This window comes from Elgaria multicarinata, chromosome 7 (genome assembly GCF_023053635.1).
Source record: "Elgaria multicarinata webbii isolate HBS135686 ecotype San Diego chromosome 7, rElgMul1.1.pri, whole genome shotgun sequence".
Classification (NCBI taxonomy): domain Eukaryota; kingdom Metazoa; phylum Chordata; class Lepidosauria; order Squamata; family Anguidae; genus Elgaria; species Elgaria multicarinata.
In genome coordinates this window covers 20,811,367-20,883,455 of record NC_086177.1, presented here as the reverse complement: position 1 = coordinate 20,883,455, position 72,089 = coordinate 20,811,367, and positions in this window count along the sequence as shown.

Here is a 72,089-nt window from a genome sequence, read left to right as displayed (position 1 = left end):
TGTGTGGCAGATTTCATTTAATTTGCTTCCAGGCACAGTATATTTCTGAAATTCATCTTCTATTACATTATCTATTTAAAAATGCCCAACAATAAAAGCCTATTCAGAGTGGGTGGTGAGGGGGGGATGCTTTTACATTTAGAGTGTGCATTATCTGCTTTGTATTGATATTGTGCATAGACAACAGACAGAGACCCCACTGCAATATTATTTTAAAGGTTTGAATGAAGTGGGCTTTCAATAGCGCAGGCTGATAGCTGAGTGTACAGAGGAGGAGGTGAGGCAGGTGGCTACCAGGAGGTGGGCCTTCTCTGCTGTGGCACCCCGGCTGTGGAATGAGCTCCCTAAGGAAGTTCGCTTGGCACCTACATTATATGCTTTTAGACGCCAGGTGAAGACCTTTTTATTCTCCCAGCATTTTAACAGTCTATAAATAAATTTTAACTTGGTGTTTTAAATTTGTAATTTTGCATTGCTGCTGTTTTTATCTTGTTGAACTTTTATATTGTATTTTATATTATGGTTTTATACTTTGAATGTTTTTAATTTTTGTGAATCACCCAGAGAGCTCCGGCTATTGGGTGGTATAGAAATGTAATAAATAAATAAATAAATAAATAAATAGCCTGGCCCCAAGCCATTTATGGCTTTAAATGTTAATACCAGCACTTTGAATCGGGCCTGTACCTGGACTGGCAGCCAATGAACCAGGAAAAGGACTGGCGTGATGTGGTCTTGGCCAGGTTGATAGGTTGTCCATGATAGTTTGTCCATAGGTTGTCCATGGTAGGATGAGCATAGGTAGGGTGACCATATGAAAAGGAGGACAGGGCTCCTGTATCTTTAACAGTAATGTAGAAAAGGGAATTTCAGCAGGTGTTAATTGAAGAGGGTGAAATTCCCTCTTTATCACAACAGTTACAGCTGCAGAAGCCCTGCCCTCTTTTGTATCTGGCCACTCTACTATAGCTAGTGTAGCTTTAACTGTTGTGATGAAGAGGGAATTTCACCCACTTCAATTGACACCTGCTGAAATTCCCTTTCCTACATTACTGTTAAAGATACAGGAGCCCTGTCCTCCTTTTCATATGGTCACCCTAAGCATAGGTTGTCCATGTCCATAGGTCTGCTTCCATGGTTTGAAGTTTTTCTAATGTGACAAAATCAGCAACTGGCTCTCATTTTGGTAATGATTGAGCCTCTATGGCAAGTGTATTGAGAAGCTCTTGGCAGTGGGGGTGGGTGGGAGAGGAGGAATTCAAAAGTTGGGCAGGGCTAAATGCCAAAGTAGGAGGACCAAAATACCAGCATATTTTTGATGAAAGCTCTTACTACCAGTAACCCAGCCTTGGGAGAGTCATTTCGACCTTTTAGATTCTGGGGAAAAGAGCACAAAAGCCAGGAAAATATCAAATGATTGATATTTGGAGGAAAGGCAGGGGCCAGGAGAAGTAGCCATGGCCTTCTGGGGAGTGGGCAGGATTTTCCCCCTTGGCCCACTCCTGCTCTATGGGTTAGAGTCTATGCCTTGGCTGAATTTGGCCAGGCTTAAGAATTGTTGCCTCACCAGAATAACTCAAGAAACTGAACTCTTGTGCCCCTGTGGAAAATTTCTACCGAAATGCAAATTTACTATTTTATTAAAGTTTGTCGTTATCTTGCAGTATAATTTTGAGGATTACCTTTGTGCTTTTGCTCTTTTCCATATGATGCTACTTCGCCTTTCCCACCTCCTCTTACACTGCAGGATTGCCCCAAGGGGAAAAAAAAAAAGCCCTGGCCAGACCTGATCTGGAGCTTTTGATAGCATCTTGATCTGTAGAAATCAGCAGATAAAGCCTTTCACGGCATTGACATTTATCATCCGCAGAGCCAGTTTTTTAAAAAGCAATCCTACCAGGTAACTACAAAAGATTATTATATCTCTCACTCTACATTTCCAGTTTGTATTCAGCCTGTTTTTTTTTTTTTTAATTAAAACTGAATTTAAAACCTGACAAACAAAACCTCCTGTTTATCCTGTTCAGCTCTTGGCATTTTCTTGGGTGCATGAAGTGTATGAGAAGAAATAAATAGGGTAGTACCTTTAAGAATAGTCACAGTGGCCATATTATTATTATGCAAATATTTATCAGGCCAGCAAAAATGATGGCAGCAGTTGCAGGGAATTGCAGGAGCAGCAGATGAGGAGTGAGAAAACAAGAGCTAGAAGCAGAAATTTCCCCCTCCCTCCCCCTTTCTGCCTTCGCCTTTCAGCCTTATTAATAATTTTCCTCTTGAGTGGGTAGATCTATTTGTTGTTGTTTACACTTGAACATGCATACATCCTTTTAATACCATAGTAAATGTTAGTAAAGATCAATGAATTTCCCTGGTAAGATCTGCTTAAATAATTTTAGCTCTCATATCTGAGAAGTCCTGGGGAATCTTTGAGACCCCCTGTGAATTTTTAAATACCGTGTAATACTCATTATTACTCAGCTTGTCTCAAGTGTCTATATATCAGGCGTGAGATATAACTGCAACGATCAGTGTCATTAAAGAAATGACCTTATATCCATTCTTTGAAAAGCAAATATTAATGGTCCATGAAATAAATTGAAGGAGACAAAATTAGCAATGTTGATGGAATAATGACATGGCTGTTAACAGGATTTAAATTCAAATAAAAGTATAATCATAATATTTCCTTTTTCTTCTCAGCCAATGTTTGATTAAAAGGAAAAGTGTAAAGACTGGCCAAAGTACTGTTTAATGATATGCCATTAATCTTCAATTAAATAATTAACGTATAGGGGAATGAAGCCTATACAGTTACATATCATGTTTAAAATTCTGAGTTGTAACAAGCATTCATGTTTTCCAGATAACATCCTGTACTGTCTTCGTGGCCAAATGCACTTCCTTGTTTAGATTGATAGACCATATTATTTGTAAGTCTCAGATATTTCTATATCCATATATCTTCAGAACTATGCGAGCTGGATTGCTACCAGGAGTGAACTGAAACTCTTCACCACTTTTTTGCAAAGATTTTTTGACAGCGCTGAAAAATGCCTCCCATTTCCAGAACTTTCCTAGCACTTTTTCTAAATATGTTTGCCTATTTGTTTAGACTGCTTTCACTTGACCTAATTTTTCATTTCCCTCATTTGTCCACAGTGAGATCATCATCGAGTCAAATTATTTTGGTTGTGTTGCTCCACATAATCTTATATACTGATCTCTGGTGACGATGTGATATGACGTCATCCTGTACCTTATATAATCCCCAGTTTGAGTGGGGTCACCCATATGACTAATTAGGAAGGAGGAAGAAATATTATCACTTATTAATGGAATTATTGTTCTTAAATTATTATTGTCTCTTCAATTAGGGTTCAGATTCTGTTTATTTATTTATTATTTTATTTATTTATTACATTTTTATACCGCCCAATAGCTGAAGCTCTCTGGGCGGTTCATTGTTTAAGCAATGCCCCCTCTCTTATTTTAATATGCTCTTTTGATAGAAAAAAATTGGCATTATTAGTGACCCCAAAGAGCTCTTTAAATAGCTACAGCATTAATAGAAATCACTCAGAGGCCTCTCTCGGAAAATGACCCATAGCTGATTTAAGCCTCCTTCACAAACCCCCTTCCCCACATGGTCTTGTGGGGTCTTGTGAAGGGGAGTATTATTGAAGAGCTCTGACACCTTGGCTCAAGAATCCATTTTGGCTCCAGAAAGCATAGGCTGGAAAGCTGTCAGGAATGTCTTTAAGGCTCTTAAGCTCCCACACAGGCATGAGAGCCATAGAACAGTCAATGATACAGAGAATAATGAGCTCAAGTTACAGGAAGCCAGATTCCAGCTGGACATCAGGAAAATCTTCCTGACTGTTAGAGCAGTGTGGCAATGGACCCAATTACCTAGGGAGATAGTGGGCTCTCCCACACTAGAGGCACTCAAGAGGCATCTGGACAACCATCTGTCAGGGATGCTTTCAGGGATGCTGTCAAGTCGATTCCTGCATTGAGCAGGGGGTTGGATTCAATGGCCATATAGGCCGCTTCCAACTTTACTATTCTATGATTCCATGATTTAAAAATATGTGCTGGTTTATATCTCACATTAGCTCAAGCTCCACACAGCCAGGAAATTAGAAGCAACAGCTCATGACTTAACTAATGTGCCCTGTGATCAGTGATGATGTTGGGCAATGTCACAAATGGTACTTGCTAACAGCTGGGGATGTTGGAGAAATCCACAACAGATTCAAATGAGTTCAGTTTTCTAGGAATCCTATCTGCAGATTCTGCAATGGACTGGCTTTTTTTTCTGATTTGTGGACCATTCATGCTAACATGCATTTGCACAAGTGCAAACAGGAATTAAATTCTCATTTTAAAAATCTGATTCTGTCAATGAGCAGACGATGGAATGAAAGATGCCTGATAATCTGTAAAATACAGACAGAACAGATGTAATAAAATCTGTGCATCCTTACTTACAATTTACCCTCCATGCACGCACACTTTTCCTGGGTTTTTCAGGCCCATATCCAGATGGGAAGGATGGAGTAGTGCCTGGGGCCAGCAAAGATGCACCACATTTTTCTGGCCCTGTATAGCCTTATGAAGGATCTGAGCCTTACTGTATTTATTTATTTAAAACATTTATATCCTGCCCTATATCAATAAGATCTCAGGGTGGCGTACAGATAAAAGCATACAGTATAAAAACAGTAAATATACACAGCAAAAAACAAATTAAACCATAAACCAAGTTAAAACAATATATAATTTAAAAGCAGTAAAACTATTAAAACAGTTAAAACAATGTATTACTGTATTGCTAGAAGAAACCTTCTGCAAGGTGATACATTCCAATTTGTTGCTTACATCAGTAGCTGGATGAGTGGGTTAAACAGTGAGAAAGAATTCTAGGAATAAGCTTAGATGCTTCATATAGTAGCACGATAATGCAGGGCATCTTTGCTGATCAAGGAAAAGTGTGGTTGCATGTAGGGTAAGTTGTAAAAAAAGAAAGCACAAGTTGTAAACATTAATCATCACTGAGTTTTCATCTTATTCTATGATTGCTAAGTTTGGTAAGGAACTCTGTAAATAGCCTTTTGGAAGTCCAAGTAAACAGTCTCTACTGTATCACCCATGACCATTCCCAAACAACTTTAAGCGGTTAGTAAGACATGACTTACTTTTGCAAAAGCCAGGCTGATTCTTTTTCAGCAGGGCTTGTCCTTCTATATGCCTACTAATTTTATCTTTAATAATGCTTTCTACCAATTTACCTGGGACAGATATTAAGCTAACTGCCATCTAATTTGCCAGATCCCCACTGGATCCCTTTATAAAAATTGGTGCTGACCATCTTCCAGTCTTCTGGTACAGTGGCTGATCTTAGGGATATGGTACATATTTTTGCTCGAAGATCAGCGATTTCACATTTCAGTTCTTTAAGAATTCTAGGATGGATACCATCTGGGCCCAGTGATTTCTTAACTTTCAATTTGTCAATTAGTTATTAGCTCAACAAGGCAGGATCTACACTACTTCTTCAAAATGGTTTATGACAGTAGTGACAACTGTTGGGGCCCAGGATACACTCCATATACAGTTTTCAAAACATATTCAAAGTGTTATATCCTCTTGGAGTAGATCTGGCCCAGGTGACATTTTTGTAAGCAGCAGAATTTTAGGTTTATGATGACAGGATATATATTTTTCTTTTGTGACTCACTGTCACAAAAGGGGCACTCCAATGCTCCATTAGTAAATGCTTCCACATTGATTAGTTTTAAGAGTTATTCTCTGTAACTGCAGAGACATGCAAATGCCTACCCGACAGTCATGCCACTACACAACCACTTAACCCATGGTGATACAGAATTCCCTCTGTGGGCCCTGCCTCCTGTCCCCTACAGGCCCCTGCTACTGGGTGAAAGGAATCTCTCCAATTGGAGATAACGTAGAGATTCCCCTTTGCACAGCTCACCCTCCCATTCAGAGTAAGTGTGTAAGCATTCTTGCTATCACAGTTTGTATCTATAAAGCGCTTGCTCTGTTCACTATCAAGCAAGTTCATTTGTCTGGCGAGGTGATGTTTGCCCTGTCCTGGATGGGGTTGCACTCTCCCTAAAGGATCGGGTCCGTAGTTTGGGGGTGCTCTTGGATCCAGAACTGTCACTTGAGGCACAGGTGAACTCAGTGGCAAAGAGCACCTTTTATCAGCTTAGGCTGGTATACCAACTACGCCCTTATCTGGACAGAGATAGCCTAGCTACAGTTATCCATGCTCTGATAACCTCTCGTTTGGATTACTGCAATGCGTTATACGTGGGGCTGCCTTTGAAAATGGTCCGGAACTTCAGCTGGTACAAAACAGGGCAGCCCATTTACTAACAGGGAATGGCCAGCGAGATCACATCACACCAGTCCTTTTACAACTTCATTGGCTGCCAGTCCAGTTCCAGGCCCGATTCAAAGTGCTGGTATTGACATTTAAAGCCCTAAACGGTTTGGGGCCAGGTTATTTGAAGGAACGCCTCCTCCCATATGTACCTGCCCAAACTTTAAGATCATCTACAGGGGCCCTTCTCCATGAGCCCCTGCCAAAGGAAGTGAGGTGGGTGGCTACTAGGAGGAGGGCTTTCTCCGCTGTGGCACCCCAGCTGTGGAACGAGCTCCCCAGAGAGGTCCGCCTGGCGCCTACACTGTATTCTTTTCATCGCCAGCTGAAGACCTTTTTATTTTCTCAGTATTTTAACATCTAAATTTAAACTTTGATGTTTTAATTCTGTATTTTAATCCTATATCAATTTCTGCTGTTTGGTTTTATCTAGGGGTGTGCACGGACCCCCCGCTCTGCTTCTCTTCCAGATCCAAGATTTGCGGATCGGGCCGCTTCACTCCACCCCCGCTCCGCTGCGGAGCTCCGGATCCGGATCGGAGCTCCGTTTTTTTCCCCCATAGGCTTGCATTGAAAGCTAAAAAAGTATACAACTTTTTTTTCTGTGAAAGTTAGAAACCTCAAGTTTGGCACCATGACACCTCATGGACATATACACACGCACGCCAAGTTTCAAATCATCCCCTGATTTTTGAATTTTTGAAAATCGGGCACCCCATTCACACCCCTTTCGATAGCTCCATCAATTTGCACGTTAAAAACCTCAAACTCACCACCATGAAAGTTTATCCATGTGTCCACATGGACGCCCAGACTCAACGCAATCCCATCATCTCCTGATTTTTGGCAGGGCTCTAACCTCTAACGCACCACCCATAACCCTAATTCACACCCCTTTCAATAGATCCGTCAATTTGCAGGTTAGAAACCTCAAACTCACCACCATGAAAGCTTATCCATGTGTCCACATGGACGCCCAAACTCAAGTCAATCCCATCATCCCCTGATTTTTGGCAGGGCTCTAACCTCTAATGCACCACCCATAACCCTAATTCACACCCCTTTCGATAGTTCCGTCAATTTACATGTTAGAAACCTCAAACTCGGCACCATGATAGCTTATCCATGTGTCCACATGGACGCCAAGTTTCAAGGGAATCCCATCATCCCCTGATTTTTGGAGAATTTATGAAAATCCAACACCCCATTCACAGCCCTTTCGATAGCTCTGTCAATTTGCATGTTAGAAACCTCAAACTCGGCACCATGATAGCTTATCCATGTGTCCATATGGACACCCAGACTCAAGGCAATCCCATCATCCCCTGATTTTTGGTGGCACTTAACTCACCCCAAATTGTCCCATTCTACAACTACATCAATTTGCATGTTAGAAACCTCAAACTCAGCACCATGATAGCGTATCCATGTGTCCACATGGACGCCGAGTTTCAAGGGAATCCCATCCTCCCCTTATTTTGGGGGAAATTTTGAAAATCGGGCACCCCATTCACACCCCTTTCGATAGCTCTGTCAATTTGCACGTTAGAAACCTCAAACGCACCACCATGATAGCTAATCCATGTGTCCACATGGACACCCAGACTCAAGGCAATTCCATCATGCCCTGATTTTTGGCAGGGCTTAAACCTTTTAACTCACCCCAAATCAAGTCCCATTCTACAACTACGTCAATTTGCACATCAGAAACCTATCATTTGGTCCCGTGACAGCTTACCCATGTGTCCACATGGATGCCAAGTTTCAAGCCAATCCCTTCATCCCCTGATGTTAGGGGAAGTTTTGAAAATCGGACACTCCAATATGTCAGAGATTTCAAGTTGCAATGCAGACAGCTCAATGGGGCCAGTTGAAAGGAAATCCTAACATGCCATGAGATAACCCTAAATCTTCTTCCACACTTGAAAAATGGATTTTTGAACTTGATAAAGTCTAAGTGAGCACAGGAAGGACTTCTCCCCTGAGTCAAATCAAGACACCATCCCTGCGAGGCGGGGAGGGGAGAAGGGAGGGAAGGCAGGCAGCCAGGCAGGCAGCATGCATTGTAGTGCCGCAAGGATGGCTTGAGCACTAACGCATAGCAAACCAACCCGTAAGTGGGCGCAAGGAGCAAGTGAGGCAAAGATGGCTGGTTGTTTCTTTCTAAGCCAGCAGTTACGCATTGAGGGGCACAGAGGAGGACGACTGGGAGCAAGCGTGCCAGAGGGTGCTGGGCACGAACCGCAAAGCCCATCTCCCAGGCACCAGGCGGGCAGAGAGGCAGGCAGAGCAGGCGAGGAGTCAGTCCTGGCAGATGCCCCACCACAGCAGCACCCCGGGGGAGGCGGTCAGACAGGCAGGCAGGCAGGCAGGCAGGCTGCAGGCATTTCTGAGGGCACAAGGAAGTGAGGCAAGGATGGCTGGTTTCTAAGCCAGCACTGCAGTTAGTCACGCATTGCAAACGCAAACCATCCCAGCGAGTCGGTCACCGAGGAGGAGGACAGGCTAGCAGAGGGGCAGGCAGAGTGACATGTCATAGATCTAGTATTGGGGAGGAGTCAGTCCCAGCAGATGCCCCACCACGGTAGCACCCTGGGTGGGCATTGGAAAACGCCATCTTCTGGGTCCATACTTCCCCCACCCCATGTCCTGCAGGGTTGCCTGCCTAACCCTCGTAGGGATGGGAGATGGAGAGCTTAGAGTTGCAGTGCCAGCAGCAGCCTTCGGCTTTCCCCTGGAACCAGTCGCCTTGCCCGCCCTTTCCCCAGCAAGATCGACTGGTGCTGCCTCTGAAGATGCATCTTCATGCTGCTGGTTCCATAATGCCCTGTAGATGAACCCCTGCTTAGGGTGAGTTTGCAGTGGCGACAGACAGCAAAGCGGGGATCCGCTCCCAACTCAAAGTGGTCCCACACTATACTTGTCTTTCGCTTCCGTGGTGACACCACCAATTGCCCGCCTGAGCTCTCTGGTGTTGCCACAGAAACAGGGGTTGCAGTGGAAGAGGTGTGGGATGAGACTGTGGAGAGAGCCTCGGCCTGCTGCTGCTCCTCCTCAGCACCCACCACCTCCTCCTCCTCCTCCTGCCCCTCCACTGTGCTGAGAAGAACCTCATCTAGGAGGTCTGGAGACAGGTCCATCAGCGGGCTCGTGGGCTCAAACGATAATGAAGGAGTTGGGGATACTACTCCTCCTCCTCTAATGGCACTGCTGCCACCTGCCTCTTGCAAAGGGGCACTTTTCCCATTCCTACCCTCAAAAAGAGAACGCCGGGCACAAGTTGCAGAAGAGAGTGGCTCTGCCTGCTGCTTCTCCTGCTTCTGTTGCAGAGCAGCCAGCCAAGGAGTTGCCTGTTTGATTTTCACAGCAGGAGAGGCAGCCTGCTTACTGGTGCCAGCCTGAGCCTTGCCTTGACCACTGCTTTCAGCACGCCCCGCCACAGACATGCGCCTGCTCCCTCTTGTCATGATGATATTATACTAATACTACTAATGATATCTATAAGAATATACTAATACTACTAATAATATGTATAAGAATAAAATGCTAATAATAATAATAATATGTATAATTATAATATGTATAAGAATATAAGAATATGTATAAGAATATTACTATATGTAGGGAAATGGGACAAGAAGTGTGTGTGCTTTGCCCAAATAGGCTTTGAAATGCTCAATCTGTGGCTGTTGCACTTCACAAACAGTGCACTGCACACACAGCACACTCACACAATAACACAATCACACACAGAGTCCAAGTAACAGAGAGAAGAAATAGAGAATTTTTTTTTGGTATTTTTTTGTATTTATTTGTATATAGAAGGAAGAAGGAAGATGAAACACAGTCAGGCTTTAAGAGAGGGGGGGGACAACCAACCAACCAACCAAACACACACTCCAAAATTTAAAAATAAAGTTTATATTAAATCAAAGTAAGGGAAAAACACATAGCAAACTAAGCTAAAAGTCAGAAAGAAGCAAACAAACACACACACACATGCCAAGCTAAATCCTAATCTATCTCCAAACACAGCAGCAGCAACTAAAGGAGCTCCTCTCTCCACGAATGCCAAAACCCACAAGACGCTACGAGCTCAAAGCTCTGAGGGTGCCTCTGCCTTAGTCCCCCCCTCGAATGCTGGGATTGGAGGATGCTTCATGAGGTGATCAATTCTCATCAGTATTGGGAGTTGAATGTGCCTGTCATCGCTTAAAAAAAAAAAACCCGCTGGTTTACCCGTGCTGTCCCTGTTTGTTGACCCGATTTTTAAAAAAATATAGCATGCGAACCGCAGCACACAGAGAGCTGAGAGTAGGCTCAAAATGACTCCCATCCACGACTCTCTAAGCACAAAAATTTTCAGAAAGATAGCATCAAAAACAACACAGTTATCCCCCTTTCTTTTCTGCAATGCAATCCTATGGGCGAAATGTTTCAAGATGGCGATCGGATCTGACCGTGGAAACCGGAGCACTCCGAAAATGGCCGCTTCTCTTCGCCTTGCTTCTAGGGGTCCGCAGTCCGCTTCTACTCCGCCTCTGGGCAAGGCGGAGCTGGCCAATTCGCTCCTGCTTCTGCGCTTCTAATCGGAGTGGAGCACATGCCTAGTTTTATCCTGGTTGTGCTTTTTATATTGTATTTTATATTTGGGTTTTTAGCTTGTTGGATGTTTTATTATGTTCCTAATGGTTTTAATTTTTGTGAACCGCCTAGAGAGCTTCGGCTATTGGGAGGTATAAAAATGTAATAAATAAATAAATAAATAAATTGATATCTTTTTTTCAATATACCAAAAGCCATTGCAAGGTAATTGCTTTACAGACTGCATAAATTTAACTTGGTTGTCAATTGTACCACTTTGGTTTCTTTTATCAGCAATTTATATCCCCACGTACTGGCTAGTGTTTAAAGGATGTCTAAAGATGAATCCAAGGCGAGATAGCCATCATCATCAGCTTATAATAAATGTTGGTGTGAAATGCAAGTGTGACAGTATAAGCCATTGAGAAGATGAAGAAGCTGCTTGCCAGCTCCTTAAAGGCTTCCTAAGAGATAATGGCTCCTTAAACGAACTGGAGGGCAGTTTTCTACTCAAATTGCCTACTCAGAGGCATGTTCAAGAAACAGCAATAGCCTGCATTTAATCATTAAAGTAACACAAATATGTCAAAATTGATTTCACAGTTTTTCAGTTTCCGATGTTTGTTTTGTCCCATTCTGTTTTATCAGTTTTTTAAAAAACTGAACTAAAGTTCATACAGACTTTTGTACACATTTGTGAAAACCCATGCATTTTTGTTTAGGATTTCCCAGATATACATTTGGCACACACTTTTCTGAATATGCAAATTTTTTTGGCAAATGATTTCCCCTAAATCAATGCAGTTTTGTGTGATCTTCTCCCAAAATATACATTTCCCCCTTTTTACCTACTTTTGGGTACATTTTGCTTCATTATTTGCAATTTTGTGCAAATCACATCTCAAAATTGTGAAACTTCAAGTACAACTATATCACTACTTCCCAGTCCATTCACAGGTTCAGGAAGTGTGAACTGGGTCAGTTCACATTAAAATAGGAACTCAGCAAATTTCCCACCCAACCCTATGTGCATATAAGGAAGCTCCAATTTCCCAGGCAGCACTTGGAGATATGTGTGCCCTGAAGGCAGGCAGATGAGAAGGAGCCCATGACATCAGCTCCTGAAGGGCTCATCAAGGGTTTGAGAACTCTATTGTTTTATATTTTGTAATATTTATTAATTTTTAGGATTTTAACAAAATTGTGTTGGGTTTCTTGATAGAAAGATGTTGTGTAAATATATCTGAAATAAATGCAATAAACAAATTTAACATATTACACAGATGGGCAAAATGTAGCCTCCAATCCAACATATAAAAAGACTTTAGTCAATAGGATGGACTTTGGCTGCACATTGGAATGTGCATTACATTCCAAGCAACACAAGTGAGCATTACAACATGTGTAACTTTCCTAATGTATATGGATCACCTTAGCTGCCTTATGGCTAAGGCCAGATCTACACCAAGCAGGATAGAACACTTTGAAAATGGTATATGGAATGTGTCCTGGGCCCAAATAGTTGACAAAACTGTTATAAATCAATAATAATAATAATAATAATAATAATAATAATAATAATAATATATTTCTTACCTGCCTCTCCATTTTGATTGAGGCTGGTAACAACAGTAAGTATAAAATACATAAAATACTGATTAAAAATATAGTATACATTGATAAAACATCCTAAAAAATAACCCTAGAAGCATCCTAAAATTCCACTGGATAGGCCTGACAGAATAGATCAGTCTTTAGAGCATTCTTAAATGCTAAAAGACTGTTGAATTGATGGATCTCCTCCGCCAGACCATTCCACAGTCTGGGAGCAGCAGAAGAGAAGGTCCTCTGGGTAATACCTGTCAGCCTAGTTTTGGCTGGCTGAAGGAAATTCAGATTGTATGGGAGAAGGCAATCCTGCAGGTAGCCTGGACCCAAACCATGTAGGGCTCTAACACTTTATATTTCAACAAGAAACTAATTAGCAGCCAGTGAAGAGATTTTAAAACTGGTGTAATGTGGTCACCCCTAGGCATACCGGTGACCAGCCTGGCTGCCATATTTTGAACTAGTTGAAAATATGGAAGCCAGGCTAGTCACTGGTACACCGCTGCAGATCCTGTCTTAGAAAGGAGGAAAGATAGGGGCATCCTATATTAGATATTTTGATAAACATGAAGGTTGATGCAGAATAATTAAATTATGTTTTAGGCTTCAGTGCTATACATGCTTACCTGGGAGTACGGGCCTCTGAACTCAATGGGTCTTAGCTCTCTGTAGACATGCATAGGATTGCGCTGTCAGGCAGACTGTAAGACAAGAATGTAATTTTCCAAGAAGATGTTCACAGTTTAAGTAAGCAAATATATTAGAAAATTTAGGTTAAAAAAATAAATAACACAATTTTCATTTTATCTGGAAATGTTTCTTCATGTGTTAATAGGGATGGCTGTCATGGGGAAATACGTTCCTTTTTAGGATCTCCAGATTTCCCATGGTCTGGCTTGTATTTGCGAGGGGAGCCATGGACATTCCCACTGAACCCTGGGAACTTTTCTTGTTGTTGTTTTCTTCTTAAATTGACATTTATGCAAATCATGGTTGCAGTTTGCACAATTTGTGCAAATTTCGGTCATAATTTGCTTAATTTCCAAAATTATGGCCATACTATGCTTAATTGTAAAAATTTCACCCACAATTTCCACAAATTAAGCATATTATAGCCACAATTGATGCTATATTAACTTATTCTGGTTTATATGACATCATGTTGGAGACCTGAGCTCTAGAGGTACTCCAGAGGCCTTATTTCTGGGCCTGGGCCTGGAGCAGTTTACTCAGGGAGGCAAGAGGGGGAGCTGAATTGAACAAGAAGGATGTCCATCACTCGGAATTCTGTTTCTCTTTTTGCTCAATGGAGTTCCATGGTTTAGCTTTGTGGGCTGAGGTGCAGCTTTCCCCTGAACTCTGGGAACATCCTTCATATTTTTATTTTTATTTTAATTTGGGGGCAAGCTGAAATTTGCACAAAAATTCAGCCACAATTTGCACAATTTAAAAAGTACAGAAAATGTGTTTTTTGTCTTGACTTGATGCAGATCAAGTCAGGCTCCACTGCAGGAAGTGGACCAAGAACTAAGGAAAGCTCATTGAAGTTTACCCCCTATCCCAAGCGGATTCCTCTGTCATCCCTAAGTTGAACATACCCTGGACTTAATCGCAGGCCCTCTCTGTAAATCACGAGGAACCAGAATGAGGTCAGTAGCAGTGATATCAAGGTTCAACTCCTATAGTTGAAGATGTGGGTAGGGATAAGAATACCTTGCCCCCCCTTTCCCCTCCCCAGCACTTAGACACCTCCTGAAGAGCCATTGCTCCACAATTACAACGCTTGGCTCAGGTATCTTGTGGGCATGTATTGTCCTTACTCTACATCACAATGCAGAGGTCAGTTCTCTTTGCTGGCACTGTGGGGTGTGTAGGCACTTTCTTCCTAGTGATAGTACTGCCAAGGCTGGACACAAGTTGGTAAGTTTGTGTCAAATCATTTACAAATGTGAAATAAAAAAAGCAGGAAATAACACTATAAAAGTGGTATATGGAATGTTTATTGTGTCTCAAGAATGGTCAGTGCACTTTAATACCACTACAAAACAGTAGTGTAGATCTAGCCTAAGGTTAATTCTACTGAGCTGGTAAAAAGAGAGATCATGAACAGATCCTCCACTCATGAATGCTTTCCTTGCTGGCAAACCTGGAAGAAAGCGGTTGACTGTTTTGTGCCCCCTCTGCTGGCTTGGTTATGTAGCAACAGTATTATATTAGCTTTTTTATTTAAGGACAAAGGAGGAGTTTAAATTAGATGAACTCCTCTAAGTAATTTGTATTTTTATGTGCAAACTGTAACTAACCCAGAAGGAGGTAAGCCTGTCATCATCATCATCTCCTCTATACCACCTCATAGCTGAAGCTATCTGGGTGGTATACAAAATATTAAAATATTAAACATTAAAAATCAATATGCAAAATTTTAAAACATAAAACAGACAGTATACAAAAACAACATCCATTTAAAAACAACTTTGAGCTATCAGCCAGACCTAAAGATAAGTCTGGGGTCGATTAAAACTCAACATAAGCTGTTAATTGCCTGGGGAAAGAGAAAAGTCTTGACCTGGCACTGGAAAAATTACAATGTTGGTGCCAGGTGGGCCTCATTGGGGAGATCGTTCCATAATTGGAGGGCCACCACTGAGAAGCTCCTCTCCCTTGTTGCCATCCTCCGAGCTACCCTCGGATTAGGCACCTGGAGGGAGACTTTAGATGTTGAGCGGAGTATACGGGTAGGTTCATGTTGGGAGAGGCGTTCTGTCAGGTATTGTGGTCCCAAACTGTGTAAGGCTTTATAGGTTAAAAACAGCACCTTGAATTGGGCTCAGAAATGTACAGGCAGCCAATGCAAGTGGGCCAGAGTCAGTCTTATATGCTCAAACCTCCTAGTCCTTGTTATTAATCTGGCCACCACATTTTGCACAAGCTGCAGCTTCTGAACCATCTTCAAAGGCAACCCCACATAGAGTGCATAATCTAACTTGGAGTTTATCAGTGCATAGACAGTTGAAGCCAAGTTATCTCTGTGTAGATAGGGGCATAGCTGCAGTTGGTAGAAGGCACTCCATGCCACCGAGGCCACCTGAGCCTCAAGTGACAGAGATGGTTCTGGGAGAACCGCCAAGGTATGAACCTGCTCCTTCAAGGGGAGTGTAACTCCCCTCCAGAACAGGTAGAACTACCTCCATCTGGTCAGAATAAACAATATTTATTTGTTTATTACATTTATATACCGCCCCATTGCCAAAGCTCTCTGGGCAGTTTACAAAAGTTAAAAACAATGAACATTAAACAGATATACAGCATTAAAAACAGATATATGCCAAAAGTATAAAAAAATCCCTTTTCGTTGCCCTCTTTTGTATCTGGTCACTCTGACACCTGCTGAAATTCCCTTTTCTATACAACTGTTAAAGATACAGGAGCCCTGTCCTCCTTTTCATATGGTCACCCTAACCACCCTAACAACTGCAAAACACAGAAATAACAAGATCCTCCACAAATAAAATTTAAAGGTTAAATTTTAAGAGATAGGCATAAGCCTAAGGAATCACACACATATGCCCTTCAGTTGATGCTGCAGCTTTGAACTTACTCAGCCAATGGGAGATGGCCATGAATGTGAGAACCAAGCTGTAGACAAGCCTATTTGCAAACAGTTTCTGCTCTTTACACAGATAATATCAACCACCACTACAATTTCCAATTATTAGTTACATTTCCCGGTTTTGTTTTGAGGTTTTTGTAGGATTTTTAAGAAAATACATGTGTCTAATTGTTGTTTTTAAGCTTCCAAGGGTGATCTTCTATTCGTTTGGGAGCTATGATAAAGGCCAGTAGGTGGTGCTATAGGAGTGACCTCAAGGCACTGAATTCATTCAGACTTGACTTGCACACAGTGTATTTCATTCTGTTCAGCAACTCTGTACATTTAGCGTTCAGTGATGAAGAATGAGAGGGAATTTGTAGAGAGGTACAAAATCCCCACTAGGAAAAAGTGTAGTTAATGCAGACGTGCTTTGGATTCAGCCAAGGCCTGAGCTGGATCAGGCCCCTTTTGACCATTTCTAGTGTTTACCAAAGTGAAGCAGGCATCTCTCCAAAATGAGCAGAGCTGACGGTGGACCCTGCATGAGGCTTTGTTTACAATTCAGCTTTGGAAATACAGAGAAATTGCACAAAATGCCACCATTATTAAAATAATAATGATAATGATAATGATAATAATAATAATAATAATAATAATAATAATAATAATAATAATACAGGACTCTGCATATGGGGTGGGGAAAACAGAATGAAATCACCCTCCAGACAGAATTATCATGCATCCATAACCCCCTAAGTAGGGGGAGCTATCCCTGAAAATTTCATCTAATTATACCAAGACGTAAAAAAAAAGTTTTCAGCAGTTCCCTTTAAAAACATAGAAAGGTGTGCAGCACAAAAAAACTAAATAGGTGGCTATGTCTGCAAATTTCAACTACTTCTGACATATGGCCTCATCTACACGAAGCAGGATATTGCACTATGAAAGCAGTATGTAAAAGGCAGGAGCCACACTACTGCTTTATAGCGGTATTGAAGAGCACTGACAACTCTTGGGGCCCATTGACACATACCATATACTGCTTTCATACCACTATATCCTGCTTGGTGTGGCTCCTGCCTTTTATATCCTGCTTTCATACCACTTTCATACTACAATATCCTGCTTGGTGTAGATGAGGCCTATAGAAAAAAGTTATAACCATAATAGCTCAAGTGAGCTAAGAGTTGAACTCCCCCGCCCCCATTTGAAAATGACACCCTGCCCCCAATCTGGGAGCACAAGACCAAACAACATCGAGGACTCTGTTTATATAAATGATGCTGGAATCCCCCTAATGTGTTGCAGGGTTGGGAAATGGAATTAGCAAGGGAATGAATGGAGCTTTCCCTCCAAAACAGCTGATTAGTGGGTAGGGATGTACGAGAATTTTATGTTTGCAAAAGATACAAATATGTCCTGTTCACAAACTCAGATGTGAACAACAGGGCATGTTCTCCAGAAATGCTTGCAAATTGGCAAACTTGAGTTTGTACTTGAAAAATGTGTGTGGTGTTTTGTTTTGTTTTTTAAAAATGTGGACTTTTAAAAGTGTGTATTTTCTCATTTTGCTCTATAGGGGGAAAATATGCATTTTCCCTGTTCAAAATGTGCACTTTTCTCATTCGATCGAAACAAAAAAAGTGCAATCCAGCACAGGGAACATGGTGAAACAAGCTTCAAGGTGTTATTTGGAGAATCTGAGCATAAACAAAAAATTCTAATTCTCCCATCTCTGTTGATCAGATTCCTGTTTTGTTTAGTGGGCTTGGACTACACAGCTTTTCCTCTACAAGATCCTCCTTCCTGCCATGGATATACCTTCTGCTGTGTGCATACCGACCCTTGGTAGCAACCTGTGATCCTCCAGGTGTTTTTTCCCTACAACTCCCATCATCCCCTAGCCTGCACAGCCAATGGTGAGGCATGATGGGAGTTGTAGGCCAAAACATCTTGAGGCCCACAGATTCCCCACTGCTGACATAGACCTAGCTGGATCTGGGCACCCATAAATTTCATCACCTGCTTTGCTTGAAGGTTCTTCATACCAGCAAAAAAATAACTGAACTAAAGGAAAAAAGATGGGAGCAAAATGCCATAGACTGCAATATTCATTTGAATAGAATCTTTTAATTACTCTTCCTGATTAGTATGCAGGATGCATATTAAATAAGCTTTAGTTTAATCCTTTTCATGCTATTGTTGGCTTTGACCTGTGAAGTTCTATTGATAAATCAGTTAATCTCCTTATTTGGAGAGATCATTTAATTAATTGACAACTTGCTGCTAAAATCAAACACCAAAATGCTTTGTGGCCACAGATTCAGCTCCCCTCCCCCTTTTCTTTTTCTTTTTTCTTTTTACAAAAGAATCATATCTACATTTTGAACTTCATGAACAAAATTAAAATGGTGTGTGTGTTTTTAACCTGGCTCTAGCCATTCTAAATGAAATACAGAAACTTGTTAAAACAAAGAAACAAAAAGTACCTAAAGCCTCAATATTGTGCTTTGAAAATTTTTGCTATTTAAGCAGATTTGCAAATGTTTTCAAAATTTTATGTGTGCCTCTAAGGGCTGCTCATGTTGGAAGGATCTGCATATTGCATCAGACAGAGGGTATGTCCACACCTAAGGGTGTAGAGGGAGGGAGGGGGAGGATCACAGACTTATCTGCTTCCACAATCCTCCCCCAGCATCTAGACAGCTACGCGATGTCCCAGAAAGGAAGAGGAATATTGTGGCTGCCATTATTTTTTTTAAGATGAGCCAGTCATATGGAAGAAGGGACAACCTAGGAGTGGCAGCCACACCGCCCACACTCTTTGGGATGGTTCTGGGACCACGGGAATATCAGGAAATCCATGGTCCCAGATATCCCATGGGAAATCCCTAGTCATCCCTGGTTTCCCTTGGGATCCCTGTGCATCACACGGATGCACAGGAATCACCTAGAGATGAACCCAGGATATCTGGCAGGTATGCCCCAAATCAGAAATTGAGGACAAATTTTACCCTCATCATAATTCTGAGCAGATATTTCCTAAGGCTGCAGTCCCTATGCACAGTTAGCTGGAACTCCTCCTTTTTCTGAGTAGACTCACATGGGATTGCTCTGTAAAGGAGTGCTTTTGAGGACACCACTGCAAAAGATGAGGTCTGCCCTCTGCTCATGGGGATCCTGTCATCTGAAAGTGGAGGGGCAGGAAGCGAGAAGGACCTCTTCTCAACTGCAGCCCTCCAGATGTTTTGGAGTACAACTCCCATCAGCTCCAGCCAGCATGGCCAATGGTCAGCGATTTTGGGAGTTGTAATCCAAAACATTTGGTAGGCACCAGGTTGCCTACCTTAGGGATGGATGGATCTGTAAATCTCATTCTCATTGGAACTGTCAGATTTTTGAGGTCAACCAAATTCTGTCCTTTATTTTTTGAGGTCAACCAAATTCTGTCCTTTATCTAAATATAGGTTTGTTATATATATTGTCAACAACAACAACAACAACATAGTTCAGAAAACTGTGCATTTGTGACCATTTTTCTTAATGTACACACTTTTAAAGAACTTTCTAGGGGTGTGCACGGACCCCCCGCTCCGCTTCACTTGCAGATCCGCCATTTTTCGGATCGGGCCACTCCGCCCCGCCCCCGCTCCGCCCACTTCCGCTCCGCTCCGCCCGGAGCTCCGGATCCGGATCCGGAGCTCCGTTTCCCCCCCCCATAGGCTTGCATTGAAAGCTAAAAAATTATACAACTTTTTTTCTGTTCAAGTTAGAAACCTCATGTTTGGCACCATGACACCTCATGGGGATATACACACGCACGCCAAGTTTCAAAGCAATCCCATCATCCCCTGATTTTTGGCGAATTTTTGAAAATCGGGCACCCCACACACAACATCCCTGCGAGGTGTGTTAAAAAACACGGGGAAAAGCCTGTTCAGATGAAGAAAGAGAAGTTTCCCAGAATCCCAAGTTACCTGTTTTGCCTATGCCCTCCTCCAACTTTGGGATCATCATGACCGGGAGCTGACTCTGCCCCTCAGCCCTTTGAAAAAGGTATTTTTCCCGCCGATTTTTTAAAAATTTCTAGCCCGCGACCCGTACGATGCAGAAAGTTGAGAGTGGTCTCAAAATGACCCCCATCCACGACTCTCTGTACACAAGAATTTTCAGAATGATAGCTTAAACCCCCCCCCAGTTATCCCCGATTCTTTCCCTCAATGCAATCCTATGGGCGAAAAGCCGAAAATGCAGTTTGAGCCGCGCGGTTGACCCGATTTTCACAAAAATATAGCCCGCGACCCGTACGATGCAGAAAGTTGAGAGTGGTCTCAAAATGACCCCCATCCACGACTCTCTGTGCACAAGAATTTTCAGAATGATAGCTTAAACCCCCCCCCAGTTATCCCCGATTCTTTCCCTCAATGCAATTCTATGGGCGAAAAGCCGAAAATGCAGTTTGAGCCGCGCGGTTGACCCGATTTTCACAAAAATATAGCCCGCGACCCGTACGATGCAGAAAGTTGAGAGTGGTCTCAAAATGACCCCCATCCACGACTCTCTGTGCACAAGAATTTTCAGAATGATAGCTTAACCCCCCCCCAGTTATCCCCGATTCTTTCCCTCAATGCAATCCTATGGGCGAAAAGCCGAAAACGCAGTTTGACCCGCGCGGTTGACCCGATTTTCACAAAAATATAGCCCGTGACCCGTACGATGCAGAGAGGTGAGAGTGGTCTCAAAATGACCCCCATCCACGACTCTCTGTGCACAAGAATTTTCAGAATGATAGCTTCAAAAACAACGTAGTTATGCGCGATTATTTGCCGCAATGCAATCCTATGGCGAAATGTTTTCAAGATGGCGACCGGAGCGCTCCGCCTGAACTCGGAGCTCCGAAAAACGGCCGCTTCTCTTCGCCTTGCTTCTAGGGGGTCCGCGGTCCGCTCCTACTCCGCCTCTGGGTAAGGCGGAGCAGGCCAATCCGCTACTGCTTCTACGCTCCTAATCGGAGCGGAGCACATCCCTAGAACTTTCCATTGCTGCAATAGAGTTTTATGTGTACTGTTTTTCAAATGTATACATTTTGTGCACACACAGACCCTAAAAGGTGGATCTTTTTGCCCATTTTTTTTTCTGATGAGCATGAACTGCATCACAAAGTTTGTAAAAATGCAAATTTCGGAAGGTAACTCTGTCTTGATTTGCTTATAGTTTTGGGAGGTGTGAATTGGGTAAACCTACTAGAAACCTCAACTGAATGAATTTGGCATCCATCACTACCTGCTTATGCCTTATAGTTTTTTCCATAGAACTCAGTAGGGGTCAGTGACAAGTGATCATGCTTTCTCTTCCTAGCGCCAACTTTAATCTGCATAGGCCTGCATAATTGTCATTCAAGAGACAGATGCTGGAGTGTGATAAAACACAGGAACTGGCAGATAGATAGATAGATAGATAGATAGATAGATAGATAGATAGATATCCCCTCCAGTAAGTTTAATATAATAACAATGGTATAAATATCCTATAACTTATTGGCAAATATACCCTTGATACCTGTTGTTGAAGGGATCCTTCCCATTTTTTATATAGAATACTTTCCCCTCCCATTTTATGCATCTGGTTTATTTATCTGGCTAAGCCCCACTTTCTCCCTCTTTATGAATGGAAGACATATGGGGAAAGTTAGGTTTTATCACACCCAGCAACTATAAGTGGTACTTGGAATTCCACATCTATACTTGTTTTCATAAACATGAGAACCTTGCATTTACTTGTTGGAATAGCAATCTTTATTGCTTGTCATATTTATATGTTCCTGGAACAATGAAAAGTGCTTTACACTACACAACAATTTCAGAGCTTTACTTGGTATAAAGGAGTGCCGTTTCACATAGCTGCCTCTCTGTCATAGGGTGATGGCCGAAATAGATGTCTGTATAGAACTTGTATTCTGTATTTTTATTTCAGATCACAAATCTGCTGAAGCACTAAAGGGTATTTTTGAGAGTAAAGGTTTATTATCTTTTAGTCTGTTTTCTGGCAATATAAAATAAAAGATTGTGAACAAATCAACGTGCAGTACATCCCTAACAAGAAAATGGGAAGTCAAGGGTGGAACCAGATGTTACAATGAACATGGTCTGCCACCAAAAATGGTGTCCTGTCCCACTTCTCCATGGCCGTTTCTACACCTGCCTTTCCCCCCAGGATCATCCCTGGATCATTCCTGTGCATCCAAATGCCACACAGGGGATCATGGGAGCAGGCAGGGATGATCCCTCCATTTTCCTGAGATAACCCTTAGGTGTAGAAAGGGCCCACATGCCCAGATTTTATTACGTTATGCATTTATTGAGTTCTGCCAGTTGTAGTCACTGACGTAAGCAGGGGACAGGGAAATATACAGTAGGATGAAGTTAGGAGGACATCGTCAAGTCTTACACAGTGGTACTTGTAGATGTTATTTTTGGTAGCAGACCCTTGTATTTCATAATATGCTGTTCTGTCTTAAGACAAAATTAAGCCCCTGGCTACCATCAGCCCTATAGAATCCACCAGTCTGATTTATTTAGGACTTTGGTGGCAGCCCAGAGGCTAACCTTGTTTTATATGGTGATCCCCTAGGGTTAATGCATGCATGCGATTGCCTTAGAAGCATGTTCACCATCAAGTTCATGTGATGACACAATTTGTGTGAACCAAAAGCCACCATATGGGTGGTGTATGTGTACGCAAATGTAGCACATTATGCAGCACTCAAAAGACCAGGCATCATCTCAGAGTTGCCCACAAATGTCAGTTAATGGCAATTCTACTATATAGCTATCATGCAAATTACCTGCATGAGCCCTGTGAGCGATACCTGCATGCATTAATAGCTGCAGATGAGCAGTTTCATAAACTATAGGTTCAATAGGAATAGCATCAGGACACACTTCTTGGTTACCAGGGGGATAGTACAATCCATGCCTTGATTCTTGGGCAGGCCTGCATAACTTGTGACCCACCAAGCTGAGTGCAGCTCACCAGCCATGAATAGCAGTCCACCAGCAGCTCCTTCCTTTGAGTGCAGCATACTTCCTTAGTCATGGGTCCCATTGAAATGAGAAGGACTTACTTCTGACATATATATATATATATATATATATATATATATATATATATATATATGTGTGTGTGTGTGTGTGTGTGTGTGTGTGTGTGTGTGTGTGTGTGTGAGCGTGAGCTGCCCTGAGAATTTGTTATAGGGTGGCATCTACCCTAAATAAACCAACAATGGGTTTAGGGATGGGCTGTTTACTAGCTGGGATTGCACAAACGGATGCTTGTCGAGAACCAGGGAGGTCATAAATGTGTAGTGAAGGGCTGCACTCAGTTCAGTGTGTCGCAAGCTGTGTAGGCCTCAGCAAATGCTGAGTGAACTTCCTTATTTGCGAAGAAATGTTGTATCTGCTATAATGCATGACTGAAATAATTTAGTTTCTTTGGCTTAAATGAGAGGTGTAGAACAAAACATATCGAGGACACCAGGCTAGGGATAGCTGTCACAGGGAAATCTGACCATTTTTGGACATACTGGATTTTCCCTGGAGCCGCTGGCTTGGCTTGCATTTGTGGGCTGAACCATGGGCTTTCCCCCAAAATCTTTCTCATGTTTGGCCCACTACTAAAGTCTCTATTAACAAAAACTTCAGGTGCAGTTTGGGTCCCCAATGTGGGGCTCGCAGGCATCATAGTGCATTTATGCAAATTGCAGGGATTTTTGAAAATTCTGGCTGTAACATGTTTCATTTTGCACAAATTACACCCACAATTTGCTCAAATCAAGCATATTACAGATACAATTTCCGCAAATTATGAACACAGTTTGAAAAAATGCACATGGCAACCACAGACACTATGTTGAAGATCCAAGATATGGCCACAATTTGCATACATATTATTTTTTTGCAGGGAGGGGGGCCGACAATGACCTGAAAATCCATGAGACGGCCCGAGCTGATACAGATCAAAGGAACATAGAATGCCTTACCCTGAATCACCCCCTTGGTCCATCTAACCCAGTATTGTTGACAGTGATTGACCGACGCTCTCCAGAGCTTCAGGAAGGAGTTTTTCCTGCCCTGTCTGGAGATGCCCAGGATCAAGTTGAGCCAACTCGCAAGAAAGCAAGCCAGTCTGAGGTCCAAGCTGCTGAAAGCACAGCAAACTCCCCCCCCTTCCCCCCGGATGAATTCCTTCAACATCCCTACCCAGGCTGGGGGAGGCTGATTTAGGATTTTCCTGTATTTCCTTTAAAACTGTATTTCCTTTAATACTGTTGCATGCTGCTCTGTATAGTTTTGAAATGGGGATCCTGTTAATATTATGCATCTCATTTTGTCTGCTAATGGATAATTTTGAAAGACTGCCATGTACTTCATTTTCACAATTAAACATCCTGCACTTTTAATATATAAAATACACCGGCATGGTAACATATTCATTATTTCCAAGCTAATTACGTTTGCAGTCAGACACATCCTTAGACAAAGCTGTTAAATCTCAATGAGTATGTTTTAATAATCATTTGATGTTTAATTAATAAACAGTACCCACCACATTAAATCCAAATTAAATACTCTTGTGAGACATTCAGATGAAAGTTGTTGTAATGGAATAATAAAGGCATATTTAACAGGAAATTGCATAGTAGCTCAGTTAACCTAAATGAACTTCCTTGCAGAAACACACACATACACACACACAGTGAGACAGTTTTGATTGTTTTCTTTATATGCTAGGTGTTAGATATACTGTTATGGAATTTTTCTCCACGCCAATCCACCTGGCTCATTCTTTATTAGGGGTGATTGAGGATTCCATTTGGTCAGCATTTTAAGTGAATTGAATGTTCCACATTTTGTGGACTAGTAAATAGTTCAGAATGCTGTTATTCTTCAATTCTTACACTTCTCTGAATTTTACGATACAGGTTTTGGCTTAAAATGCATCAAAACATACATAATGTATATGTTATGATAAAATTCATACAAAAATGTTCATTTTGTGGAAAAAATATGTTCAAAAATTGATTTTTTAAAATCCAGTTTTAACACCCTCCCACAGATTAATCAACTCACAAGCTTCACTTTTATTTACAGAGAAAAACAAAAGCTTACAGCAAAATGAGAAAAAATAGAAAGGTTTGGGTAGAGTACTACCAAGACAAAGACTATTAAGGCCCAAGCATTAAACCAATTGGTCCAAAACAGCTTAGCACATATTTTGTATGTCAGTTCTTTTGTTTTCTTGTCTCTCCAGAAATAACAAACACCGAGATTTCCATTGATCATATATGAATGGTTGCACACTGCATCTTAGGTACCCAGGCAGAATACATTTAAAGAAAGCAAATAATACAGAAACAAAAATATATTTATTTTTGTTCCATGCAATCAGTATTTTAGTTTGTCTTAATTTTTAAGCTAGGAAATAGTTCACCAAAAAGGGATAGGGTAGGATAAAAAACAAACAGTGGAAATAAATGAGACGTGATTGACTACCACGTGATCTCCTAAATTCAGGCCTAATATTGTGGTACATAGAGAATTTGTGTGATCCAAGAACAAAATAACATGATACAGGCAAATCCTGATTTCAAGTGCTTTTGCATTGTGCCTGAAGTTCTTAACATACTTGGTCTTGGTTCAATGTGGGCTGTGACCCAAACTGCACTTGAAAATTAACTAAATACCCCCAAATTAGCAAAATCAAAATTGTATTTCCAGTTCCCACTTCAAAATGCAAATAACCTAGCTTAGTAGGAAAGTATCTGCACTCCAAGGGTTGTATCAAATATTAATCTAACTTAAGCCTCATTCATTTCAGTGACCCTGTTCAGACAACACACTAAACCATGATGGTTAAGCATTTTAAGCTTAGCATGTCATGTGAACAATTCCTACCCATGGTGGCTACATAACCATGGTTTAAACATGCTTACTCAGTACTTACTGCAAAAGGGTTAGCGGCCTAACCATGGCTTAGTGTGTTGTCTGAACAGGCCCAGTGGGTCTGCTCTAGGTAAGACTAACATTGGATACAACCCCAAATATGGAACACTTCTTACAGATTAGAATTAATCATCCTGGGTCCTCAACAACTCTTTTTGGGGGTACATTTTTCCTGAGTAAAACGAAGTTCACAAGTAAGGCTATTGCTGGTTTCTCAGTATCGTTGGGATCTAATTTTGGAGTAAGCAGGCAAGAGGGGATGTGATATGAAATGTTAGCAATGTACTATGATGAGATATAATTAAGAACTGTCCCATTGTCTGTGAAATAGTAGTAAGCAATTAAATGCTCCAAAATGTGTCATTTTTCTCTTGGAAAATTAATTATGCTTTGAAAAATAGCCTAATATATATGGTGTTAGTCAATCTTTCATATATATGTGTGTGTGTGTGTGTGTGTGTGTGTAAAGTACTTCCCTAATATATTTTAGCTTTATAAAAGATGTTCAGAGATGGAACTTGCTGTGTGACATTGTTAATGATGGACTAAAGCACAGGTTCATAGCGATCAGAAACAGATTCCCCAGGGGAGGAACATAAGACCTTATAACTTTCACTCTACTTAAAAGAAATACAATCTGTGGACACTGAACATCTGTGCCTTTTATGTCCTTGGATTGCGTCAACTGAGGCTCTTGAGGATAAAGATTGCTTTCTGCTGTGATTTGAAAAGTTATTAGATATATTTGAAAATAAGCGAGGAAAGGGATTAAGAGAGGGGTTGTCCAGTCCATAGGTAATCTCAGGCTATTCTCTTGAGGTTAGAAAAAGCCCAAATGTGAGTCCATTAGTTTTCTTTCATCATATCTTCTCCTCACATAACCTTCCCATCAAATGCACGTAATGCTGTTGATTACTGTGAACATATACTGTGCCACCAAAAATTGGCGTTTCTCAAACTGTGTGCTGGGGATCAGGAGTGGGTCTCAGCCCACTTCCAGGTGGGCCTAAGTGCTGCACACCGCCAAGTACCTCCAGCAGGTGGGATGGATGGAAGAAACTGGCAGTTTTACACAGGAGAAGCGATTGGTGTGTTGCACATATTCAACAGCACTAGGTAAAGGTCAGCCTCATTTCATAGAGCATTCCAGAGCATGTGCTTAATGGTTTGTATTGTGCATTCTGCCTGCCTATTAAACAGGGGGTAACCCAGGCCTGAATGCATCAAGGTGGTCTTCCACTCAATTACAAATTGTCTCTTAGTCTGGCTAGTAAATGGTACATGGTCACAAACTATCTCTGTAGACATACCATGGCGTGCAAATGTTGCCTTCAGTCTTGTGACAACAGTCTTGGTTGTTTTGTCTGTCAAGTAAAGAACTTCTTGAAACTTGGGAAAGTAGTCCACAACTATCAGGCAGGGATGGTCCTGCAGGTCAAATGTGTGATCACTGAGTGGCTCTGTGCCTCAAAGGCTATAAATCACCTTGTCCTCAATCAAAAGTTCCATGCCTGTGGGGAGGGTATCCGTGGTCACCTGTGAGAGTGTGTCAGCCATGGACATGTCCTTGCCCTTTGTGTTTTGGATCCAGATGCCATATTTCTGCAGTTGTAATAGTATTCTTTGTAATCTTACTAGGGCTTCCCCTATTGGTCTGACAAAATTGCTTCTAGTGACTTGTGGTCAGATTGGACATTTATTTGGAATTATACACTGATGGAATTTCAACATTGCAAAGATGATTGCCAAGAGATCATTTTAGATTTGTGTGCAACTTTGCTCAGCCTTGGACAGGACACAGGAAGCATATACAATTGGTATTCCTTTCTGGTATAGGCATGGCACCAAATCATCGTTGAAAACTTCAGCCTGGACCCATAGTTACTCATGGAGTCAAAATACTGACGGACTGATTCCATTGTGAAGGTCTATTTGAGTTCATCAAGTGTTGTGTGGTGTTCAGGCCACCATTACCACATGACATCATTCTTTGGAAATGTCCTTAGGGGAACTGGGTATGTATTAGGCCAAGTATTGGACACCGCCTGGGCTTGTGGACATACCCACAACTACTGTAGGAATTGCCCATTCCAGCTAATAGGCTTTCTGATGCAGAAATCTGCCCTGGGGCCTTTTCCCTTTCTTGATACATTCTGGGAGTTCCGCTCTTGTGCTGAATGCCAAAGATGCTGGTTTCTGTGGTCATTTCTATTGCCTCTGCATATAGTGAATGCTTGTTCTAGACTAGAATTAGAGTTTTCCAAGAGCTTCTCTTTGTGGTTGTTGTCTGAAATATTGATGACAATTTTGTCTTTGAGCGTTAGATTTGTGGAGGCTTCTGTTAACATCTTGTTTTCTGGGTCTGCATAGATATTAGGGATATTGTTATAAAATTCTAAAGCATTTTCTCCTATGCAGTGCATTATAACAGCAGTTTTGCAGTCCTCTGACTCTTCCTGAGCTTTTTGTAACCACGAGATATACTTGTAGTCTCTGTTCCCATTTTCTCTCATTTTCTCCTAAGTTCCCAGTAAAGCTTTGCTCAGCAGGAAGTTTAAAATGCTTAATCCTTTTCTATTAATATGGGGAGGAACAGGAAAAGCCCTCTCCAGGAGCCTTTGTGAGGAGAGCAGTCAACTTCTGGTACCTTCTAATGGCCCTTGGGCATGTTTAATATGGGGGGTGGACTAACCTGCTCAACTTGCATTCTATCCACAGCCTTTGCTCTCCAAGTAATACACTTCTGACTTCAAAGCTTCCACAACACCATTCTTTATTGATATCTACATGAGAGACTAACCGCTGAGGAGCCACACACCAGAGTGCCTGGCACCAAAGCCTATACAAAGAGAAAGGAAAATGAAGATGCACCCAGACATCCAAATGGAAAATGAAACTAACAGCTGAAGGCTTCTTAAAGACATACTCATATCACAGACCCTTCCATAGACAATGTGTGCACTTTACTTGAGGAAAGCTTAATTATGGAACACCCTGTTACAAGGACATCGTTATGGCAAAGAATTTAGCAACTTCCACAAGGGATTAGGTATCAAAACAAAATTGTTTCAGTAACTGCCAACGGATAATGCCAAACTCCATTTCCACATGCTGCCATTTTGTTACTATCTACACTTCTACTACCATTTTGTGAAGGGTGGAACTAATCTTTGGCTCGCTCAAGGAGGTGAAGAAAGTAGAAAGTCTGAGAACCTATAGCTTAAGTGAAAGTGAACTTGGGGGTTCAAGGCAAAACAGACAAGACATTCCAGGGGAAGCTGAAGTGATAATCAGTCCAACAACAATTAGACTTATTAAAGGGGACATTCCTACAACTACCTAGACTGTCACTGGATTTCACCTAAACCAAATTTCACAGACGATTCCACCCCCACCTAATCCACACACACTTTGAATTTTACTTCAGACAAAACCAGATGGAATTACTAATGTTATCAAAACTCTTTGGCTTCCCTCAACATTTCTTGTATCCTCTGCCTGAATTTGGAAAAAACTTCCAAATTCAACCTCTACATTTTGCCTTAGGAGAAATATCTGTGAGTGTCAGCTCTAGGATTTACAGTACATGTCATTGTGTGTATTGCAATAGACATGCTCTGGTTGTACACGTAGCAGATTTTGTCTTTCAAAATGTGACATGTTGCTGTTATATTCCATACACATTGACCACCTTGCAATCTAGACTAAACTTAGCTAATTATAGTAAGAAACCTTGCTTCTGCTAAAACGCACACACACACTGCAGCTTTGACTAGGGAAATCATCACTGGTGCCTTCATAAAGCAGAGTCTTGCTATTTACTGTTTTACTCTGTACAGCACCATGTACATTGATGGTGCTATATAAATTAATAATAATAATAATAATAATAATAATAATAATAATAATACCTATTTAAAAAGCAGGAGATTTGCTAGATGATCACCAAGTATGAGGAGGGATTATAAACTAATTAAGCATTTGCCACTGGATCTTCCCTTTGATTTAATCACAAGTCTAAAATGTGTAATGATTTAAATTAGAACTGACAAAATTAATGAGTCCAGAGTTCTGTATTCCTCTTTCTTTTCACCAAGAAAATTAATGTTACCTACATCAGCCATGAAAACTGAATCTTCCAGAAAACTTAAATGCATTCCTTGATTTCATAACCTTTGTCTTTGTTTGTTTTGCTTTACAAAAACCCTTTATGGCAATTCATCAGAGCTACATATGCGTTTGTCCATGCTAATATGTATAAACACTAAGGAATAGGGATGGATGTATCTATAAAGTTTAATTTCACATTTTTATTTGAAGGAACACCTCCTCCCATATGTACCTGCCCGGACCTTAAGAACATCTACAGGGGCCCTTCTCCGTGAGCCCCTGCTAAAGGAAGTGAGGAAGGTGGCTACTAGAAGGAGGGCTTTCTCCACTGTGGCACCCCAGTCGTGGAATGAGCTCCCCAAAGAGGTCCGCCTGGCGCCTACACTGTACTGCTTTCATCGCTAGCTGATGACCTTTTTATTCTCTCAGTATTTTAACACTTAATTTTAACTTAAATTTAAATTTTACTGTTCTAACTCTGTATTTTAATCTTATATCAATTTTGCTGCGTGGTTTTATCCTGGTTGTGCTTTTTATACTGTATTTTGCAATTGTGCTTTTAACCTGTTGGTTGTTTTATTATGGTTTTAATTTTTGTGAACCGCCCAGAGAGCTTCGGCTATTGGGCGGTATAAAAATGTAATAAATAAATAAATAAATAAAGTTTGATTTCACATTTTTCCACATTACATTTGTAATTTCATGTACATTTTTCCTAATATAAACGTTTTTGTATGTACTTTCCCAAATATTTGCATTTGTCAAAGTTAAATCCCCTTGCACATTTCCTTTATTTGCAAACTGTATTGCAAAAATTGGAAAAGTGTGAATATCAATAGTATTTGTGTGTTTCCAGTTCATGTGGAAGGTCAGGAAGTGCAAATTTTGTAAGTTTCCACTAGAACATGAACCTAACTAATGTCGCAATGTAAAGGACACCCGGTGGAAGCAGTTCCTTTTATCAGATATTGATCTGACTTCAGACCCATGTTTGGCAGCTGGTTGACCTGATGGCCAGTTCCAGAAGAGAGACAGAGGGAGTGGATCTCTATTGATTCTCCTGAACCTCTAGATGGATTTCGATCCTATTAGCCATGCTATTCTGCTGGATCAATTCTGTCGGTTGGAAGTATGGGAAATTTTATTTCTGGCTTCCTGTGAGATTGTTTCCAAAAAAGTACATTGTGCTTAACCCTATGACAATTGTGCTACAGAAGCCTTCAGGGTTCTATTTTGTCCCTCAGACCTTATAATATTCAAATGAAGCCACTTTGAGAGGTCATCAGGGGAATTTGGAATGAGGTGTTAGCAATATGCTGATAATACCCAGCTCCATTTCTTGAAGGTGATTCTGACATCTTAATGGGTACAAAATGTGGCAGCCTGGTTGCAAACAGGGACGACCAACAGGGATCATATAATACCGATGCCGAAGGAGATGCACAGATTGCCTACCTGTTTCTGAGCTGAAGTGAAGGTACCAGTGTTCACCTCTGACCCAGGTATCTAAAGAAATACCTTGCTCTGTATGAACCTGCCCATGCACAAGATGCAGCCTTCTCCACAGTGGTGTCCTGGCTTTGAAATGATCTCCCCCAAAGAGGCATGCTTGGCACCACCTTTACTATAATTTGGCACCAGGCTAAGACCCATTTGTTCACCTGGGTGTTTATGAGTGGTTGACTCTGCTACTGCTGATTTGCTTTTTTAGTATTTTATTGGGTGGCTTGTTGTTGTTGTTGTTGTTGTTTAATGTTTTGATGTTGTTATCTGCCCATATATAAATATATTGCTGGGAAGGTTATAAAAGGAAATACTAAATAAATAAATGTGTAGTTCAACTTGTCCTATGTCCTGATTACAATTTCCCACCTGGAGCAACCAATTATGTAAAGTGGGGATGGGGAAAAGTACACTGTACTGTTGCGAGAACATCAGCACTCTCCCACCAACAACATCTGGGTGGACTTGCTCCACCAGTGTCCTTCAGAAGAAAACACAACAAGGCGGTATTATATTGTGTTGTCTCTCTGTTTGTGGAGAGAGGCAGCACATGTTTAAAATTTATCCACGAGTCCCTTCTTCAGCAGCCATGGCATCCTGCCCTCCTTTTTTTTTTATGGTACCAGTGAAGATACCGAAGGCCTTGATTTTAGAACTAAGTAGCAGTTTTGGGGGTCTGCCTTCAAATTGAAATGAGAAATAGGGTCTTTTAGCAGTGGGGTTAAAGAGGGGGGGAAACACCTCCCTTGATACTAATGGGGTGGGGTATTGCAGAATGGGGGGTATTTAATCCTTCTCTTCCATTTAGTGGTGGTCCCAATCCAAATTGAGACCATATACCCTTATACTAGAGAAAATAAAAAGCTCACCCTCAGCTACACACTACATTGATTAGCGTAATGTGTAGTTTGTCTCTCGGGCAGCTGAACATTGCTTTACAAAATAAGTTTGAGTGTAGGTGGAGAAAAACTCCTAGTGTGTGCAATCAAACTCTGGTGTGTGCCTATGACTGTCTATATACAAAGGCAGTGAGAGCAGCAAGGAAAAAAACATTTCACCACATCTATTCAATCCTTCTTATGCTGACCAGCTGAGCATTTTAGGGTTCTCTGGGACCTATTAAATGCTGACCCTAAGGATACTGTAGGACCATCTGAGGCCTGCTGCAACAAATGTCAATGTGTGTCCTATGAAGTATAAATGTGCTTGGAGAGATACAGTGTAATCATGATGGGATCGTAATGACTTGACACAAGGTGTAGATATGGCCCAAGTGAGACTGTGGATATGTTAAATCAGTGCCTGGCTGTGACAACGGACAGGATGAAGACTAATAAACTGAAGCTCAATTCAGACAAGACTGAGATGCTGTTAGTGGATGGTATTATTAATGTAGTTTCCCTTTGCACAGCTTTTAAATGGATACTGTTGTTTTTATACTGTTGTTTTTATGTTTTTGATGGTTTTAAATTTTGTATACTTTTTAACTTTTGTAAACTGCCCAGAGAGCTTTGGCTATGGGGCGGTATATAAATGTAATAAATAAACAAACAAACAAACAAACAAATAAAAGTTGTGGAAAAGAAAAACAAATCAAGGGCAGCCCTTGGGGTTATCATTAGCTTTGAGCCAGTATCGTGTTAAACAGCTTGTTAACCTGCACTGGTGGATGCAGTTAAGTAGGGTATTCTATCACAGGTCAGTTATTACTACTGTTGCGACATTAATTTACTTCATTTTTCATTTATGACCTCTGGGGTAAGGAAACTACACAGTATGAATTGGGAGGGGGATAGACACATAGCTTCTGCTTTTGTGGTATCCCTCTGTCCAGGAAAGCCGCCAAATGGCTTGACAAAGAAAGATAAGACTAGCCGGTAGCTAGGTAACGAAGGTGTTTATTTACAGAAGCTAAACAGTGCAGGGAAAGGAGGGGAAAACGGGGGTTTGACAGCAAAAGTCAAGGAACAGGAACAGTTCAAGGAGCAGGCTTGTAGAGTAGTCAATGTCCAGTCCAAAGTCAAGGGAGCGTGGCAAAGAGGAGATTCAATAATGCAGTCCAAGTTCAAACACAGCCAACAGTCAGCGACAAACCAGTAACACAGTCCAGAGTCAGGGGCATCAACAGGCAAGACGTAGTCACAAACCGGTCCAAGGTCGAAGCAGGAATCCAGAGTAGGCAGACGTGGTCACGGGGTCCAGGAATCAAGACAGGAATCAGAATCCAGGCGTTCAGGAACAAGGCACGAGGTCACAAGATCCAAGAGCAAAGGCTTCCGCCAGAATGCTCAGATAATCTCTGACAACTTTGCAGGGCTCACAGCTGCGCTTTTATCCTTAGTCAGAGTGCTGAGTCATGGCCTCTCAGCTGATCCCTAATTGCCTGGTGTTTCTGGTGGAGGCTGCGACACCAGCGTCTGGTTGCCTTCTCCGCCCGCAACTGGCTGAAACCAGGCTTCTCCGCCTCCTCCTCAGACCTCTGCGGCTCCTCCGTAGTCTTTGCTGGCATCAGGCCCTCAGAGCTAGCAGAGGTCCCAGCTGGCCTTGGCTCTTCTCCCTGAGGCTCTGCCACAGTCTCTGCCAGTCCAGCCTCCTCACTACCTGAGCTGGGCTTCTCGGTACTAGGTCCAGCCTCTGCCACCTCCTCCTCATCTCCTGACTCCATCTCTATGCAGGGCATGACACCCTCCTTTCTTGGAATAGTCCTAAAGTCAATAGGCATATTCCAAGGTAAGTGGTTTCAGAACTAAAACCTAAATTCTTAACAGATGCAGCAGCTTAGTTTGTGTATTAAAAGAAAAGGAAAATGAGGAAGAATGTGGCACGTTATGAACAGTGCTAGCGCACAGATAATGTGTTATTAGAAGAGTTTTATGCTTGGGAAGTTCTGGATGTTAAGCTGCAGCTAAGCTTTGTAACTGTTGATGTGACAAAGTGAAAACAATATCCCATAACACTCTTAGTCTTTTAAGCAGGGATGTATTTATCTGATGCCTGCATTTAATATCTGAATCCCTGCCATGCACAGCAATCTTCTGTACTACAAGGTGAAAGATCCTGACAATTTCTGTCTTGGCAGTAATTCCACAAAATGATCACAGAACGAACCAACTTGTTTTGTCATCAGTACATTATATTTGTTCCAGCCTAGATACCTGCTGAGCCTCCAAACGGATATCTTGAGACAAGATTTACAAAATTATTGCTGTCTAGGTTGTTGCATTCATAAGGGATCAAAAGCTAATCCGGTCCTTAGCCACGAAGAAATAAATTCAGTGACAAATATCAAAATGTCTTTACTATGTAATATGGCATCTTTCACATTTGCACAAATTTAGGCTTGTATAGTTGGTTACTTAAGCTGCGTGGCCTTCTTCGAAGCAGTGCAGCATCTCTCGATAACAAGGATCGACGGGGACATGTTAAAATATAAATAAATCTCATTAATGAGAAAAACAGAACCTATTTGATTTGACAGCACAGAGAAGCAACTCCCCTTCTGCTCCCAATAAATGCAATGCCACTGTGACACTCACAGTTTAAGGGGTAGAATTATTAAATTAGTTCCTGTAAAAGAAGATAAGCAACAGCTTTTAAAAGGGCATTGTCAACATTAAAACTGACAACTGAATCTTTTCTCTCTCAATTAACTCCATCTTTTTTAAAAAAAAATATGGTTCCTTTTCTAGCTTTTCAGCAAATAACTTTATTACAATGTAAAGCTATTTTTATGGTGGTTTGATTAGTCTTCTAGTCACTGATGTTGTATTGCAATGAAGGGAAACATCTGCTTTTTCAGAATAAAGATGATCAAGTTTAAAAATAATTATCTGGTTGGTGTAGCATCTGAGCAGTAAATGCAGCAAACCACCCTAAACCTCAGGGATAAGTCAGGTTTAAAAAGGAAAGATATGGAACATAATCCTAAGCATGTTTACTCAGAAGTAAGTAAGCAAGTTCAATAGGGCTTATTCAAAAACAAGCACAATCCAGTCTACCCTTCAAAAGGTCAATACTGAGTAGGCTTATGTCAAGTGACCTTCAGACAGTTAGAGCACAAAAGGAAAATTGGGTTTTTGACACTGCTAATCATGTACAGGACCACTCAGATGGAGATGGAGGTGGTGGGAAAGAATGGCATCAAGGATAGCCTTGGTTGGGCACCCACTAGGGGTCCACACCTCAACAGGGGTCCTTAAGTTACAGCTCAGCAACTTAAACGTAGGTGGGGAGTGGTGGGGGGAGGGAGGGATGACAGTTGGGACCCTTAAACCTTGCGGCCAATCAGCGACCAAGCTGAGGCAGGCAAAAACCCCAAACAAACCACCCTCCCCCGCCCCGCCGCATCACATGCCCTCTTGTTCTTTTCCCGCCCTCTTCACACTTGAACCAGGAGCGGCTCTCCAGCCTTCGCCTCAGCGAGCGAGCACCTGGGTGGGCGGGGTGAGTCGCCCTTTCCCACCCGCATTGCTCGGGCTGCCCTCTGTTGCCCGCTCACTGCATTCTGGCCTTCCTTACCATGGAAGGCCATGCATTCTGGCCTTCCTTACCTTCCCCTCACTCATAAAGACAACGGTGCTCGGCCTCTGCCTGCCATCGCCTTTCGAACACATGCCTCTCGTGCCCTCACTGCCTGCCGTTGGCTGGGAAGTGCACAGGCAGACAGACGCTGAGGCGGAGGAGCTTGAGAGGGAGGGGAAGAGGTAGCCCAACATCTGCCAATGGCCGTTCTGAGAAGGGAGCGGAAGGACAACGACAGCGGGGAAGTAGTGGCTTCTGCTCCCTGAGGGAAAGCCTTTGCCCAGTCAGCCTGAGGTAGTCGTATTCTTATGTTTGTTTAGCCCATCCCTGTGGGGGGACAACACCTATAAGCACAGGTGCTTGCATTTTGCTTTTTTCATCTTCCCTCCCAATCCCTTTTCCTTTTGTCGCCTGTCTGTTCTATTGAAAGTCTGAGGGCAGAAACTGTCCCGTGCTTTAATTTTTGTAAGTCACTCTTGAAGCCTTTTTGCCTGTTGGGGGGAGGGGAGTTAAAAATGCTGAGGAGGGAGTTAATAAAAACCAAAGGAGCCACCAAAGCCTTCTGCCACCTGCAATGATATTTAACAGCGTATGTTACGCCAGGTACAGCTAGTATTTCAGAACAGTCCAGCCTCCCCCACACCCCTCCATTTAGTAGAGAGACTCAGTAATGGCTGAAGAGTTGGCAACAAACAACTTTTTGTCGACTGGAACTGTAAACATATAATTGCGGCCTAGGACATAAATTGTCCACTTCCTTCATAAGCATCTTGGCTCAGCAATACTACAAATGAGAAGGATCTTGGAATTGTTGTAGATTGCAAGCTGAATATGAGACAACAGTGCGATATGGCTGCAAGAAAGGCAAATGCTATTTTGGGCTGTATTAATAGAAGTATAGCTTCCAAATCATGTGAGGTACTGGTTCCTCTGTATTCGGCCCTGGTTAGGCCTCATCTAGAGTATTGCATCCAGTTCTGGGCTCCACAATTCAAGAAGGACGCAAACAAGCTGGAGCGTGTTCAGAGGAGGGCAACCAGGATGATCAGGGGTCTGGAAACAAAGCCCTATGAAGAGAGACTGAAAGAACTGGGCATTTTAGCCTGAAGAAGAGAAGATTGAGGGGAGACATGATAGCACTCTTCAAATACTTAAAAGGTTGTCACACAGAGGAGGGCCAGGATCTCTTCTCCATCCTCCCAGAGTGCAGGACACGGAATAACGGGCTCAAGTTAAAGGAAGCCAGATTCCAGCTGGACATCAGGAAAAACTTCCTGACTTTTAGAGCAGTACGACAATGGAATCAGTTACCTAGGGAGGTTGTGGGCTCTCCCACCCTAGAGGCCTTCAAGAGGCAGCAGGACAAGCATCTGTCAGGGATGCTTTAGGGTGGATTCCTGCATTGAGCAGGGGGTTGGACTCGATGGCCTTGTAGGCCCCTTCCAACTCTGCTATTCTATGATTCTATGATCTTTCTAAAACATCAAATGCTGCCAAGAAGCTGTTTGTTTGTCATCATTTCACAACATGGAATACTACAATGCTGTAGCAATTATACAGCCTCCTCCAGCTAACATCGAAATGACCTTTGTCATCCACAGTTCATTTGCTTGAATATGTACATTCAGCCAGATCATATTTCCTCCCTACACCCCTTCCTAATATGCATGGTGTTACACAGATGACCTTATTAGCATTCACATAAACCTTATGGGCAACAATTTATACTTATCTGTCAGAGAACCAATATGATATAAGAGTTACTGTATTGGACCTGGATTAGGGAAGCCTGTTCAGCCATGAAACTCAATGCTTGGCCTTGGGCAAGTATTGTCAAGATAGGACCCAGGCTCCCTGGTTTGATTTCAGATTCTGAGTCAGACACAGAGACAGAGCTAGAAGAAGCTCAGTCAAGGTTGAGAGCAGGAGAGGAGATTCCCCAAGACTCTTCAGGAGTGAGGAAGGCATATTCCCAGGAGCTTATCAAACAGGAGGTTCAGAGACAATCTTCCCCTTCTCCACCCCTTGGGAACTCAGCCTTTTTTAGAGTGGGAGGGAGCACCAGAACTAACAGATCCCGAGTTGAGAGGAGGTGGCTGCACCTCAGAAGTTGAGTCAAGACTCCTCCTTCAGGGAGGGTTCTATTGACCCAACTTCTGTCAGACTTACTGCATGTCAGAAGTTGGGTCAAGAGGACACTACCCTGAAGGAGGAGTCTGGTGAAAGCCTGTCTGGCATGGTGAGAAGCTGTCCATTTAGTTGATAAGCAACTGCCTTGCTTTGTTTGGCTAATTAGCCATAGAGGTCAGCTCCTATCCTTCACAGATGCAAAAGCTGTGAAGAGCTGTTTTTATACTAAATAAAGACTTTGTGGACTGCATAGTGAGTCTCTCTTACCTCACATTTCAGTGGGAGGGCTTGGAATCATGACAATCTGTCTTAGATGATAGGTACATTAGTCCTGAAGGCTATATGGAACCTCCAGATTCAGAATACCAAGATGTTCGGAAGGAAGAATATCATTATGAGTAATTCCTCCCATTACTATCAATGCTGTGCCAAACATTTCTCCTATGAAAATGTTGACTATTCTCATTCAATTTGATAGAAAAATTGCTTTTGAAAAGAAATTCAAAGGAGAAGAAATTTCAGAGAGCCATTCATATGGACCAACCACCCTACCCTGAGGAACCTCAGAAATTCCAGTACTTTCCCTCAAAATCCAGTCATTGCTTTGTTTGAGCAGAGCTCACTTCATGCAAAATTAAGTAGAACCCTTTACACACTGAAATTTAGCACATCCATTGAAATGGCCAAGGTGTATTTCTGTACGTGTCGTTGCCAATAACACAACCAACTCTGCTCATAGAATCGGATGACTTGGAGTTTGGTATGAACAGCGGTTTGTAGAGCTGTATGAAACCCCTAATACATTTTTCTTTCTAGGCATTCCTTTTTTCAACATTCCTACTTACATTTCACCTGGGTATGGCCCTCTAAATTCTCCTGTATTTTGCTTTAGGTAAAATTCTATGACACCTTTCTTACAACGCAGTCCCATATGTGCCTTCTCTGATGTAAGTATCATTGAGTTCAATAAAGTAAGTAGGTATAGATTGCAGCCATACTGAGTCATCATATAGAAGGAAGCCTCCCAGTGACTGTAGTAACCACTAGTCATGTTTTTATAACCCTCTTTCAGCTGTCTTCCTCACTTTGGATTTCAGGCAAGGAGCAAGATAGCTATCATTCACCCTCACACTAGTGCTATGTCTCATTATTTTTTGGTAGAAGGAAGACAGAAATTGAGCCAGGGTCAATAAAAAAAACAGACAATCAGAAAGTTGTCGTGCTGTAACGAAGCGGAGTGAACACTAGCAGTTCCTCTGTCTTTGCCCAATTTCTGGGGCTAGAGCGATGATCGACAGCTCGCTGTATCTGCTTACATAACCACTGGGAGGTTTCTTTCAATGTGGTATCTTGTTAAAAGACAAATTATGAACTGGGACTCAGAGAATTTTTTAACTTGAAAACTGTAAAGGAACTATGCTAGGTGGTTAAAACTAGTGCTGTGCCGAAAATTTCAATTATTCCATTTTTGGCATTTAATGGGGGGGGGAGGGGAATTAAAACTCTGGTAAAAGAGGCTGGGAGAGGTGAGAATTTCAGAGAATTTTCTCCTTACAGAGGGGAACAGGGTTTTTACATACTTTTTAAGTGTAGAAAGGTTTGAGAGGTCTTCTTTCAAGTTTTAAAAAACAAAACACCCCTGGCACTTGCAGGAGCCCAGGAGTTCTTCCTGAATACCTATTAGAGAGGGTGAGGTCACATGGTCTCTGTGGCATTACCCACATTTCTATTCCCTTAGGTACATCAGGGTGAGTATGTTTAGAGAGTGCAGAATTTTGGACTGAGTGGGTGTGGCTGGTGATGCTGTGGAAAGGAGGAGGAGTCTATATATATGTGGGAGATGAGTGGTCTGAGGTGTTCAGTTGGTGATTAGGTTTGAGGGGTAGATGTGTTTAGCTTTGTGATTTCTTGTCAGAAGTTGTGTGAGGAGTGAGTGAAAATAAGATCATAGGGACTAAGGACTGTTATTATTAGATTGGTTACTACCAGAAATGGAGCCTCGTGTGGCGCAGAGCGGTAAAGCAGCAGTTTCTGCAGCTGAAACTCTCCCCACGGCCTGAGTTCAATCCCAGCGGAAGCTGGTTTCAGGCAGCCAGCTCAGGTCAACTCAGCCTTCCATGAGTACCCATTTAGCTGGGGGAAAGGTAATAATGGTGGGGGAAGGCAACAGCAAACCACCCCGCTATATGGCCTGCCAAGAAAACATCAGTGAAAGCTGTCCCTCTAAGGGTCAGTAATGACTCAGTGCTTGCACGAGAGGTTCCATTCCTTCCTTTCCTTTACTACCAGAATTATTAAGAATAGGCAGGATTGGAATATAATTCAAAGGAACTAAGAACTGTAAACAACAATAAACATTTTCTTTATTTTGCTACCATTAAACCACATGTCAGTTTGGCTGTGTCTCCTGCTCTATTAGTTCATCAATAAACATATTATATTAAACCTTCAGCCTGCTACATTCACAGAAAAGCCCTTTTCCAAATCTCCTTACCTTTTCCTTCTGCTATAAGGGAAAGGTTATATTTTTCTTTTTACCCCTTCCTCAGGTATTCAAGTGGTGGTGCTTAGCCTGAGGGAGGTGTGTGTATCAAAGCCTTGTGTGTGAGGTGGCGGCGTGGCAGTCTCCAATAGGCATTCACGAAGAACTGCTGGCCTCCTCCAAATGCCAGGGGTGATTTTTTAAAATAATAATAATAATAAAAAAAAATAGAAAGAAGACCCCCTAAACAACAGGCTGCACTTTTAAAAGGTGTGTGGAAATGTTGTCCCCACCCACAAGGAGAAGATGCTCTGAAATTCTCCCCCTCCCTGCAAAAGAGGCAGAAAGAAACAATGCCTATTTCACAGGGAGAGAAAAAGTTCCTAAAAATAGGGGGCAGAATTTGGCACAGCACTAGTTAAAACAACCTCCAACTGAAGTTCCACAGAACTGAATAGAGGAGTAAAATATATCATTAGAATTTCCCCCATTCGCAGGAATTGTGTTTTGGTGTGTACATTCCTTTGGTGTACACATCCTTTTGGTGTGTACTTTTGGCATTTTCTTGTGCATGAATGGCATTTGAATAATTACTGTTTCCCAGAACAATTAATTCCTAAAAAATAATGCCTTACCACAACCCAGAGTTAACTGGCAAGCACTTGAAGTCCATTTCTCCTCAATTTCCCACAGAATATTAAATGGCAATCATGGAAATGGAATATGAGCTTTGCACAAAGCAGAAAATTTAAGACTGGTGGGGTTTCCCCCCCCCCCCCTTGCTGCCTGAAATTAAAAATAGAAAACCACTTCTATGTATGTGTAAGTGATTTATGGGGGAGGTGGACATTATTATTATTAACTCCGCTGCAGAAATGTACAAAGGTATTAGTTGCAACTGGTGAAACCGAAGTAATACAGTCTCAAACGTTGAAAGATTAAATTAATCTACAACTCATAAACACACTAACTTTCTCCTCAGTGTCTGCCTTGAGTAATTAAATTTTACAGCTTTTTACTCAGCAGCATCTGTTTCATATTTTTGCACTGTAGTTAAGCTATCCATTTTTTGGCACTATAATAACACCGTTGAGTCAATAGCTCCTGTTTGCTGTGGTATTATTGACTCAGCAGCCGCTTCCTTGTTTGTTTGTTTTATACCACATATGTTTCATACGCACGCTTGTTCCTGACTGATGCGGCATATTAATAAAAGGCTGCCACATGCATCTTGAGAGTCAAATCTTTATCCGCACAGCTGTGGGAAACTGTTATACATGTGCATGGCTTCAAAAACAATGCAGGGTTCCTTTTTTTTTTTTTAAAAAAAAAAAAAGTTTATATTTACCACTCCTAGCCTGCGTTTTTGGAAGAGGGGCATATATAGCAAACCTGAATCAAACATTCATTCAACATTTAAAGTTATATGGACGCCATATTCAAGGTGAATGGGTATGTTACTGCCAACACACTGCCTGATTTGGGTGTAGCTGACCCATGTAACAAGCATAAAAATCTAAGAAATTTGGAACTGGTTTGGACCAAAGGTCTATCTAGTTAAGCCTTTCCTAAGCTGTTTTGACCTACAACTCCCATCATCACTGACCATTGGCTGAGGATGATGGGAGTTCCATTTCACAACATCTGGAGAGATGTAGGCTGGGGGAGGGTGATCTAGGTTTACATTCTGTTTCCAAGAATGGTTAGCCACTTTGCCCAAAGAAGCTGATGAAGTTTGTGGGGGGGGGCATCTATTCTTTGTCCCTAGCATTAATATTCAGAGTTATACTCTTCTATTAAGGTATCTAATCCTTTACCAAACCTACTTAAAATGGTCATCACTGCAGTTTGCATTTGGAATTCCACAACCCATTATGGTGGTAGGGTTCAGCACCTTGGATAGGTCCTTTAGAGTTTTGGCTGGTTCTGACTAAAACCAGAATAGAGTCATAGCCTTACCTAAGATGGAGCCACCAGCTTCCACTGCTCAGTTGTAAGTAGTATTGTTAGCGATCAAAACATTGTTGCCTTTTGTTTATCTGGGAATAACTAGGGATTGGTGAATCTGTCAGCTTCACTTTCTCCTGCATTCAAATGGTCACATTCCCCTAGGTAGGCTGGTTTTGGTGGGCTATGTTTGTCTGGGTAGGGATGGTGATCATTCTGATGCATTGTTGGTGTCAACAGGTGATGCCTGAGGCCACCCACTGCAGGCCCCAGTGGGGGGGGGAATAAGGATTGCCTGTGGGGCCATCTCAACTCACACACCCTGAATTTCATGGCCCCAGGGGAATGTGAAAGGGGATCTCCCCCCTATCCCCAAATGGGGAAATCCTAGGGGTGTGATTCCTCCCCCAGCAGGCAAAGAATGTTTCACCCAGTTACACTAACCAGCTGGGATCCCTCTTTTCAGATCAGATTTAACAAATGTGGCCCTATTTTCAATCCATACATTTGTGTCATCTCTTTATTGTCTCATCTCCTCACTCACAATGTACAACTGTGGGTGTTTTTGGGGGGTGGGGGAGGGCATTGTACTTAGTGGAAGTGACAGTAAAATAAAAACAAGTCCTTGAGCCAGAAAGTTTTATGTTAAACTATTTGTGTCCAAGCTTGCCATATATTAAAATGCTGAAGACTGAAACATGAATGTTGAGCTGTTTCTATCCCCACCCCCAACACACACACATGTACAAAAACTCATGTATCCAGAATATGACAACAGAGCAGCTAATAACGAAGAACTAGTTATGAAAAGATTAGCATAGTGAGTCCTGTACTGTGGTATGGCTTTCTATTTGACAAGAAGTACAGGATAAAAAGCACTGATGCTAATGAAGTGGGGGCAGGTAGAATCTCTGAGCCCATATTCCACTGGGTTTTCCACTGCCAAAGCAGGAGGGATCACAAATGTTGTGTACAGACAACCACACAAAAGTTATTTAGGGTTTAAGTCTTTTTGAATGCCCCCAAAAATCTCAATGTTTTTAGAGCATTCTAAGGGAACCCTTGAAAAGACAATCAGAGTGATGTTCACATTGGTGGGGATTAGTCACTCTAAAAAAAAAAAATACATATGCATTTGTAGGAGAAAACCCGTCATTTGCATTCCTGGCAAATAGCCAACACAAATTCCATCATGTACTGGTGATTAAAAACAAATATCTCCTGAAAATATTTCCCTTGACTAGTTTTTAAACGCCGGTATTTTTTTAAAGACAGCATGGAACAAGAAAAGCACAACACACAAGTTGACAAATGAACTATTAAGATTCTTATTAAACATATTTGCTATTTCCTCTGTAGCCTGAAGTTTGTTAATAGTGCATTCAGTACCGTTTTTGAGGCTGAATAATTTTGTTTTAATGCAGGAAACGTGAAGCCCCTTTTTAATGTTCGCACATATTAAATGAGAAGCGGAGATTCTGTCAAAACTTGAAACTGATGGATCACACTTCCAAAAATATTCATAATGTAATGAGAAGGAAAATTCCAGAGTCAGCTCTCCTATAATTAAGAGTGCTTTTCTTAGCAAAAGGGAAAGATTTGCATAACATTTGTCATGTCTGCTTACCTTGGAATTAATCAGATATGGCGAGCAAAGCAGGTGACTCTGTTGCTCTTGCAAAAAAAGTTGAAATTTGTCACGGACCCAGATTATGTGTGTTCACACCCACCCCTAAAAAAAGAACCAGAACATAAACCCAAGCTCATCATCAGAATTGTAAAGAAGTAGTTAATATTAATAAAACCTATTTAAATAAATATAAAAGAGGGTTTAAATATAAAAAGGATTAAGACACTGGAGGAGTTTGAACCACTGGATACAAAACTAGAAAAGAGAGCAGCATAGTTTATTTAGTTGAAAATAAGCACTGTGCTCCCATTGCTCCTCCCAGGGTCATTGTTCCCTCAGTGTACTTTATTATATCAATGAAAGGACTCTCAGCAAGACAGCAGGAGAGGGTACATTGGCAATATATATGGCTATATTGTCTCCTGTTCTAGAGCTTAATCATACTATTGGTTGAATTTGATATCACTGAATAAGTCCCCCAGATAATTCTGGTAGGATCTGTAAATCTTTGAAAGACAACCATCTTAATTAGCCAACTACTGTTTGGGAGTGTATGTGTCACAAATAATCTGAGCTTTTACAAGGTAATATCTGACAATGACAAAAGGAATATAACAACTCTCCTTTCCCTATACAGGGACCACCTGTATCCAGATCAGTGCTGAACAACAAACTCATTGTGTAACAGAGACAAACCATGATTGTTATGGTGGACAGTGTCCTACACCTTACTGAGGGTTCAACATGGATGCTGAAATTCCTTACACACCAGCAACCTGGATCTGAGAACTCACCTGACTCATCCAGGGAGTCTATTTAGAGATGCGAAAAATAATATTAGAATCTCAAGTATACTCTTGGTGCCTAAAATAAGGTAGACACTTCCTTCAAACCTAGCTGTGCCATGCACAAGAATAAGAAAACAACATTATCTTTACAGAACACTGGGATGCCACTTTCCTCCAGTGCTACTAAGGCCACCAGTAAATAGGTGTTTGCAAGTGAGTGAAACATCATAAGATACTAATGTGTACCTGAGTTGAATGGGTACACAACATTTTTTATCCCAAGGGCCACATCATATTTCTGCTGGGGAAGGGGCACACATTCACCCAGGCCAGCAACACCACATCTTGATCTTCAAGCACCAGCACCTGCCTCAAACCCACTCCTTGCCCCAGCCACAGGAACACAGTCACAAAAAGAGGAAAAAATGCTCTAGGAAAACGTTCAATAGTTCCTACTATAGAGCTGGAACCTAATTCTTAGAGCATCCTAGGAAGTAGGCAGGTACAACAAACACTGCTCTTTAGGATGCTCCTGGAACAAAGTTCCTAGACTATAGCAGAAGCCATAGAACCTTTACCTTGAGCAGTTACCCCCTTTTTTATCAGCTCAAATTGCTGGATGTCTGGGAGCCACCAGACAGGGATTGAGGCACGTAGGACAGACTTTTTGCACCCTTGCTGTTTTGTAAGCTGAACCAAGACATAATGCCAATTGTGCTACACAATTATGTGGTGCAAATATTGATGGGATTGAAAGATCTGACTTGAAAATCCAATAATATTGAACTCTAATGGCAGCAGTAGCCAAGGTTAATGTTATATTAATAGGATAATTTTTCTCCTCTTACAATTCTCTTAGAGTGTTTTCTCTGGATATTGCTCATCTGCATCAAACATGCCTTTAACCCTTTATGTGCTGTTGACATTCTTTTGGCTTGATCTAACCTGCTGTTACCCTGCTTCCTAAGACAAAGCACTGGAAGTGTATATAAAGAGGAAATTTAAGTTGTCTTATTGACAGCATTTTCACAATCTTGGTCTTCCTTCAGAAAATATAAAACCCTTACTCTTCTGTTAAGGTTTATACCATTGGAGTGAGCATCAGAACAACTGTCATACAGAACATTGTATATACTGATTCAAAATCTAATACCTCCCCACTATATCTCTGCAATTTCTAAAATGATGTCAAATTTGAATCCATTTCCTTCACTGCAAGTAAAGTCTTTTGATATCTGTTATTTTACAAACCACATGTTCCCTTTACTATTAAGTCTGCTGCCATAAGACTTTAGCCGATGTCAATCTTTCAAAGAGAAAACAAAGACTGAACCCTTTTATCAGTTCCTTGAATGCACAAACAGGGTGCATGATCACACCTACCCCACAGAAACAATCAATGTTCCCTTTTTGTGTTAATACAACCCCTTAATAGTCTATGGCAATATAACTGTTGATGGCTGTGTGTGTGTGTGTGTGTGTGTAGCATTGTGATGAGTAAAATAATGGAAGGATTTATGGGCATCTTTCCTTGTGTAATTTATTTCCCCATAATATGCTTTTCAATAAATAAATTATAAATCAATACATTAATAAAGTAAAAGTATCACCTTAAGTCTGCTCGAGGGACAGACATTATTATTATAAGTGCTGAAAACATATTGGGAGGTGTGTTTGTGTGTTAATTTCATCACACTGATCTAGAGCCCTGTGCACTCTGCAATGTGCCCCTTTTCACTTGAGAAGCTGTTCCCATTGAGTTAAATGGAGTGCCTTTGTTGATAAAGAACTACTATGTGATGAAAGCTTCAGTGGAGTACTATCAAATGATAAATGTTATCAAAATAATAGCAATGTCGAAAGATTCCATTTGGTAGTGTGAAGATTGACCTTTTTTGTTGTTGTTCCAGTTCCTTCTGCTGGCATTGACTCACTGTGTAGTAAGTCAAGCCAACACACACAGATTTCTGTGGGGTGAAATCTTACAGTAAAATTTGCACTCTCCCCCACCCCACGAGGTTCTGTGATTTGCACAAATTGAAATTTGCACAATTTCTTCTAGATCTTGAAAGTGTGCAAATGTTGGTGTAACATTTTTGTAAATTATCCACTGACAGGTTGGGAAAAGGGAATCTGATCACCCACTTAGGAACCTGATCCTCACAGTTTGATATGTTGAACTGACCCTTGGGGGTACTTGTCTGTGTCTGAAGCTTATAACACAGATGTAGCATCCACCCTGCTTTCCCAGCTCCCATTTGCAGTAACCTCAGCAGCACTTCCCAAGCGAATGGGGTGGGGGTGGGGAATTGACAAGTTCTTTGACAAGTAAGAAACACAGCGCTGCTGGGGTAAATGAAATAGTGTGTGGCAAGGATGAAACTGACAAGGATATTGACAAGAGGAGAATATGCTTCTGCAGGGCTATGTAGCAGACAGGTGGACCTGCAAGCATGCACAGTTGAGCAAAAGCGCAATATATTTTTTTAAAAAATATATACAGCAACATTTGTGCACATTTCAAGATTCAAAACACTGTAAATTACAATTTATTCAAATGACAGAACTTGGAGGGGAAATGCACAAAAAAATTCCTGGTATCCAAAATATTTTTTTTTTAAAAAAACCAAAATCTGATGCAGTCCACCCCCACTTACCAGACCAGATTTTCCAGTGCTGGGTTTACCTACAGGATAAAACAGATATTAATGTCAGAGTACCCTTTGTGGAAATTGAGATGTTATGTATAAGTGATGAAGAAAGTAAAGGTCCCCTTAGAAGTACATATGATATGATAACAGTAAAATCTTATAATGGGCAGAATCCCAAAGAGGGAGACTGGGGCCATGGCTAGACCAGGCTTATATCCCGGGATTGTCCCAGAATCATCCCTGTGCATCCAAATGACACACAGGGGATCCTGGGAGCATGCAGGGACGACCCCTCCATTTGCCTCGGATAATCCTTAGGTCTAGCTAAGGCCTGGGAATCCAGATCCTTAGCATCTGATTCAATTTGGAATGAATCCGAAAATTCTGGAGTCTGGACCAGATCCCAGTCAGATCTGTTTCTTCAACAGTATCACAAAGCAAGTCTTCTTTGATGTCCTCTTTTCCATAACTTTTTTTTAAAAAGGTATTGGGATGGGGTGGGGAAGAAGCAAAGAAGGTTTGCATCAAGCGATGTGGTGTGGCCTTTGTCAAGCCCCAGATGCTGCTGTGTGCACAAACTTCCATGCCTAGAGTTTCTGTGAAATATGGAAAATGTCATTCCCATGATTCCCAGTACAAATGGGACTCCAACAACGATTCTCCTTGGTTTCCAAAATCTCTGGACATTGCTGTACCTACTCACAGCAGCTTCCATTGCCTATCAGAAACCCTGACCCAGTATCCACTGAGTCCTCTCTATCAGCCCCTGCCTTGTTAAGTTATGGGAAAAGGGAGATTCAGGGAGGACTCACATTGGGCACTGCAGCATGGATCAATGTGCTCCAGACCCAAATTATTTTGATGAACATCTGGAAGAGTTTGGGTAAAACCATCCAATGCCTCTTAATTATTTCCTGAATGACCAGGGTGGCCCTATCTATAATTATTAAAATTTGCGCCCCTCTGTTTGAAATTAAAGGGGGAATGGAATCAAGTAAATGCATTGGCATTTCATTATCTCACATGGATCTAAGCATGCAAGAGCTTCTAATTAGAAATAAAACACATTCTGTGAAGTTCAGTAATGCACTTTACTTCAGAAGGTTAAGTAGAATGTATAACACAAATATTAAACTTTTGAAATGTGGAGAGAGCAGATTATATTAATTGTCAGTAGGGCAGGTGTTAGAACTCAAAGGGTATGGAGAGCTATAACTGAATTCATAAAGACTATGACACGATTAGAATTACATTCAAACCCTTTGGTACTTTTCTCGGGCTGTCTGAAAAATGATGTTGTCAGACACAACTTTTGTTGGGATAGAAATTCATCTAAGATGGAAGATCCCTAAGAGCTAAACTACACAAGACAGAGGCAGCCACATCTGTTTATGCACCTGGCGGTGCAATTTACCTATAAAGTGGGGAATGTGGAATCAAATTTTTGCAATAAAAGGTGTGCAGTGTAGCCTAACCTGTCTTACCTTGCCATGATCAGTAGCTTCAGGCATTTCTTTCCCCAGCCCAGCTCACTTCTGGTATCAAATGCAGATTGGGTTGGGGGGGTGTTAATGGGACTGAAGTCATAAAGTACAGAGAAGTAAGAGAGAAGGGGGAGGGCAGAGCTCAACTCTACTCAGATATCAGTGCCTTTACTTCCAAAAACTAGAACTTTATCCTCTGCTTCATAGTGCCTACATATTAATTTATTATTTGATTTATACTCCATCTTTCTACCAAGGAAATGGAATTCAAGTAGATGACTTCCCCGTCACATCTATTTGGGCCCTAATAGTCCAAATGTAATGCAGTGAGTATAGAAATCATGGAATAGAGCCAAAAGGGGTAACAAATCAAGTGGTGGAAGGATTCAAATAAGCATTTTTGAAACAAGACACTCAGGAACTATGTATTAACTTCTGAGAGAGATTTGTGGAACTTTGGGGGAACTTCTTTGTTATCCTATATGAAAGACTTGTAAGTAATAATTTACTAGGTCATCCATGGTGACTAAAACTTTTCTCCAGGTAAACAATGGAAAATGTTTTACGATAGTGCTGTGCCAAATCTGCCCCCCTATTTTCAGCATTTTTTTCTCTCTCCCTGAGAAAGAACTATTGTTTTTCTGACTCTTTCACAGAGAGGAGGAGAATTTTGTAGCATTTTCTCATTGGGGAGGGGACAGCATTTCCACGTACACTTTTAAAAGTGTAACCAGTTGTTTTGGGGTCTTCTTTCTATTATTTTTTAAAAAACAAAAACAAACAAACACACCCAGCACTTGGAGGAGCCCAACAGTTCTTCGTGAATGCCTATTGGAGACCATGTGACCTTGCCCTCGCCAATAGATTCAGGAAGAACTTCTGGGCTGGGGGTGTTTTTTTAAAAAATAAATTAAAAATAGAATGAGCTTCAAAACTTTCTACATTTCAAAAGAGATGTAGATACCCTGTTCCCCACCTGAAGGAGAAAATTCTCTGAAATTCTCACCTCTCCCAGCCTCTTTCGCCAGAGTCCCCATTCCCCATGAAACACAGAAAATTGAATAATTTAAATTTTTGGCAAAACACTTTTTTTTACAATAGTTGGTTTTGTCCCCTTCCTTAATGCTTTCTCCGTTAATGGCCAGCATAGTAGGTACAGGTAGGCCAATCTTCCCCAACTGTTGCCTTCCAGATGTTTCATAAATCCCAGAATTCCTGACAATTAGTCATGCTGACTGGGGATGATGGGAGATGAGAAGACATCAGTTTGGGGAAGGCTGAGGTAACCATTAAAACTGTGGGACAGTGGTGTTTGAGGACATGAATGTGCTTTGTAAGATCTTTATAAGTATAATATCATGGATAATACCAAAATATTTATTTGATTCATCAGAATTTTACTGACACTAAAAAAAAAAAGTTTATATTTTCTATGATAAAAATTCTAATAAAACATCACCAAAAATGTCATTTTGGTGTCAATAACCTCGCCATGTAAAGCAACAGAAATGATCATATTTGTGGATAGCTATTAATGACAAATCAACGCCTGTAGGATATTTGTCTGATTGAGAACAGCAACATTCTCCATTTTTGTGCTGTCATGTCCTAACAAATGTCACTTCTCATGCCTGTGTCTGATAAAAATCATTAACTGCTAATCCTATCCAGACTAGCTGACAGATTTCATTTTGTCTGATGCAAACGTCTCCATTCTATTTAATCTGCTGAATGACACCCGGTAAAATTCCAGTTAGAAATGCATTTTAATAAAATGAAATAAGGCAAACCGGGGAAGGAAAAAAATACACCTCATACTTCATCCATGCAGTTAGATCAAATGATAACTAACACCTTTCGTCTGATGAAGGAAATAAGTTTCCCCCAGAAAAAAAATGACCAAATCTGTTTCAAATACTGCAAAAAATGACATGCAGAGTGTTGCCAAATCCAAATCAAAAGTCGAAAACATTTGAAACTTTAAAAATAAGTGATGAGATATATGTTACCAGTGCAGAGAGAATAGCCTCTGTGTGAAACACATTTCTGGTCTCGTAGTATTGAAATATAGCACTGGTGGCAAATATTGTGGAATCTGGCTCATCTAAACCAAGCAGGATATTCCACTATGAAAGTGGTATATAAAAAGCAGGAGCCAGACTACTGCTTTTTAGTGATATTGAAGTGCACTGAAGGATCTACACTACTGCTTTATAGTGGTAATGAAGTGCACTAAGAACTGTTGGGACCCATGACACATCTACACCAAGCAGGATAAAAGCAGTGTATGGTATGAGTCATGGGTTCCAACAGTCGTCAGTGCACTTCAGTACCACTATAAAGCAGTAGTGTGGCTCCTGCCTTTTATATACCACTTCAATAGTGGAATATCTGCTTGGTGTAGATGAACCCTCTGATGCAGTCATCAGTAGTAGAGGACGGACCTGACCCTGAAGCTTCTGGGAACTAAACTTGAATCCAGCCCAACCCAGTGCATCTTCTGCGCCCAAGTAACTGTATCAACACTTCTACTCACAGCTCCCTTCCCTATTAAGACTGATTCCTGCCCCAATATCAACTTTCTTGTCTGTACAGTCAACAATTCTCTTACTGGTGTGTCGTTGACAGTGCCTGCTTTTCCTTTGTGCCCTTACTGGCTTCTTCTCTCTGTAGCCTTGAAAACCTTTCCTCAGCTTCCTCAGTCTTTCTAATACGTTTCTTTCCCTGTGTACCCATCAAATCAACCTATCTCAGACTGGTTATGCTTCTGAACATTTGCACACTGCCATCTTGAACCAGGCGCCTCACTTCAGTTTCTCTTGCTTTGCCTAGCTTGACATCAACTGAGTCCCTGCACAGAGTAGCGTGGGGATTCTGAGAAGCAACCAGCTTAAGTGGGTAGGAAGTCCAATCCTTCCCTCATAGTGTGTGGTTGGTTGTCCCAAATCAAGGCCATGCACACCTTCTCTAGAATAACAAGAAAAATAAGGCTTAGATACACACTACATAATAGACACAACATGAAGTTTATGTGTCATTTATCACATGGCAGCCTTTCCCATCCGTTTCTGGGTACACTTTGGTAATGTGTGATCTGGCTTTAGATGTGAAGCTGCCTCATGTGATACATCCTACCTCCTTATGCCTAGTAGGCTCTCCAGTGTTAAAACAATACAGAAAATATAACCAATTTCTGCCCGGGTAGGGTTATTGTTACTACTCTTTGATTGCAATATGTATGAGAATATATATTGTGATATGTAATATGTACATATTACAAAAAAATAACAGGGGAAATTTATATGAGAATTTTATTTCTGTTCATTTAAGACCAGAACTTGCTCCATTCATGAAACCCCCATTTATGAGTGTCAGAGACAAAAATCTTTCCCCGTCCTTATAACTGAAATTATGTATCTGGAGATGACAGAGATTAAACCTAGGACCTTCTGCATATAACATATATGCTCAAATGCTCACTAAGTCCTTTCACCATAGTGTCCAGTCCCAATTTTAAAGTGCTGGTTTTAACCTTTAAAGCCCTAAATGACTTGGAACCTAGTTACCTGAAACACCACCCATACGCTCCTATCCAAACTTTAAGATCTTCCTCAGAGGCCTGCTGCATGTGCCAACACTGAATGAAGTGGGTAGCAACCACTAGTGGCTATTGAAGGGCCTACCCGAGAGGTTCACCTGATACCGTTCTTGTGTTCTTTTCAGTGCCAGGTGGAGCCCTTTCTCTTCACCTTGACTTTTAAATAATTCTTATAGTCTGAGGTCTAATCTACACCAAGCAGGATATAGCACTATGAAAGCAGTATGTAAGCGGTATATAAAAGGCAGGAGCCACACCAAGCAGGATATAGCACTGTAAAAGTGGTATGAAAGTGGTATATGGTATGTGTCAATGGGCCCCAAGAGTTGTCAGTGCACTTAAGTACCGCTATAAAGTAGTAGTGTGGCTCCTGCTGCTTTCATACCACTTTCATAGTGCAATATCCTGCTTGGTATAGATTAGGCCAATCCCTCTGTAATTAAAATCTATGTTTTAATTCTGGGGTTGCTTTCTTTATTGCTTTTAATCTTGGTTTTGTGTGTCATTTTGCTTTTAAATTTGTATTTGTTTGTTTTTAAATGTTTTTTTAACTGTTTGTTTAACCCAGAAAACTTTATATTAGGCACAGCATACAAATATAGTGAATAAATAAAGCAATGATGTTCACTGGCTCTTTCAAGGAACTTGTTTGCATTTACTCTGGGTGCTATTCTCCTCCCTGTGGAAAACATATCATTACAGCAGTGCTCCCTGAGGTAGAAGAATGGTTAATTTATGCTGACACCTGTGATATCACCTTTAGCTATTATCACAAAGAAGTTAAACATTAAGCTTTCACAAAGTTTCAGCACCTGCCATGTTAGCATTCAGACAGGCCTTTATAATGTTCAATAACTCCACAGCTCATGGGGAGGGGGAAAAATTACAAAAAGGAAATGAGAACTGAAGTATACAGGAAAGGGCGCAGAGGGCAGTAACTTGCTTAAATTTATAAACTGCTTTCTCCTGGTTTACGGTAAAATAATATGCCATCTAGAATTACCAGGAGAAAATATGACACATGAAACACAAATTGAAACCTAATTTAAACTTCAAGCAAATCGCCTCACTGGAATATACAGTAGTTTAGGGCATGCTAGTAAAACCTTCATAACTAAATAAGTATGCTCAGACAGTTAACAATAAAAAAAGCCCAAGGTCACCTTTGTATTAATGCAGGCTTTTATGCTCTCAGTTGAAGTACTCGGGGGGGGGGGATCCTAACACATCCAAAAGCAAAATGGTGTTCTGAAAGTGGCACATTTTAACAGACCAGTCTAAGGTGCAATCTTGAGCATATTTACCAAGAGGAAGGCTTACTGAACTCAGAACCAGTGTACAATGTGACATATGATCAGTGCACACACGTGACCATACTTTGTGCATATGACCTACCACATAATCTGTCCATTTTTTTTTGTTGGAGTGTTCGGATCACTCTGCAGGGCCTAGTATTGGGAGGCTGGTGCATATATACCCTATCACACAAATCATTTTACACGTGCTAGAAGGGTGCATATGAGCCTGAAACCCATGACCCACAGCATATACAGTCTACAACAACTTTTCTGGGGCAACTTACTCAGAAGTAAATATGTTTAGGATTGGTAGATCTATATTTGTTAGGTTATAGCCAGAGCCACACAATGCTTCGCTACAAAATAGAATGACAGCACATGCATATTTCAGTAATATACCTGCGGCAAATCTACACATGTGGTTCTAACTTTGTATATGACTCCTTTTAACATTATGACTAATCACATTTTTAAATGTCTCGGGGCACACTCAGACTATAGCATTAGTTTCCTTCCTCTTACCCGCTGAAACTCCATTAAATCAGGACACACACTCTTTCTCGTATCGCAGTAGCATGGGGTTTCTTTAAACATTACATGCTGCTGCACCTCGCTTGTTACAGTGCTACACCCACTTCTTCTTAACCGCAAGCACAACTGCTGATTTTGGCACTGAAATCAGACTTCCATGTCCCCAGGGCAGCGATTGGCTAAACAGGAAAATAGAGGCAGACATAGCATTAATATTGAGACTGGACACATGTTACAGGATGCTAGGATTTCTTGGCAGTAACAAATGACATATGTTTCAAGAGAAAGCAGGGGGAAATAATGACGAAAATCCACGAAATGAAGTGGGTCATGTGGCCCGTAGTGTTATCGTAACCCTTGCTTTACATTGTATTACATAAGTATGGATTCCCACCATGCAAATGTTTAGGATGAGGTGCCAGTTCTTATAGTAACCCCAGTTTAGTTTCCCCTGGCTGTGTCATTTGATAGGTTTCATTAACGTATGAACATGTAACTCTATAATTTGCATCATAAACCAAAGCTCCTGGAGATGGCAGTTACTATAACTAATATCTTGTATCTATATGAGAGTTCATGAATATGAAATTAATCTCATATCAGGGCCCAGCTTCACCATGGGACTTATGAAACATCTGGAAGGCACCAGGTTGGGGAAGATTGGCCTACCTGTACCTCCTATGCTGGCCATTTATGGAGAAAGCAAACCAACTAAGGCTAATGGCTATTGACAGACCTATCCTCCATAGAATCTGTCCATTCTTTTTGGAAAACCATCTGAGCTAGTGGTCATTGCTACAACTGTGACAATTCATTTTGTAAGTTAATTGTGTATTGTATGAAGAAGTGTTGCCTGTGGTTTCTGCTTGACCTACTGTCAATTATTGTCTTTGAATGACCCATGATCTAGTACAGAGGTGGGCAGAAACTAGACCTCCAGATGTTTTGGACTTCAGTTCCAAGCACTCCTGACACTTTCTGCTCTCCCTTGTTCTAGTATGAAAGATGGAAAGTTCTTTTCATCTTTCCACATAATTCATAATCACATAAAGCTCTATTGTACCCCCTCTTTTAGTCATCTTTCTAAACTAAAAAGCTTTCACGACTTTAGGCTTTCCCCATAGAATAGGTGCTTCAATGTTATCTACATAGACTGTCATGTATGAAAATAGCATGAGTGTCTATTTTAGCCTGTGCAAAAATAGCATACTTATAGTTTAGACTCATTTTATAGAGTGTGATTGACACTTCATAATAGTAGAGGTGTAGGGTCCCCCACAACCATCCATGAAAAGAAACACAATTATAATTACCACTGGCAGCTCCAGAATGGATTTATGCCAATTATGTTAGCACTGGCCAGCAAATGGACAAAAATCTTCACAATTAGTTTCACATGCCTAATGGATATTTGGATTTGTTCAATTTCTCAGACAGAAGCTTCCCACCATGCTACAAATGGCAAACTGTTTCTGAAACCGAGGGGAGCTAGAACTCAAAAATTCCTTACCACAGCACAGTAGCAAAGGGAAAGTGATCTAGCAAAAAGGAAGCAGCTACCATTCTTCCTTCACCTACTTTACATCTATTTCTCTCTCTTAACAAATGCCTTGTCCTAGATTATGCCTCAGCCAGTACACAAGCCTTTGACTTGGAGAGGAAATCTAAAATGAGGGATGGAAAATTAAAACAAACAAACAAAACCCTCCTCTTGAAATTATGATTTGAGAATGCAATGATTGTAATGGAAACTGTCTCAAGACAAAATAAACTAAGGCTAGAAGATACTAAACCTGAAATACAACGTTAATTTTGGGGGGAAATGAGAAAGAGACTTGTTATAAAGTAGAATAAGGACTTCATGCCATCAGTAGTCATGTCAATGTTGTAAATTGGTGAATTTAAATGTCATATAACAGCCCATTAAGGTGGAAATGAAGAAACAGTAATTCCCATGTGGAACATATTTGCACTCAATGGCTACATATCCATAGTAACAAAATTATTGGTGGTCTGTTCTGTCTTTGTAAATTAAGCAAGCCTTGATATATAGTCAGAAATGTTATGCAGAGCAGACATGATTTGGAAACAAGAGGGGAGCATATGAAACTTATATGCTTTTAAAATTAAAAACATGTTGCCAAGTGTTTATATGTTAAGAATGGAAATGCAGTTTGTGGAAATAGGTATTTTGTACTTGAATAAGTTCAGATGATCCTGCCCTCTCTATGTGCAGATGACAGGGTATAGAAGAACTCCTTGTAGTTCTCTAACATAAGTCTTCCTCTCTCCTTCAGCATGCCACTATGCTAGGGATGGAAAGACTCACCTCTGTCTGGTTTCAATGAGTGCTCACTGAACCACCACTGCTGTCCACACCTGGCTGCCACAGCACATTAGTTGCTAGATGGCCTGCAAGCACCCGGGGAGTATCCCCTTAGCGAGCTGCCATTTTACATAAAAATGACTGTTCGTGTTTTTTGGAAATCCAGTGTTACATAAATGGCATCCCTAAAGGGGGCATTTATACAACATTATGGGGGAAGTGAGTGCCCAGTGGTCTGGTAGTTGGGGGCGGCTCGAGAAGCGGGATCCAGGTAGCCATGTGTGGGAGGGTGGAGTCCATCAGTCTCCACCCTTCACAGACTCCTGCGACACCCCTACCCCATGCATTGAGCACGCTGCAACATGATGTGGCCATCTACTTCAAGGCAAAGCCCTCTCCATTAAGGCCTGGAGAGGGGAGAGACCACAGCTCAGCCATACAGTACATGTCTTGCATGCAGAAGGTCCCAAGTTTAATCCCTGGCATCTCCAGGCCAAAGAGGATCAAGTTAAGTAGCATCCAAATGATGGGGAAGACCTCTGTTGGAAAACCTAGAAAGCTGCTGCTAGTAGGTGTGCACAATAGTAGCCTCGGTGCTTGCATTCCAGTGGCCAAGATTGGGCTGGTAGATTATCCCACATGAGGAGAGCCCTAGCTTGAAATGAACGCCCTGACTATGCTGCTGCAAGATGGTACTAGATCCCAGTAAGATACTACTTGCTTGTTGTCTGCTGCCCCTCAAAGAAAATATGTTTAAGGCAGGGGGTGCATGTGTGCAGTCTTTAATCTGTGCATGCACAGATCTCTGTGTTCTAGTAGGTCCAAAAGGACAAATATTTCAGGAATCCATTCTGCTGTAAATCAAAGCCCAAGAGTCAAATGATTAAACTAATTGACTTCCTTATGACTGCTTTTCAGAGTGAACAACAGCACTGATGGAGAGTCTCTTTAGGCTCTCTTCATCTCTTCATGAGACAACTGAAAGATGATTAAACTTTGATTAATTGATCTGGTAAGTGAAGATGGGTTCAATTAAGGTCGCGCATGACTTCATATCACTCAGTGATGATGGTTTACAAACTGTTTACTGCAAAATACATATATGACCTTACTATCTAAATACTCAAAGAACTCATCCAACGTAGACTTAAGTGCAGAACTTGTATTGTAAGGTCTCTTCAATAATTTATGGATTTATTTTATATCCGACTCTATTCCATGGTGCCCTACAGCAGTTTTTCTTAAATGTTAATAGTACTGTCCTCCAGGGACTCACTATCTAAAGCAATCAAATAATTTGGGAGATAAAAAGAGACCATAGCGAAATGAAAAATGACATTGTAAACATTATGTGTGTGTGTGTGTGTGTGTGTGTGTGTGTGTGTTTAAAAAACAATCTAACCCTCTTCCAGCCTCTTATACCACTTCATAAATTACCACTCCAAAAAGTCATCCATAGGAAAACCCTTTTTTTCAGGCAGCTATCTCCTAACTGATTATTTGTTTAAGGGGAGATGCAAACATAAATGAGATAGCTGATGGATTCTCTGGCTTTCCTTTACCCCGTCACATGTTACATCTAGCTAGGAGCGATGGCCCGTGCTAGCTGCAACGCGGACTCGCCCCTACTCCTGACCGGATTAACAGGTAGGTCTAGCAAAGCCCCAACAATCATGCTTGCTGGCTCATCTGACCACTCAGAACTAAGGTCACTTCTCCCGCATTTTAAAATCCCTAAAGCCTTGTTTCATAAGCAACTGTAATCAAGGAAACCACACCTGTTGAAGGCTCCATACACAGTAGCAAAGCTAGGCTGCTGACCTACTCAGTTACATTATAGCCACACAGAGGTCACACAAAGTATTTAAACAGAACAAAACTTAGTTCTTCATACAGCATTTTCCCATACATTGGATGCTGCCGTTATACATACTTACAGCACAATCCTGTACAAATCTACACAGAATGAAGTCCCAAATCAGCACCAAGTTAAGTATGCTTAACTCCATTGCTTTAAATGGACCTAAGCATGCTTATACGTGAAAGATTTTGGAAATACACTTTACTGGCTAACTTCATTAACTATTTCATTCTGCATCTAGGAACATAGGAAGCTGCTTTATACTGAGGCCTTAGCTACACCTACCTGATAGTCCGTGGCAGAAGAGGGAAGATCTCGCCTTGCATTTAATGCGAGATCCCTCATCCGTTTATGCATGAGGTGTGATGACCTCAGGAAGACAGGCACCACGCCCACCATTTTTTATTTTTAAAGAAGATGGATCACATGAATGCTCGTGCGCTAAAGGTAGGGTTTTTTAAAAAACTTAATTTCCCCACTCCCCCCACCCTAACCCCGATGGGTGCAGCACTCCTGAGGAGCGCTGTGCCCTGTGCACGGCTCCACCCCAGGAATCACACGGAGCCAGGTCAAACTGTGGCAATGAGCCACAAGTTTTGTGGTGTCAGGCTCAGCCCGAGACTGTGGAAAAAGTGGGCCCAAAGTGGAGGGCTCTATCCTGGGGCAAGGGAGGGATGATCCGTCCCTGATCCCAGGATCTCCTGTGTATCATGTGGACACACAGGGATGATCCCAGGGTTCACCCCATGAAAAATCCCGGTGTAGCTAAGGCCTGAGTCAGACCATTGGTCCATCTAGCCCAGTATTGTTGACACTGACTGGCAGGATTCCTTTCCTTGCCCTTCCTGGAGCAGCTGGGGGTTGAACCTGAGGCCTTCTGCATGGAAAGCATGTGCTTTCCAGCCTGAGCTATGGCCTCTATGGTAAAATACCAGGTAAACAAAACTACAAAACTGTCTTAAGATATAAAACCTTTCCGATAAATGTTTCAAAAATACAAAGGCTTGGGGCTAATTTTGTTCTCTGATACATCCTTCCTTTCAAGAGTCCCTTGCTATCTACCCAGATCCATCTTGGCAGCCCTCCTGCATACCTAATTCTGTGTGTAGAGGAGGGACTGTTTCAGCCTCTTAATACTTAGGGCTTTGAGGTTCCTCCCCTATACAAACCATCAGCCATTTGTCACACATCAAATCAGCCGTTATTAGCATTGCAAACAGCAGCATTTTGATAAGTGTGCATTCTGTTGACTTCATATCCTACTCAAATTGTTACAGATGATATCAAGACATTTGCTGGTTTAGTAAGTATCAAAAACATTCTTGAGATATGTTCAAAAGCAGCAAGATAAGCGATTTAAAAGTGACACTTCTGTCCCATTTTACTAGAGCAAAGCCTTGGGAATAGAAAGCCGGCCAAAGGTGTTCTAATTCCATTGTTGTTTCAGTATTAATTTCAGACAGCAACTGAGCATTCTGAAATACATCACTTTGCTTCCAAGGGATGTGGCAGCTGAGCAAACCTAGAGAGATTTGCCTCTTGCTAATTAGGCAATAATAAAAGAGAGAAGTTAAGCAAACTAAGTTCTGGTTCACACACACATGACCTCAATAGGGCTTCTGCCTCCTCTGTATTGTTTTAATGATGTACCCTTTTATTGCCTTTTATACTTTTTATTGTTATGCCAATTTTATTTGTTTGTTAGAAATGTCTGCTTTGGAAGCAATGTTATCATAAATTAATATAAAACAAGACTGTGCTCTGTCAGGCAATTAGTAGCGATGGGGAAACTCCCCTTGATTTGATTCAATTTGGAAGTAACGTGTTATCTACAAGCTTTCTCAGGCCTCAGCTAGACCTAAGGTTTATCCCAGGATGATCCCGGGGTCATCCCTGTGCATCTAAATGACACACAGGGGATCGTGGGAGCAGGCCGGGATGACGCCGTGATAAATCTTAGGTCTAGCTAAGGCCTCAGAAAGCTTTGGAAAAAGGCTCATCCATTTTCTTAGAGTTCTCTCCCATCTTGTAATGTTAGTGTGTGTATCAAACACATTCACATGATCACAATTTTCCCTTGAATTTCATTAGAAGATGCAGTGTATACAGTTTAAATTCTTTCATAATTGTTGGCAACTGGCTTTGAACACCTGGCTTGCTGAATGCTAACCATCCATGCACAGAATCTAATTTGACATTCCAATATGAAGAAGGTCTTCTGGGGGTGGGGTGGAGGGAAAGCATCCAATTGAAAATAAAACCAAGCAATATGTCTTGACCACACCTGTTCCCCTTAGGGTGGGGAAAGGAGTTTCAGGCTATCAATCGGAATCGGATTCTGAAGCAGAAGAGACAGGGCCAGAAATGTTCCAGTCTACATGGAAAGCGAGGCAGGTGATTCTCCCAATCTTCAGAAGGGTAAGGGACTTCGGAGTGGGTTGATCCTAGAGTCCACTCTAATGGGTGAAGCTAAGAAGGCAAGGGGCAATCTGCTCAGCTAGCTTCTCGCTAAAGGCTTCTTTAGAACAAACGTTCTTGAAGTTAAAGGGGTTCACGGAAAAGGTCCTCCCTTTTGTTGAAAGGACAATTGTCTAATTGTTTAGTCAAGTGTTAGCCTAGAGGAAACTTCCTAGGGTTTAAACTTTCTTGAGGTGCAAAGAGATGTTTACTTGCTGAATACAGCTTTGTGAATTACTTGGTAGACCCCTTTATTGTCTTGCACTTTGGTGGGAGGGCTTGGAAACATGACATAATAGGAGCTGGATCAATTGATATATTGACAAAGATAACTAATTGCCCGTTTTGCAACATCTCTAGCAACCAGTATCGGGGTCTAAAAAAGCCAGTACATTCAAAATTCTATCAGGTTGTATGCTGATTCCCTCCCTGATCCACACAATTCTTTCCCAGCTCTGCTTTGACATGGGATATTTTTTCTTGGCTCCAACAGACTTCTCTCAGCTCTGTCTCTGCTCTGCCCAGGGAACAGTTATTTGAAATCAGCTACCCCTAAGTCACTTGGATTCTTGAAGTAGGCACTTCTAGTTCATAAGGTATCATGCAAGAAAGAACTTCAAGCTCACACCTTTGAATGAAAACTGGGGCATTGCCATTTCAATGTTCACTCAATTCACTGTGAAAAGTGTGTGTGTGTGTGTGTGTGTGTGAGAGAGAGAGAGAGAGAGAGAGAGAGAGAGAGAGAGAGAGAGAGAGAGAGAGAGAGAGAGAGAGAAGACTATTGTTTAATTACCTTGCAATTGAAGTGTAAGGACCTCTGTTTACATTTATTTATTTATATTCTGCATTCTTTTCTTCAAGGAATCCAAAATAGAATACATAATCCTAATCCTCTCCATTTTATCCTCACAAAACAACCCTGTGAGGTAGGTTGGGCTGAGAGTCACCCAATGAGCTTCCATGGGCAAGTGGGGAATAGAACCCAGATCTACACTACACTGGCTGTCTTCTTGGCAAGGAAAGGTCTTGTTCACCATGCCCAGACTTTTAGAGGCAATTCTGCACACTGATGATATCAATGTCTGGAACACTATTCAGCAGGAAACTGAAACACAGCTGTGGGATTTGTGGGGCTGGCTCTATCATTAGGCAGAATGAGGCAGACATCTCAGGCAGCAGATGCTGGGGGGCAGGGAATGGCAGCTCGGGATGGGAGATGCAGTGAAGGTTGACTTGTTGAGGTTCTCCAAGTTCTGCTTTGAAGCTAGGTTTGCCTCGTTTCTATTTCTGATTGCAAGCTTTCTATTGTTCAAACAGGGAAAATATACATTTGGGTACATAATTTTTCAAAATATTATTATTATTATTATTATTATTATTATTATTATTATTATTATTGTCCCAGCATTACAAGCTCAAGAATGTATGAGCTTTTAAGAATGCTTTTAGGATGTTTTAACAATCTATATTATATTTTACCATTTATTGTTGTTCCCTGCCTCGATCAAAATGGAGAGGCGGATAAGAAATAAATTTAGTATTATTATTATTTCTTCATGAAATAGGAACATAGGAAGCTGCCTTATAGTGTTCCATCTACCCCAGTATTGTTGACCCTGACTTGCAGTGGCTCTGCAGGGATTCAGGCAGGATTCTTTCCTAGCTGTATATGCCAGGAATTGAACCTGGGACCTTCTACATGCAAAGCAGGTGTTTTACTAGGGTGACCATATGGAAAGCAGGACAGGGCTCCTGTATCTTTAACAGTTGCATAGAAAAGGGAATTTCAGCAGGTGTCATCTGTATGCATGCAGAACCTGGTGAAATTCCCTCTTCATCACAGCAGTTAAAGTGGCAGGATCTATACTAGAGTGACCAGATTTAACAGAGGGCAGGGCACCTGCAGTTTTAACTGTTGTGATGAAGAGGAAATTTCACCAGGTTCTCCATATATACAAATGACACCTGCTAAAATGCCCTTTTCAATACAACTGTTAAAGATACAGGAGCCCTGTCCTCCTTTTCATATGGTCACCCAAGTTTTCCAATGAGCTACAGCCCCTCCACAAATGCACTCGTATTCACATTTGTGTTTGGTGGTGCAAATGGGCAAATTCTGGGCACAAGCAAACTAAAATGAAACTCTCATACATTCCTAGTGGAGTCAAGGTGTTGAGGACAGGTGACCTGTTCAGGCAAAGCCTGTTTTAAAGCTGCCCCAGTCAGCAGCATGCTGCTAGCTGACAAAGATTCAGAAAAAAACATAGGCAGGGTTGGATTACTGAGCCGCCTGGAGATCAAAAACATACGATGTAACAGAAGAGTGGCCAGAAAGCGTGCCAGGGTCAAAGGCCCAGAAGGACGTAAACATCTGAAGAATAACAGGGAGACGGTAATTAAGCTAGGTCATAAATGGTCTGGGTCATAAATCAGGAATTCCAGAAGAAGCAAGGGTGCAAGAAAAACAAGGCAACGAAACAGATCTAGAAACAGATGAATTGTTTCTAGCAAAGATGTCACATCTCTGCAAGGATTTTCAATGTTGTACATTCCTGACTCTTCCCAGCCCCCAGCTGCAATTGATCAAAGGGCTTTCAAATGCCCTCCTCACAAGAAGACCTTGCCTGTAGCCAAGTACTGTGCCTAGAGCAGACACTGCTGAAATGCCTCTTCAGTCAATGCCTCCTGGGGAATTGTGTGAGGACCCCGCTCCTGCTGAAACTCTGAGATCTCTGGTGAAACATGAGATGGGCCTGGCTATTCCCCATAAGTCTGGCAGGAGGCCTCCTGATCTCGTCTGCTGGTTCCTTTCTGGTAAGGTCTCTTCCTCATCTGATGAGGAGTCTCCAAGACCAGAAATACCAACAGGATTTTGTTCGCAATGCAACCTGCCTGTTTTTTTCAGGTGCAGTGGAAGACAATGTCCAATGACCATGTTGATGTAAGATTCATTTGATGAAAGATCCATTTCCACATACAGTCAGCTTCTGTATGTGCAAATGGAAGTGGCTGCCATTTTGTACTTTGCCTGAGGCATCAAAATGTGTTGGGCAGGCTCCAGGAACTTGGTTAGCTTTTCAAGACTCTGGGGGAAATGTATTAGTGTTTATTTTTTTTCCTGTAGTTAAGAAAACAGGGTTCAACACCCTTCCATTCCAAGTGGAATTCCAAATGTGAGTGAACAATAAAAGACTCAGTAGGAAGTAGTCCTTTTGAGAAGTGACAAATCATGAGCTGGATTCAGTCTCCTTCACTCCTTTTGTCAAATTTCTACTCACAGTCCTTCAATCATATTGCCCACTGAGCTGACTATAACTTATTGTACCAGAAAAATGCTATGAGGATCATACTTCTAATCGATACAGCAATTTCTGGTTTCTGACTGCACAGCGAGGGCTTCATAAACTGTGTTTTCACATTGGTACTGGGATTAATCATAATTAGCTTTTTAGAATTCCTTGGTTGACAGCATCCATAAAAACAAAATATTTCATTTATTTATTTATTGCATTTTTATACTGCCCAGTAGCCAAAGTTCTTTGGGTGGTTCACAAAAATTAAAACCATTAAAAGTATAAAACTACAGTATAAAAACATGCCTATCATAACTGCATGCTAAGTAAAATAAAATGAACCATTTTTGTGTCTTATGAAAGCAACAATCACTATTGAATCTGAGACTTTTATTTTTCTGCTGTCTTAACCTCATGCACTTTATGTAAACTTTTCTGTAAAAATAAAATAAAAAATAAAATGCTTTAATTCGCTGCTGTTGACAAATGACTGAAGTGATATTTCTCCTTAGGAAGTTTTAATGAGATAGATGAGGTTGAACATATATTCTGAAAGGAACAGCATCTTCACTGGATAAAACCATGCTCTTTTAACATGTGAACTTTTTCTATTCATTCACCTACAGTGGCAGCAAAACTTCAGTATCTATTTAACATCATACAATATGGCTATTATAAACATTTCCCTTTGAATACTGAAGACAAAAACAAAGAAAAATGGTAGAATGGCCATCAGTTTTTGCCTAAACCAAGTATTTGAGGCTAATTTAAAGCTTCCTGCTCAGGCAAAATGTCTAAGGAATTTCAAGGGAACTTAACATCACAATTCCATATAAGTCTACTCAGATCTAAGCTCCACAGAGATCAACCGGACTTACTATAGGATTACCACCTAAAAGAGTGAATAACAAAGTCCTTGGGGGAGTTGTAATACTTAATATCTTCTGACACTATGGGCCTGTTCAGAAGATACCTTAAACCATGGCTTTAACCACAGTGAATAAGGCAAAAAGCATCTCATTAGCACTTTGGGAACCACAGAAATATTTGACCTCACATCACTCCTGTATTGTCAGAAGGTACAGTTTGTAGGAAGAGCCAATTGCATAGTTTTCTCCCACCTCCAGTACTGCCCCAGGTCCCAAGAGGGGAGATGCTAGCTTGGGAAGGAGCCATTAGTCTATCTCTTGCTTGAGTGGTATGGAGACGACATACACAGGCAGGATCTACACTACTGATTTATAATGGTTAATAGCAGTTTTGACAACTTTTCAGGCCCAGGACACATCACATATATCGTTTTCAGCCCATTTTCAAAGTTAGATAACCTGCTTGGTGTAGATCTGCCCACAGCAGAGACTCTGATGCCACTGAGTTCATGACAGTTGGGATCTTTGGGAAGTCATCAGATTCAAATGTTTGTATATGGGGAAAATATCTCCTATACTTCAAGAGAAGATTGAAGAGTTTTGACAAGGCTAGTAAACATTCTCACAATGGGTTTCTATATTCCTCAATACCATTATCATTCAAAATGTTCAAACAGCAGCAACAGCAAATACAAGAAAGGCAGCATTTAAAAGAAAAGGGAAAAAAATAAGAATAATCAAGAATTAGGCTGGTCAAAAGTATCTGGGATTGGCATCTCACTCTTGGTTTGGAATTGGTTCCGAAGATACATAGTAATGCTGGGCCAAAACCTGCCCCCTATTTTGGGGGACTTTCTCTCTCCCTGCTGAAGAAGCATTTTTTTCCTGCCCCTTTTGCAGGGAGGGGGGAAGTTCAGAGAATTTTCTCCGTGGGGAGAGGGCTAGGGTTTCCACATACCATTTTTAAGTGTAGCAGGTTGCTGAAGGAGCTTCTTATTTTTTAGTGGTTTTTTTTCCAGAAAACCACCCCACTTCTCTTGGCATTTGGAGGAGCCCAGCAGTGACTTCTTCCTCTCCAATAAGCACTCAGGAAAAACTCCTGGGCTCCTGAAAATGCCAGGGGTGTTTTTTTAAAAAACAAAAAATAGAAAGAAGACTTCTCAACAACTGGCTACATTAAAAAGGTATGTGGAAACCCTGCCCCCTCCCCAAAGAGGAAATTCCCAGACATTCTCACCTCTCCCAGTCATTTTTGTCCACCCCACCCCACCCCCAATGAAATGATGAAAATTGAATTTTCGATTTTTTTGACCTAGCACTAGTACATAGCAGATTTAAAAACTCTTTCCTTCTTTCCTTACTCCTTTTTATTTATCTTGGATATCTTGTATCCATGGTACTGTGATCAAATTTTGTGTTGCTCTTCATACAAAAGGCACATTGATTTGAATGTGCGATGCACATCAATGGTCAGATCCAAAGCCCCTGAGGTGGAAGGTTCTCCTGTTCCTTCTTATGAGAAGAAATGCTCTGTGTTCACAGAGGGATTTCACATTGACTGGGTTCAGATGAGGTAGGGAGTCTGTGCAGGCATCACGTTGCATATGCAACCCCCACTCAGAGGTCATATTGTCTGAACTCAGTGAGTGTGGGTTATGCAAAGATTAAACAACTTTGGCATAACTCTAAAGAAACAATGAGGGCTTTCCTGCTCATAGAAGAAAGTAGGAAAGCCTTCCAGCTATATGAGAAATTTGTTTCTGTTTGTTTTGACAGGATTTAGCTCATTTACACCTTCTGGTACCAAGGATGGACCCAAACAGAATCTGCAATTGGTCTATACTTTTCTGAGCTTTTGATATGGTTGGTGCAGCAAAGCAAAATATACATTAAAATTTGTACATTTGAAAAATGCACACAAACTTGTTTTAATCAATGGGATACAATATGTGCCTTTAAAAATGCACACAATCAATTTTGTATATTTGAAAACTGCATACAAAAATAGGTGTAGATTTTCATGCAAAAAGAAAAAAACAAACCCAAAGCTTGCAAATCTGATAAATTGGAATAAGCTTCATGGTGAAAATCAGAGAACCTCAACAAGCTCACATTTCACTGACTTGCACATCCCTGCTCCCTACAAATGGAATTCTACATCAGAATAAATGGATCATAAAGTCCACCATCCCTCTGTGGATCCTGGGTGGTCAGGTGCTTTCTGCAACTTTCAGTGGACAGGATGAGATCTACAAATGTTGGGATGGTGGGAGAACTTGCCATTTGGAGAGGAGATAGTAGAGCATTGCAGACTAGTTTCATCCAAATAGCAGAAGCAGAACTGCTTCAACTGTAGAATGGTGCAATGGCAACACGGCTATGCCATGACGTAGCACCATTCCCAGGAATTCTTGAAAGGGGAAAGATGGCTGTCCCCTTGGGAAGGACGCAACATCATGATGTAGCATCATTTATTTATTTAGTTATTATTGCATTTATATACCACCCCATAGCTGAAGCTCTCTGGGCGGTTTATCATTTCTGTTGGGTCATTCAAGGAGAAAGAAGAATGCCAATGGACTGCTATTTGTAGTAGCTCCACCATGCCTTGAAGCAGTAGCAAACATTTTTTTTAAAAAGACAACAGAAACTAGACCATTTTTCTTTGTTGCCTCCTCTTCTACTAGTATGTCCCCTCCAACACCCTAAACCATTGGGTGAAAATGTTGACCCACTGCTACTCCCATCTGAAATTTAAACTGCAACAGTTCAAGCATCCAAACAACAGAACACTTATGATAATTTCTGTTCGCTTAGAATGAAACTGGCAATTTATGGCTATGTATCCCAAACATTTGTGATTACATGTACATTTGTGCAGGAACTGTATAGAACACAGCTGTTTTCAATGTCGCAACATCTCAATTTAATTGTCTGTAAAGTACAATTCACGAGATACAGAGAGAACAAGACTGTGCAAAATGATGTCTACAAATGAACAAGTGGGACCTGCAATAAAATGTAACAATTGGGAGTGGTCCCATCAGGGTTCTAGCCAGCCAACCATTACCTTTCCCAGAATACCCCCATTCCATCCCATCTCCTGATTTTCCATTTTCCCTCCAAACAGACACTCAGGGCATGGCTAGATGGGGCAATATCCCAGGGATTGCCCCAGGATTGTCCCTGTACATTCAGATGGTGCACAGGGGATCCCGGGAGCAGGGAGGGATGATTCCTCCCTTGGCCCAGGATATTGACCTACCCTTTTAGCCCACTTTTTCCATGGTCTCAGAATGATCCCAAGACTGTGAAACATGTGGCCAGGTGTCGTGGGTTGTCCCAGCTCCTCACGAGTAACTGCAAGGAGTAACAACAAGTAACAACAACTTACATTTTGTGGTCGAGCACTTGTGCGCTCCTTCTCCTTAAAAATGGTGGGTGCAATGTCCTCTTCCCCCTGGGACGTCATGCACCATGTGTAGACAGAGGGAGAGATCTCGCGATAACCATATCGCGAGAGTATTCTGTAGCCTGTAGGGTGTTTGGGGTCCCTCCATTTTGGTTATTTTGGTAGTACTACAAACCTTGAGGTCCCTTGAGCCTGCTGATACCTCCTCCTTGTGTGTGGATAGTGCCATTCTGGCCACGTAGGATCAGCGCTTAGAGAATAAGTTCCATGATAGCATATAGAAATGGGATCTGCAACAAAACCCTGCAGTGCTGACTGCTCCTGTTGACTGTTCCACAGTCAGCCATGCCCTTCTCCACAATATTCCATTTCATTCCTATTTCCATCCGGTTTTCTGTCCCCCTGGCCCATTGTCAGTCATTTCATGGTCACTGAGCATGCTCAGTCTTCATCCAGTTGTTCTTGGGCTTGGACATTCCTTTGGTTTCCGCCCACTCCTGATATTTTGTGTAGTTCCACAAACCTTGGGGCTCCCCTAAATGTATTCATACCTCTCTCACTACTGCATGGGTGGTGACAATTTCGCTACATCCACAATATCACTCATGCTTGAAAACAAAAGGAATAATGGTCTCCATTATATGATCTATTAGTCATAGATTTCTCAAGGGAGCTTAAATAGTTGCATAGTGCAATCTACTATATATTAAATAAATGTATGTTATGCATAATGCAATCTTCACTTCATTAAATAAACTTATCTTCAGAAAGAAATTATCAATCTATTTGCCTGTGTCAAAGTTCCAAAGAGCCACCTATATGGACTGTTAAGTTTTGTATCCAGCTAATCTCAGTTGACAGCCACCCAAATTCTGTTTTTAATTTCATGGGCACAGCAAATTCACGCTGAAATGGTGGGAAATAGTGGCTTGCTAAAGGGACAGATGGCTACCGGACATTCATGGACTGCATGAGCTCCTGGTAAATGGGTCTGGTAATGGGCTTGGTGAGCAGTCTCTGGGAGGTGAAGAAGGTGGGAATTTGCCAGACTTCAGCTCTCTGTTGCATTACTGCCACATCCCTACATCTAAGGAATTTCAACAGACGCAAATAAAAGTTTTGATGAGATTAGTGAGGTTTTCCTACCGGTTTGTTTCCTGTATAACAATAACCCACGGTTTAACAGAAGATCCAACAAACTGAGTTTGTTTTCTCAATCCCTGGGTTATTTCACTACTCCTTCACCTGTTCCTTCCTGTATCCCAAATTTATTTATTTATTTAGCATTTTTATGCTGCCATTCAGCCAAAAAAGGCTCTCATGGCGGCTTACAAAAGTATTTCTTGACAGTCCCTGCCCACAGGCTTACAATCTAAAAGACATGACACAAAAGGAAAGGGGATTGGGAAGGAGGAGGAGGAGGGGGAAAAGGAAAGCAAATTCAGGCAGTACAATCTTAGTTACAAAGTTCAGCAGTTATAGTTGACAGTTGGCAACAGGAGGGAGGGGGCTCTCAGCTGTAGCTGGACCCAGGCATGATGGAGAGGTGCCTGGCTGCTGCTTCCTCCCTCACTGGTGGCCTCTGCAGAGACAGTTGGTAGCAGGAGGGAGGGGGCTCTCAGCTGGAGCTGGACCCAGGCACGATGGAGAGGTGCCTGGCTGCTGCTTCCTCCATCACTGGTGGCCTCTGCAGAATGCCTTTGTGGCACTGAAGTATGAGCATGTAGAATGACTGGGTTTTTTAAATTGTTGTTATTGCTATGCCCACCACCTCTGCAACCTGATGAAACAACCCATGAACAAACCATTGCTTGGGGTTCGCATGTAATGACAACCCTTGGTTTAAAAACAAGTTCACAGACATTACATAAGCCATGGGTTCTCTTTCTAGGTTGTTCATGTTTAACAAACCATGGTTTGTTGGTGTGGCTGCATTGACACGTCACGACACATTCAGCAACACAGACCATGGCTTAGTGTTATGTGAACCAGGCCAGTGTGCCTGTCACATTTCGAGTTTCAGCTGTTGTTGAAAGTTCTGAGAGAATCGGCTTCAGAACTTTCCCTGTTGCCAAAGGAGTTGTTTCTTGCTAGAATCGCTGTTGGGATTTCAGAGTAGGGACAATGCCTTGCTTGAGTTCAACTTGCCATTTTTATACCCATGCAATTTCCCTCTCAATTGGTTATCAAATGACTCAGATGTTCAGATGTACTTACTCCCCCAGACATTTTTAGGAGAGTTCTGATTATCATCCTTCTTTAAAGTTCTCCATTTTGTGTAATTATCTCTCTATTATCCTCCTCTTCATTTTAATCATTATTAAAATCGCCCCTGAGAAAGCAGGATTAAAGTTAACCCTATGAATGACAGACATCTCAGTGGCACAACTACGGGGCTTATTAGTCACTTCAGCGAAATTAGCTTTTGATAGTTAAGAGAGTCATTGGCTAAGAGAAAAGGCATTTGAAGACCTCTTTAGGGGCATTACTGAACTTCTTTTGTAAGTTCTACCTTTGGCCTTTATAAGGTCTGTAAGCTACATCACTAGATTTCACTCACATGCCCAATGGCCCAAACATTTTTGATGCCCTATTTAGTTTTTCTTCCTCTCCCTACGATGGGATTCACCTGGTAGCATGAAGCTTCACTCCTCTGTCACATTCCCTGAGTGAAGAAGGAGAAGCAAACACTCTCCCAAACACTCTCCCAACTTCTTATGGTGTGGGGCTTATGGAAGGGGCTTCATCTAAGGCCTCATGGGTTAAATGAGCTACCTGTTGCGCCAAATTGGCCTGCAGGATGGAGGCGCCCAATCCCTGTGCTAACATTTTGTTCCTAGGTAGGCAGACTCAAATCTTAAAATAGACCGAGAATTAGCCTCGAAGCTTCATACAGGGGGCGGGGAGGGAAGCTAATTAATCCAGAAGTTCGGCTATGAAGAACAATTGTGTTCCACTTTATATACTTGTCATTTTATTTGCTTATGAACCATTACTGAAA